Here is a 72,089-nt window from a genome sequence, read left to right on the forward strand (position 1 = left end):
GTTACATGGCCAATGGGCCTTAAGGACCCATTTAAGTGTATATTGAGTCTAATATTTTCCATTTACATGCCTATTGGGCCTAAATTACCCTTTTACATGTTTATTGGGCCTTAGTGGTCCATTTACATGCTAATTGGGCTTGGAATGAAAATCACATGCTTAGTGAATCTTAGCTATACCTCTACATAATTATTGAACTTCATATATTCATAAACATACCTTTGGATTTGAAAACTTACAACATACACGTAAACATTAAACATGGTGAAAAACATAACATTCGTGAAACGTTAAGGATCTAGTGAGACTCGTCGGTTGGCACCTTTGAGTGTACGATCGTAGCCTGTAGTTATAACCAGAGTATCCTGGAGAGAGAGCGGAAGTTTGTGTATAGATCTATACGGGGTGACCCCCCACACCTTAGTTGTTCGCTACAGCTAGACTAGGCCAGTCGAGGGCGACAAACCTTACCTAAATCAAAACCGGCGCCTGAAAACGCCAAGACAGGCAAATTAGTCATTATCAAGCATGGTTGTAACGGCTCACTTAGAGACTAACTTCATCAAAGATTTTGGTATATTTATACATATCTAGACGATACTAAAAACATACATACATCGATACCTGGTCTTGGAAATTTTATGATTACGATACTTTTATAAGCAAAAAATATCCGATTTTCTGGGATAAATACATTTATACATTACCTTCTACTTATAACAGAAAATACATGGTTTTTATCTGGATTACATTTTTGTTTATTTATACATTCCAAAAGCAGCAAACACACATGCATTAATACTTGATTATGACACATTATTTTCAAACTACTTTACAGAAAATATCGGATTTTCTGGTGTTTTACGAACCATACAAAACCTTTCAATCAAACATGCTTATGAACTTACCAACATTATATATGTTGACGTTTTCAAAATAACTTGTATTCTCAGGGACTCGTTAAGCGGAAGAATCAACAAGAATATGGGATTTTGTTTTGTGTAATGTGAAATATCACACATTGAATGTTTTGGTCATGAAATTTAAAAGACTGTACTTGATGTAAACAATGGTAGTTGTATTATATTATGCATGGTGATGATGATGTTATGTTTCATTTATATTCACTGTAATGATATTTCATGATGAAGTCACGCACAAGCCCCCGGACGTTTCCGCCGTCTGGTTCGGGGGTGTGACATATTGTGTTGGGTTGGGTTAAGGTTGTACTGCTCTATGCAGTAACCAACAAACCCTGTAGCATTCCAGATATGAGCTAAGGGTTGGGAAGGGCATGCCAGACTCATATTGAAGGCTCATCAGCATTCCAGATACGAGTTGAGGACTGGGCGGTATACCAAACTCATACTGAGGGCTTGATCGTATTCAGTCCAAGGACTGATCTGGTCAGGGAGCAAGCCAGACATAAGTTTTGGGCCATAAGGGCAAGCCAGACTTATGTTGTGGGCTCAGGGGTAATGCATACTTTTAGTTGTGTACCCATTACATGTTGTTATTGTGTGTGTATATATATATATATATATATATATATATATATATATATATATGTGTGTGTGTGTGTGTGTGTATTATTTGGTTATATGTTGGTATTTTGGGGGAACTCACTAAGCGTTGGCTTACAGTTTTGGGTTATGTTTCAGGTACGTCAGATGACCGCGGCAAGACGAAGGCATGAAAACTATGTTTGTAAACAATTTGGTTATACATCCTCATGTTTTGGACTTATGATTTTGGGAACTCTGATGTTGAAATGCTTTTGAAAACTATGTTTGTAAACAATTTGTGAAAGTGGTTGGTTTAAAAAGTTTAAATTTATCATGATTTTTATGAGTGTTACAAGTACTTAGTCCATACTCTTGAATCATCAATGTCAGAATTTCGTTCACACCTCACGCATACTTGTAAGAAGATGCTACCCAATATCCATCTTAATTAGACTTAAGCCTCATTTACAAGTCTTATCTTATCTCTCTATAAGACTACCACGCTCAATTCCTAATACCAACTCTGCTTTAGGCGACACTATTATACCTTAGTATGTTTATTTGACACAAAGTATTTTAGGTATTAATAAACTTTTACCTTCCTTTCTAATAAAACTCATGAAATAATATATATATATATATAACCATATTTGGTTCGCATATCATACATTATCTAATACGGTTCTAACACATATTCCATGCAATAAGCATATTGCTCACATATAAACTCTTTGAGATGTATTTTAGTACTTGTATTAAAATCATGTTCATGAAAGGGACTATGCACTCACCTGACTTAGGTGGGTGACTAGAAAATTCGACAGCGCTCTGCAAAACACCTTAATTGTTCTTTTGATGTGACCTGCATACGAATGTCACTAAGTCTCAGTCTTATATTTTTGGAGACTAACGATAGTCTAGATTCCTCACTAATCTCAATGTCTACATCAAGATCTATCAAGTAAGGAACAACCATATAGGATCATATCGTAGGTATGGTTTGTTTGGTATACAGAGTATACTATTTGGAAATCACACTTTAAACACCTCACTAAATTCAGACTAGACATCATCCCCATAAGTAAATCAATTAGTATAATGACTTGGAATTACTGATAAATTTCATTCATAGGTTCATAATAACAACTATGAAAATAAATAAATATATGTTACACTTGAAATAACTTAAGTGTAGCTTAACTTACAGAGATTTTAGCGAAAACTGAGAAATTACGCTGATAGAATCCCGACCTGAAAGCTTCTGTTTGTCGGACCCTCTGACGCACTAGAGCCCCGCTACTGACCAATGAAAATCCCTAAAATTGGAACTCAAGAAATCTTGAGGTTTAAGAGAGTTTTGGAAGATTTTTGTGTGGAAACGAAATGAAAATCGGAAGGGGTATTTATAGTTGTCAACTGCGCGCTGCACACAGATAATATACGCACAACGTACAGACAATATGCTTGTTACAAGTACTTAGTCTATACTCTCGAATCATCAATGTCAGAATTTCGTTCACACCTCACGCGTACTTGTAAGAAGATGCTACCCAATATCCATCTTAATTAGACTTAAGCCTCATTTACAAGTCTTATCTTATCTCTCTATAAGACTACCACGCTCAATTCCTAATACCAACTCCGCTTTAGGCGACACTATTATACCTTAGTATGTTTATTTGACACAAAGTATTTTAGGTATTAATAAACTTTTACCTTCCTTTCTAATAAAACTCATGAAATAATATATATATATATATATATATATATATATATATATATATATATATATATATAACCATATTTGGTTCGCATATCATACATTATCTAATACGGTTCTAACACATATTCCATGCAATAAGCATATTGCTCACATATAAACTCTTTGAGATGTATTTTAGTACTTGTATTAAAATCATGTTCATGAAAGGGACTATGCACTCACCTGACTTAGGTGGGTGACTAGGAAATTCGACAGCGCTCCGCAAAACACCTTGACTGTTCCTTTGATGTGACCTACATACGAATGTCACTAAGTCTCAGTCTTATATTTTTGGAGACTAACGATAGTCTAGATTCCTCACTAATCTCAATGTCTACATCAAGATCTATCAAGTAAGGAACAACCATATAGGATCATATCGTAGGTATGATTTGTTTGGTATACAAAGTATACTATTTGGAAATCACACTTTAAACACCTCACTAAATTCAGACTAGACATCATCCCCATAAGTAAATCAATTAGAATAATGACTTGGAATTACTGATAAATTTCATTCATAGGTTCATAATAACAACTATGAAAATAAATAAATATATGTTACACTTGAAATAAATTAAGTGTAGCTTAACTTATAGAGATTTTAGCGAAAACTGAGAAATTACGCTGATAGAATCCCGACCTGAAAACTTCTGTTTGTCGGACCCTCTGACGCACTAGAGCCCCGCTACTGACCAATGAAAATCCCTAAAATTGGAACTCAAGAAATCTTGAGGTTTAAGAGAGTTTTGGAAGATTTTTGTGTGGAAACGAAGTGAAAATCGGAAGGGGTATTTATAGTTGTCAACTGCGCGCTGCACACAGATAATATACGCACAACATACAGACAATATGCTTGTTACAAGTACTTAGTCCATACTCTCGAATCATCAATGTCAGAATTTCGTTCACACCTCACGCGTACTTGTAAGAAGATGCTAACCAATATCCATCTTAATTAGACTTAAGCCTCATTTACAAGTCTTATCTTATCTCTCTATAAGACTACCACGCTCAATTCCTAATACCAACTCCGCTTTAGGCGACACTATTATACCTTAGTATGTTTATTTGACACAAAGTATTTTAGGTATTAATAAACTTTTACCCTCCTTTCTAATAAAACTCATGAAATAATATATATATATATATATATATATATATATATATAACCATATTTGGTTCGCATATCATACATTATCTAATACGGTCTAACACATATTCCATGCAATAAGCATATTGCTCACATATAAACTCTTTGAGATGTATTTTAGTACTTGTATTAAAATCATGTTCATGAAAGGGACTATGCACTCACCTGACTTAGGTGGGTGACTAGAAAATTCGACAGCGCTCCGCAAAACACCTTGACTGTTCCTTTGATGTGACCTACATACGAATGTCACTAAGTCTCAGTCTTATATTTTTGGAGACTAACGATAGTCTAGATTCCTCACTAATCTCAATGTCTACATCAAGATCTATCAAGTAAGGAACAACCATATAGGATCATATCGTAGGTATGGTTTGTTTGGTATACAAAGTATACTATTTGGAAATCACACTTTAAACACCTCACTAAATTCAGACTAGACATCATCCCCATAAGTAAATCAATTAGAATAATGACTTGGAATTACTGATAAATTTCATTCATAGGTTCATAATAACAACTATGAAAATAAATAAATATATGTTACACTTGAAATTAACTTAAGTGTAGCTTAACTTATAGAGATTTTAGCGAAAACTGAGAAATTACGCTGATAGAATCCCGACTTGAAAGCTTCTGTTTGTCGGACCCTCTGACGCACTAGAGCCCCGCTACTGACCAATGAAAATCCCTAAAATTGGAACTCAAGAAATCTTGAGGTTTAAGAGAGTTTTGGAAGATTTTTGTGTGGAAACGAAGTGAAAATCGGAAGGGGTATTTATAGTTGTCAACTGCGCGCTGCACACAGATAATATACACACAACGTACAGACAATATGCTTGTCGCACATTATTGATGATGTCTCCCCTCTGAATGCTTGTCGCGCGTTGTCGCGTTGCTCGTCCACATCCCTCCCTTCTAGAAGAGACCAAGTGTCACCAAAACGTGGTGTCGCGTGTTGCATTTTCCTTGGGCCGCTTCACTTTGTCCTGCCAGAGAGGGGGATTTCCGACCGTGCCACATGGCGCCACCAGGTAGGGCCTTGTCATCTGCCCTGACAGTTTCTGGTAGATCTTCGGATGACCATAACTTTTGCATACGAGTTCCGTTTTCGATGTTCTTTATATCCTTGTAATCCTCGCGACAAGTTTTACAACTTTCATTAAGGTTTCAACATCTAATTCTTACTCTAACAAAAATTCATATTTAGACTGCTAAAGTCCGTGCGAAATTTATAACTACTTCATACAAAATCCGTTCTTGATTGTATTTATATCTACAGGTTTATATTCACAAGATCTTCAATTCTCGTTTAGATTGTTTCGAATAACAATCAACTAATTTTAATTTCGATTTCTGTGCCCCCATTGTTGTGCTAAAACTGCGAAAATCATAACTTCCTCTCACGAAGTCAGATTTGGACGTTCTCTATATGCACGTTCTCCATTTTACGACTACTACGACTGTCATTTATATTGCTTAGGCTAAAAAGAAAGATATCTAAAATTCACTTTTTATGGCGCGTATAGTTATGCCGGTTTAATGGCGAAACTTCGAAGAAGCATAACTTCTTCATATGAATTCGGATATCATGGTTCTTAATATGAACGAAATCCTTGTCACGTATACTATAACTTTGTGAAAGTGTCGTTTTTATCGCTTATCATTTCTTAGTCGTCTAGCCCTAATTTACAGGGCGTTATAGCTCTGGCGGTGGTAAGGCTAGGCGGATTCGGCATGTGTTCGATTGAAGAAAACAAAGCTTGAAACGCCGACAAGGGTTAGATCGACAACAAGGGTTTTATACTAGAAATCGGACCCATTAATCTTCGATTCTCATAATCTGATCGACAAACATAGTCACCCAAAGTCGCACCCTCCTTCTCCTTCTTCTAAACTCAATCACATTTCTCCTTTTTGAATCGATTGCATCACGTACGTTTGTATGGGTGGTGTAAGGTGATAAACATGGGAGAAGAATGTGATGAAATAAGGGTGGTGATGGGTGGTGTTTTTGGTGGAAGGGTGGCTGGAATTTTTGAGGAAGTAAGGGTGGTGATGGGTGGTGTTTTTGTGGGCACGGTGGTGGAATGGTGAAGGAGGGTCTTGGTGAAGGGGTGGTTGGAATGGTGGTTGTGGAGCTGGGAATGGTGTTTGGTGATGGTGAATGGAGGAATAAGGTGGTTTATAGTGATAGAAGGTGGCGATGGGTGTGTGGATCTTGGGAGGTCGATGGTGGTCATAGTGGTAGAATGGTGAATGACAGGATGGTAGAGGTTTTAGAGAGAGAGAGAGAGAGAGGTATTTCCTTTTTATTTCTTTTTTAATTATAAAAATATTGAAATAAATAAATAAACTGAAAAAGCAAAAACCAAGGATAAAATAATCATTACAAAAATTTTTAAAGTAGATTGGATAAAATAGCAAGAAAATGAAAATATTAGGACCATAAGTGCTAGTTCAAACCTTTGTAACCAAAGTGATAATTTACATCTAACCAGAAGACCATTATTGTAATTTTGTCTTTATTTTATTACATAAATCTTATTAGTGATTATCAATATTATCTTTTGCGTCCCATTTTAATTTACTTTATAGCATGATTGATGCTTAACTTTTTCCCATAGCAACTGTCGAGGTCAATAAGAATTCTAATCTCTGTTGTGTGTAAAATGTTTATTTATAAGTACTTTTTAATACGATTACTAGAAGATTATTTATAAGTATTATACAATAAAACAAATTGGAAACAAATTATAAACTTTTTGATATGTCCAATGATAATTTAGTAATTTTGTAATCTTGTTATATTGAGTCCTAACCTTGCCAAAGACTATATAGATAGATCATTTTAGTTCTGTTCAGTCTAGTTTGGTTTTCTTCAGTTCAATCCTGTCTCATTCAATCACAGACTCATAGTACCAAACACTACCTTAGGACCATTCTCATGACAAAAAAAAAACAAATAATAAGGACTCTCTATGTCCATATTTGAAAACTCGAAGTTGATTCAATAAATTTACATAACCACAAGGATTATTTTTGTAATTTACTTATTTATTTTTACAACTAATACTAAATGCTAAAGGAATTAAATTAGATAAACAAAAGGGTTAATGTCATTTAGGGGTGTCAATTTATGACACGACACAACAAAAATATATTATACGAAACGAAATCAGGACGAAATCAAAATTCGAATTCGTGTTTGTGCCGTGTTTGTGTCAAGTTTAAAAAAACGATGCCGTGTCGTATTCGTGTTCACATATCGACACGAAACTTACACGATTGAGCATGTGTTTGTCGTTTTTTCGTGTTATACATCACTAAGTATTAATTAAATAAACTAATAATTATGTAATGTTATCTTTTTAATGTCGTATCATGTTGTCATGTTTTAATTGGTTCGTTTTCGGGTTATCGAAAAAACACGACATCGTATCGTGTCGTGTTCGTGTTACACAAAACATTGTGGTGTCTTGTCGTGTTGTCAAACAAAAACACGACACAACTATCTGATTGGACAGCCTTAATTGTCACCGTTACCAATAAACTATTCATTTTGTTCTCGTTTGGTTATCAAATTTACTTTTAAATGTCATAAGCCCTTAAACTCTAAAGGGTTGTGCTAAAAAAAACCCAATAGGGTTTTCAACACCTAGTTTTGAGAAAATGTAAAAAAAAAAAAATTTCTCTTTTCCATATATATATAACTCTCATTTGAATTTATACAATGCACATCATAAAACTCTCATAACAAATTAATGAGTTGAAAAAAACAATTAAATTAAAAATAAATATGGTTTTATTTCATATCAACGTTAAATTTATGGTTTTAAAACAAATTTTAAACAATATATTCAAACAAAACATTAAAAATATAAGATTTTTAAAATATAAAAATAAAAATAATTTAAAACAAACAATTATAAACAATAATATGGTTTTAAATAATTTTGATAATTAAATTAAAATAAAATTAAGTTTGTACCTAATCTACATTTCTTTAATTAAAATTTAAAAAAAAAATTAATTATTAGAGGTTTGGCGAGATTAAGTGATTGGTGGGGCTTTTATAAGATTTTTGGGGTTTTTTTAAGAAACCCTTTTTATCTGCTAAAAAAATGTATGGAGGACGTTAGTCCTGACTTGTTAAATGATATGTTGACTTATGTTGACGTTTGCGGAGAAGTGCCTAAGACTAAGGAGAGTGGGTGCGGTTTCAACCGCGGTTGCGGTTCCGCCGCATCATCACCCAAAACACCACCCCTTCAATGCGGTTTCTACCTCACTTTCTCTGTCATCACCCAAATTGTGTTGCACTCTCTATCATCTCTCTCCTCTCTCAACCAATCATCTTCTATCTTTTCTTCTTTCTTTTCTCTCCTAACCATTTCCCCACTCTCTTGATGTGGTATCAAATTGATGAAATGAGAAAAAATCTGAGTTGGCGTCTACGTGGCATAAAAGGGAGTGCGGTTTCAATGGCACCACTCCATCCAGCCTAATACTCCAGATTTTGTATCTTCAAACTACAACATTTGTGTTATTGATACTTCGATTGAAATTTTGGGTTCAGTTTTGTATACTTCGATTTGTAGATTTCAAATGTGGGTTATATTTTGTGTTTTTGATTTGTAGTTTTTTCTTTGTTCACTTTCTCATTCAAGGCGATGATTAATGGATTTTTTTTTTTTTTTTTGGGTTTGTAAAAAATCTAGGTTTCTTTGTTGATTTGTTCTTTAAAGTGATAAACAGGTTTTTCGTTTTTTTGGATGCTAAGAACTTTTTTTAGGTTTCAACCTCTTCACAACTTCATTTGCTTGTTATTTCGTTTTTTAAAGAAGGTTCTTTGGGTTTGTACAAATCGATTTTGGAACCCAAAATGTTAAGAATTGTTATTGAAGACGAGGGATGATGCTGAACAATGGTTGGTGGTGGTGGTTACAATGTTCTCCATTTCATCAAATAATCGATCTTATTAATAAAATTATATGTCATATTAAATAAAATAATAATAATAATAATAATAATAATAATATTGTATTTTGTTTTTGTGGGTTTGTAAATGCCCATGGTATTGATTTTCATCTACAACAATTCATTTGTTTATGTTCACCATTTTCTGGTTTAATTCAATAGTAGATGCTCATGTTGTTGATGTTCATCATTTTTGTTGGCGTTCATGTTGTTCGTAGTGTCGATGTTCATTATTTTCTAGGTTGAAAGCAATCTTCATGAGTCATTTGTTGTTTGAATCAATGGTGGTGGTGGTGGTGGTGGTGGTGGAAATTTGACGGTGATGGTGGTGGAGGTGAGATTATTGAAGAACATCCAAATAATAGATTTAGATTCGAAATGCGACATAATTCTTAACTTCAATGGTTTATCGAAAAACATTTTAAAAACTTTTTAAAACCAAAGATAAAAGATTGTTGGGTTTTAGTGACAATAATCTAATATTATTAAAGCTATCTTCCAATTTTGTCTTTACATTAATCATTTTGCATGAACATGCTTTGTTTCATAGGAAATCATTTTGCATCCAAATGAGAAGAGTTAACATTTAAAATCAATCTTCTTTTCCGGTCAAAGATGATGGCAAAAATACTGACATTTTCCACTACAATCATTGAGCTCAAATCAACTTCAAGTTCTTGATGCAAAAATGAAAAACGTCATCAGTTACAAGAAATTGGAAGAAAACTTTGATTTTAAAGCAAACAAAATAGGAATATGAACAAAACAATCAAATCAAAAAAGAAAAGTTCTGATCACAGTGGGATTCGAACCCACGACCTTTAGATTCGGAATCTAACGCGATATCCACTTCGCTATGCGACCATTAGTAGTAACAAAATCTCTACATAGAAGATGCAAAGAAATTTACACGTTCGACCTAGAAACTAAATACAATGAAAACAAAATCGATTTCAAACTCAAGGGGATTTGAAGATCACGAAGCAGAAAATGGATTGTAACTTGTAAGACGTTAATTTAGGTCTTAAAAACAATTCAAACCGATTGATCGCGACATAAGAGAACATGTAGCGGATTGCATCGATCTCGTAACTAACGATTCAAGTTCAGGTTATGTCTCGATCTTGTTTGGCACCTACAGTAGAGATCTATAAGTGGTATATCTCTATCTAATAAACCTCAAAACGCAAATAGGCATCGCAGATCATGGGGAAACAAACTGGATCAAAACACATCGATTTAACCCTCGAACAAAAACTAGAACTCATTATCATAAATATTTGAACAAGCCATCTATATAGTTCTAAAATCAGAATACATAGATCACATACCTTGGAAGTTTGATCTGCTACTGGAGCAGAAGGAAAGGATCAACAGGATATAAATATATTAACTGATGCTGCTTTCACAAAATTAGGATCTGAACTCGGAAGTAGAAAACTGCGAGAGGGTTTAAGAGGTCTTAAATAATTAAGACAAAATTACATAAATGGTCCATGTAGTTTATCAAATGTCACAAACTTAGTCCCTGCAAATAAATTGATGAACATGATCATGTGGTTTCTAAAGACGACTCGGTGTGGGCAACGCGCACTAACGTTTTTGTGACCTGACGCCGGAAAACACCTTTACCACGGCCCAAACACCGCCCTAGCCTCCCGTTTTGTGTGTTACGTGGCTTGGCGTTGTGATCGTAACGAAGGGCAATGGGAGTTTCTTCTTCCATTCCTCTGTTTTTCTTCTTTAAAATTAGTCTCACAACGGCGTTGTGAGTTTAGAACACCAGCCTTGAAAAAACGTGGTGCAGGGTTTTTGCATATGTGGCCTTTCAACAACGTTTTTTAAGGTTGCCCATAACGTACAGCCTAAGGCTGAAAGGAGTGATAGCATGTGGTAATATATGCTAAAACCATTGGCACGTCATATTTTTATGAACACTTAAGCATAATATGATGATATGGAGTGGTGATGTGTTTAACGTAAACATTTTTTTCTTAAATCAAATAAAATTTTATTTAACTATTTAAATAATATAAACTATAAAAATGATACAAGTTGCTAAAGCTAGAGTTACAAGCATTTCAAGCTGAAATAGTCAAATGGGGACCACATGTCTTACTCTCGTCTTCACTTTCCTCTCGTCAAACAACTAGCGAGCCAATCTTAGTGCAGGTGCATAACATGGGTAGGGAGTGGCAGCGAAGGGGGTGGCAAGCCACTCCCGTGAGCCTAAATATTGCATTGTTGATCCTCATGGTATCATTTTCTTACATATTTGATCTGAAATTACTATTATACCATTTTCAATTTCAATTTCACTTTTCTTTTATATAATTTTACTAAAAAAATAATAATAAATAAACACATATCACACATCACTCCACCCTTAACCTACCTTACCTAACCTCGACTCCACCCCACCCCCACTCCATTCACACAACTCCACACATGTGGTTTTGGTTTTGTAAGTCGCCGATTTTCATAAAATTGATATTTTGTCATCTATTGGTTGGAAATAACTAGATCAAAAAACATATATGCAGTTGTAGTATATTATGATGTGACATCCCCAATTTTACGGCCAGAAAAGACCGATTTATTTATGTTTTATTTAAAAATCAGAGTATCATTTTGAAGAAATATGTTGCGGAATTTGCTCCCAAAAATATGATAAAAATATTATCAAAGCATTTCCGAATAAATATATTTTAATTATATTAAAAATGTTGGGATGTCAATGTCAATATAATACATAAGCATTAACAGAAATAGTATATGCCTTACAAATATCTATTATTTTATTGGCTTATAATTCATAGATCTCTCAACAGATTAACACTTCTATGCTCTTTTGCCACTACCTGTAATACAAAAAACTGAGTGGGTCAGGTTTGGGAGTCTGGTGAGCACATAGAGTTTTCAACCCACAATAATTAACTTCATTAATTTCATCAAATCATTCAACCTGATTACTCGTTCTCGTTATCCTCACTTTTTCTCTAACACATCTAATTTAAGGGACCTAGCCTAAGGAGTATCATTAGGATGGACAACACTACTTAGGAGATTCCTCAGCAATATATATAAAAAAGGCAACCATGATCAGGGTGTGACAACCCGAAACTTTTTCCGTTTTCTGTTATGCATTTCCGTTAATGAAATTTCAGATCCGTTAACTTTCCGTCAAAATTTTGGTTTAATAAAATAATCCAGTTATGCTTAAATAAATTGTTTACGAGTCGAAACCAAAAATCGTGCATGAACCTGAAAATCTCGAAAATCAACATTTTTGGTCTAAAGGGGATTACGACCGTAAACCCTGTTTACGATCAGTGATGAGTGCCCCCCACTTTCACCCTATAAATATGATGCCTCTGACTTCATTGGGACGTTTTTCTGGCCGCATTCTCTCCTCCTCTCTCTAAGGTTCTTCAACCGTAAACTCCTTAAATCGCATTTAAGCTCCGGGAAACATCGAAAAACACTTTTTGGAGCACTTTGGAGCGTCTGGAATCACACCTCGCATCAAAATCAGCATTCAAAACCTCGTTTTCCGAGTTTAAGGTCCGAGCTTCAAAGACCGTAAACTCAGTTCTTGAGTTTACGGCCGTAAACTCAGCCACCTGCTGAAACCGTAAACTCATTTCAGAAACCGTAAACCCATCTTCAGAGACCGTAAACTCGAGTTCTAAGGCTGTAAACTCATTCCTTCAATTCAAACAAGTCTCGGTAACATACCTCAACCAAATTCAAGTGTTTTCCGACACTTTATTCATCGAAATTGCTAATTTAGATGCATATATGTATTTATTTGACAATAGGATTTCGTTAAGTGTCATGTGCAACAACTCGGGAACCTTCTTTTCAGTCAACAACTCCACGCAACAACTGTGAGTTCATACCCCTACATTTTTCCGTATTTTTAAGGTTTTTAGGGGGGGGGGGGGATACAAGCTAAATATAAATGTTTTCAGGAATATACATAAAACTTATGCAAATTTCATACTTTATTTCCCTTCTGCATCATGTTGAGCATAAGGGACGTTTTCACAAAATTGCATAGTTTTCCGGACACGTTAATCGTTACGTTATACATGCAAACTATAATCGGTATAGTTTGGGATTTCTCTAAAAATTTATCAAGCATAGGAACTTCTCTACTAAACATATGCACTGGAACAGAAACCGTTTACAGTTTATATCACTGTTTTATCATGATTTTCATAACTGTAACTTATCACTATACGTGGTATACCTTCGGATTTTCAATACGGTAGAACGCTACTGCATTACATGTAAACTAGATTGTACGATACTGTGAGGCGCTACTTCATTACTGTACCCTTAGGTGTACAGGGATAAATCCTACCACTGTATAACCAGAGTCTCCTGGAAGGAGAGCGTGAGGTTTGTGAATAGATCTATTTGGGACTGACAATCCCACATCTGGACTGTTAGCTACAGTTTGGCGGGCACGCCTAAGATGTACAAATGTCATTTAACGTCAACGCCTTAAGAACGTTGGAAAGGTCTCTAGTCATATCAAGCATGGTTATACGACTCATATTATGTATAAATCACCAATAGTTTACCAACCTGGTTTTCTTCAGTAGTTTTATTTATACCAAATAGAACTAAACACACTATGCATACTGGCCGAGGCAGGGTTTTCAAAAACCGAATCATTTATGCTACGGTTTTACATTTAAATACGTATACTTCATGATTAGCTTTAGCTAGTCACATGAAGTAGTATTTTACATATCTATACGATTTTCAGAAACGAACATTCATGGTTGTATACGAAATCGATCACACTACGTTTTTCACAAAAGAAAATATCGGATTTTCTTGAAACTACATAATCATTTCGGCTCGCTTATCAATATGTTTTCATTACAAATTACTGCTTATGAACTCATCAGCCTTATGCTGATATTTTTCAAACTGCTTGTATTCTCAGGAAATCAGTAGACAGGTACTTGTTGGATTTTCGAGGAACCGAAGCATTTAGAAAATTTTAAGTTTTTATTTTGTAAAACTATTGGATGTATTTCAAACTGAGTTTCAAACAGATGTAAACATTTTATTCAAATATTCACTGTAATGGTTGTGTTGCTATGATTGCTGTTATTCATTGGTTGTGATGCTATACATGACGTCCTCCGCCCCGGAACGTTTCCGTCATCGGTTTCGGGGTGTGACACAGGGGGATAGAGTACACCTGGTGAACACGTAGTTCATAAACACCTACAGGCTGCGAGTCTACTAGCGTTCCATTGGACTGTCTAGAATAGATTGTGGTCATCATTTATACTCCGCTAGATGACTAAATCAGCTTAAACATCGAGGCTTCTCATCATTTATTTCATCATCTATATTATCTACCCATCTTTGCCCATCATAATTATAGGTATAAAATACATATACAGTTTAAATTGAATAAAACATGTATATTTTGTTTATCCAACATAGATATGAAGAACACAGATAATATGCACACATAGCACGTAATTTATATTAAATACTTCATATCTATGTGTAAGATGAAAGTAAATATGCACTCACTTGTTAAAGTGATTACTCGAAATTCAGGTAGCGCTTCCTTCAACAAAACCTTGTATTATCATTACTAGATTTTAGTCTAGTATTTATTGCGACTAACTATTAGTCTAGATTTATCATTAACTCAAGGTCTACTTTCATGATCTATCAAGTAAGGATCATCCAGGCAGGACAGTTAGGAAGCAGGACCATTTCGGCATATAGTTTTTCTGAAATCCATTAACCAAGCCAACGTGACCATTCTAGACACCTCTCCTGTAAGTAGATTAATCAGTATAACAACTTTGAATCACTGATAAATCTTGTTTATAGGTTCATAATAACTATAATGAACTTAAACATAATTTATACTTAAAGTAGGGTAAGCATAACTCACTTACAAGGGGGTTTAGCGAGGAACTGGGCTCTGCTTGGGCAAAACTTCTGAGCCGAAAGCTCTTCTTCTCGAAGCCTCATGGGGCTCCGGGACTCTCCTCTAACACTTAGGAAGTGTTAGGGAATGGAAGAGAGGGTTTAGGGTATTGTGAGAGATTGGTTAGAAAATGTGTGAAGAAAATGAGAGATTTGCGCCTTTATTTATAGGTTGGGCGGGGTCGAACACGTGGCGTAATTTTGTTGTACGTTAGGTGTACCAGCGGCACATGTGGAGATCCGGTGCACAGCCATGGGGAGGAAGGTACGGTTGAGATTTAGTCAGGTGTCACATCCGAAGTTTATTAAGAAAATTAATTATTTTCTAAAATCCATAACTTTCGCATGCGAGCTTCGTTTTTGACATTCTTTATATCCACATGTAGGTAGCGATGTAATCTACAACTTTCATTTAGACTCTGTCAGTTAACTTTGACTTTATTTTTAAAGTTATATTTTACCAGACTTAGACTGATAAAGTCCGTTAAAAATTCATAGCTTTGTCATCCAACGTTCGTTTTCATCTGTCTTTATACCGTTGAGTTCTATTAATGAGATCTTCGATTTTCGGGCTGCATACTGCTATACCAAATCTTAGAAAAATCATAACTTATTCAAATGAAGTCATATTTGGATGTTTTTTTATGTACGTTCTCGATTTAACATATACTATGACTTTAGTGTAGATCGCTTAGGCTAAAAAGTATATTATCGCAAACTCACTATTTACGATACAGCGTCGTGTCGGTTTTTTCGCAAAACTTCGACGGGTCATAATTTCTTCGTTATAAGTCGAATTTTAGTGTTCCTTATATCCTCGAAATCCTTGTTATGACTACTTCAACTTTCATCATAGATATTAGGTTTATATATTATTTTATTTTTGACGCATATTTTTATTATTATTTTATTTTATTGTTATAAGCACGTATATTGCACATAAACCCCATAATATTCAAATAATTCCCCTTTAGTACTTCAAAATATGTTACAATTGTTGACCATAACTATTACATCATCATACTAATGATTAGCTAGAAAGGCGGGCGTTACAATTCTCTCCTCCTAAGGATGATTCTGTCTCGGAATCATGCATTAGCAAACAGATGTGGATAATGACTCATCATATCACTCTCTGTTTCTCAGGTGAGGCTCGCCCCGTTCGAATGTTTCCATGGCACAAGCACTAATTCGACCATCTTGCGTCGTAATTTATTTGTCTTACGGTCAACAATTGCTTCAGGCTCTTCGATTAACCTCTTATTTTTATCCATCCTTAACTCCGAAAGTGGAATTATATCGGGAACTTCTCTCGTGAACTTCCTCAAACAACACACATGGAAAGTGTTATGAATATCATCCAATTCTTCCGATAATTCCAGCTTGCAAGCTTGGTTCCCAATCCTCTGAAAGACCTTGAATGGTCCAATAAATCTTGGACTCAACTTTCCTCTATTTCCAAATCTTATAAGTCCTTTCCACGGTGAGACTTTAAGCAACACCAAATCTCCAACTTTGAATGTCATTGGTCGTTGTTTCTTGTCAGCATAACTGTTTTGGCGATCCTAAGCTGCTAACATCATTTCTCTAATCACTTTTAACTTTTTAGTAATCTGATGGACTATTTCGGGACCCATAAACTGCTTTTCTCTAATTACTTTTAACTTTTTAGTAATCTATGATACATGCTCTTAAAATATCTTCCAATGTTTCAATCGTTCTTTCGCTCTGACCATCAATCTGCGGATGGTAGGCTGCACTTATGCAAAACTTTGTACCTATTTCCTCTTGTAGACTCTTCCAAAACCTTGATGCGAAACGAGTCTTACTATCTCATTCACATAAGCATTTGCAAGCTTATTCATACCATCTCTCATTGACTGCTATGAAGTGTGTACTCTTTGTGAACCAATCCACGACTACGCAAATCATGTTGTGACCGTTCTTCGTCGTAGGTAGTTTACGCACATATTTTAGATCCACTTGCTTATTTTATAAGATATCCATCTCTTTTATATTTATTTAACTATGTTAAAACCCGTAAAAACCGCAGGTAACAAAGAAAAATGAAATTGATAATTAAAAATAGTACTGAAGCAATATACGGTCATATAATAATGGCACGTACTAAAGAAAATAAATTATTTCTTTTTTTTTGTAATGAATTATACCATATTTATAAATAATATCTTTTCTTTTTTGTATGAGAACAATCTTCGGGATAAAGTGGAAGATATGAAGGGCAAAATGGACTTTTAATATTGGGTGAAATATGGTTGTAGAATGATCTAAGTAGCATGAGTCTTTTATTAAGTTAAGTAGATATGGTTCCATCTTAGATTTAAATAAATTTGCTTCATATACTCTATACACAACAATTTTTATATTTTATGCCGGGAAAGGCTATGAGCAAGAATCTAATCGTTACTTGATGTCTCTCAACAAACATTTTATGAGTGGTAAGTACATAATTTGTTTTTGTACGAAATTTTTTTCTGTTAATAAAAAATATTAAGATAATTATTATTGTAATTGACTTGGATAGAAAGTTATGACAAATGTAAAAAAAATAGTAAATTTTATCATTTGAGAGGCCTATCAAACGGAGCTCTAAAATGTTTTGATGTGTAAGGATTAAACTTTATACCTCATGTGTGACAGACACAAGACAATATAGATGCAAAAAAGTTGTCATAATGGTTCAAGATCGTTAAAACGTTCTTTGACATTTTGTTTTGTTAGCGGTTTATAATAGGCCAAATTTATTTGAAGCAAGAACTTGTAACGAGAGTAGGGATGAGATTTATAACCGAAAACTGTACGTAAAACTGGTCTGGGTATCGGGTTTGATAAATGGATTTATCTGTTTTCTGGGTTTGGGTCATTTAGGTTTGGGCAACATGATTTTAGGAATTGCAAGCGGTTTTTGAAATTGTGTATTAGATTAACTGGGTTTTGGACCCGGGCCCAAATTTTAAAACCCCTTTCTCTGTTAAGAAAAAGATGGTACTCCTTGCATACAAGTACAAGATGATGGTTTAGACTTTTATGGTCAGACAAATATATGATTGTTTGTGTTGTGTTACACGACAATAAAGAAATGAAATTTGAGTCTACACATTCAAAAATCACACTGTTATATTTACTAACATTAGTGATCTATAAAATGGTTTTGATAAATAAAATTTAATAAATATCAAATATATCAAACAATAGCGGTAACATTCCAACATGTTACAATAACCAATATTTCCAACCCTAAAAAATTGCAAATCTTAATAGTATTATTTAACAAAAACAAAAACTCAAGAGAATGACAAAAAAAATCAGAACCTTTCTCTTTTGCATCTAGATGCATTTTGATTTTTTCAGAAATAAGTAGATCCAGCCAGCTAAATACAAAAAAGAAATGGTTTTTCTAAGTTTCAGGGTTCTAGACCCACTTTATGAAGTCTCGTACATTGGTCTGGTTTCCAAATCTACAAAATCCCATCATCTGGTTTCCGGTTTCTTGACCATTTGGGTCGGGTTTGGTAAGGTTTGAATAGCTAGAACATATTGGTGTGTGATTGATATATGATTAGCTGAATTCAACCATGCATAAGTAGTTTAGCGTGAGAGGCTTGAAAATTATATGGTTTGGCCTAATAATATTCCATCTTTTTGGTAACATCTTGGGATAAACTTTTAAAGTTATATGAACTAAAATCAAAATTTGCAACATGGTACGATGGTTTGACATATATCTCCCAAGTCTTTATATGTTCTCCTTAAACTGATCATTACTTGTAAGAAATTCTTGGATTTGGTGATGGCGGCGTGGAGGATGATTACTTTCTCTCACTGTTACTTGTTGTAATTCGATTTTGTTACTTTTTCTTTCCATTTCAAAATAATTAGGTCATTGCGGCATGGAGTATTATTGCATTCATTGAAACTCTAATAGGTAGAAAACAGCGTTGTTACTATTTAATTATTTATGCATGTCTTGTATTGTTTTGAATTTCCAGGAGGAAAAGATTCAGATTCCTTTGTTACAATTATTTTTCGTGATGCGTATGTGTAGTAGGAGATGAGATTGCAATGCAATGATGCCAAGTGGATATAAGATATTTTGAGGCACTTTGTTTTTCTTTCTCAAACTGTTGAATTGCAAAAACAACACAACTCAGTAGAATGAGCTGAGCGATTTGGAGCCAATAATACCCAAACTTGATAGTTTTTATGCATTTCATTTCCAAGAGTGTGAGTGTGAGTGTGAGTGTGATGTTTATTTTCACTTTTGGTGATATGCTGATGGATCAAGTATAATAGTTTTAATTGTGAATATTGATTGAGTTATGAGTTTGAGAAATCATATAAGTATATGATAATGATACCTCTCTACTCTACCTTCTTCATGGTTGATTTCTTTCTGATCCTAACACAGTACAAGTTGCTGCTGATAATTTTGTTTCAGAGAATTTTCAGAACCCACCTTCACTTCTAAATCTGAGTTGAAGGCCATGATCTTGCAATGATGTTCACCTCACCTGCAAAGTGTGTGAAACCAAATCTGTTGGCAGAATATTAATTGCTATACCTCCACAATATTACTTTTTAACATATTTATCTCAGTTTCATACCCAAATTTTATAACTTTTTCTATGTCGACCAGTTTGACCTACTATAGTATAAACTGATTTCTCAAACTCAAAATAATCACACTCACAATAGAAAACTTTGTTAAAGTTTAGTTGATTTAGTGTAAACTTTGAACTAAATATTCACACCACATTTCTCATCTATCTTAGACCTTCAACTTTCAAATCTACTCTCAATCAAATACCAAATTTTCCAAGATCAAAATTGTGAAATACAAGTGCAAAATGACATTTAATGGATATGATGAACTCTTTCTTGTGCAAAGTGATATTTAAGGGTCATATTAATAATATGTGTCAATCCAACATAAACATAACGTTATAAAATCTAGCAATGCCAATGAATGTTATAACCACTTTACTCATAAAAACCAATAACCATTACCAAATTCAAGGCTATCTCCATCACCATCACAGTTGCTGCAGTTTATAAGCATGAAACCTCTTCCCAACATCTTCACATGTGAATCACATGCCTGGCTGCTAAAACCAAAATGGAAAATCACCCTGCAAAAACAATTTTCGCATAAACAAAATCAGATGACTGTAAACTCATGCCTCCTATAATTAAACTTTAACAACAATAATGAACACAAAGCTCCTATAATCAATTGACTAATGATTGCAACGAGCAGGCAAAAAGAATTGAATAGTATTCATAGGGTTGAGGATCAATTCAGGTGTGAGTCTGTTAACCATGGGATGGGGTTGACTTGAGTTAAAGCTGGTGGATAGGAAAGAGCAGATCATCAGCTTAAAGACTACACATAACTCCAACCACTAGCAACACTTACTGTGAAGGATTCCATAAGCAACTAATTAATCCAGATTAAGACTTAGAAGTCAGCAAGAACACAAGATGCTACTACTTTTTCAATTATTATGTTCACGGAAGCACTGAAACACCATCAGCGACATTCTTCATTCAGAAAGTAGCTTACAACGTATTGTTCTATGGGAGTTGACATAATTGGGATTGGGTGCACAATGTATATGATAATATGAGCATATAAAAGACATTTGCAAAAAATACAGGCCTAAACGTACCGATTACAGCTGCTACTGCTGTTGTTGTTGCTGGTTGTTTGGTGGCGGCGGCATCCCAGGACGAGGAGGTCCAAAACCTGGCATCTGTCCACCAGGCGGAGGCATTCCAGGTCGAGCAGGAGGAGGCGGACCAGGCATACCAGGTCGTGGCGCTCCCCCTGGCGGTGGCGGACCTCTCATCATCTGAGGCGGCGGAGCCATAGGCCTTTGTCCATACTGCCCTGGCGGAGGCACTGGATACTGGCCAGGCGGCCGTTGAGCAAACTGAGGCGGCATCTGCGGAGGCGGTCCACGTGGCATCTGAGGAGGAGGACCCTGGCCAGGGTATGGCATTTGTCCAGGTCGAATCACCGGAGCCTGCGGGTAATTCATAGGCGGAGCAGACATATTCGGAACCGGCGGTCGAGAAATCTGCGGCTGCATCATACCGGGAGCCGGGCCACCAATCCCCCGAACCGGTCCAGCTAAACCCGGTTGAGCTTGAATCAAAGGAGCAGTAGGAATTCCACGGCCAGCAGCACGGCCGAGACCAGGGCCGGCCAACGCTGCAGCTCCAACGGCTTTAGCGCGATTTTCATCAGGCGGAGGAGGGCCTTCGACGGTCATGGAGATTACCTCTTCGCCCCTCAGGAGAACGAGACCAAGAGTGCGGCGGTCCTCGCGTTCTTCATTCTTCTTCGCACCTTTCGCCGGTGGAAGCTTACGAAACTCTTCACAGTCTCCGATTACAAGGTTCATGTGGCGGTCGAAGGCCATGAACTTGCCGACTAGCTGGCGGCCGTCTTGGATCGTGACACGCATACGGTAATTGATGAACTGGAGCATCTTGGAACCTTTAGACATCGACATTTTTGTAGATCGGTTAGGGTATCACAGTCACAGGTTACGGGAATGGTAAGACTGTAAGGGGGTTAGGGTTTTAAGAGGGAAGAAGCATGTTGGACTGTAAAAGTTTCTAAATAAGTCCCTAAGGTTTCATTATTTGTACTTCTCTAGATAAAGTCTTTTACAATAGCATCCAAAATAATTAAAAGTCTTTAAAACTTTATTTATTTTGTTAAATCAACAAATAATTATATTTTTAACATTTTTCTTTGTGTATAAGGGTTGTTTCTAATTTAAATGTTCATTCACACCTATTTGAAATATTTAATAATACGTTATCTTTTAGTTTATAAGAGTTGATGTTTTATCATAATCAATATGAGAGTTTCTTGTCTTTATAAAAACTATCGTGAATTTATAAATTGCATAATCATCATTGTTCCTATTTCCACGAAACATCAAGTCTTCTAATCACTCATTTGCTCAACGTAGGGGTTTTCGGTGTGCAAACTCAAATAAAATAAAAATCAAACACAACATATATAATTTAAGTATAACATACACTATATTTTATGTGATCCTATTGAAACGGCCCAATAATATCATACTCAAAACACTTAGATGAACAAATCTCATATTGAATTGACTATCATGTTTCAAATCAACATTTAACACACTTTTTATTTTAACTAGGCGAATACATGCATGTTGCGCATAATACAACAATATATTTGAAATATTTACAAATATATATATTTTAAATATATCAATGACGTTGTTGTTATATCTTATATAATAAATCTTATAATAAACTAATATAAACATTGTTTGTTTTGAATTATATGATAATAAAAACATCTTTGAAAATTTTATAGCCTCAATGTCCTCTGTCTGCGAGTTACTCATTAATAAAATTAAATATAATATAGGGTTTAATGATATGTATAATTGTTGTTATGATTATTTAATTTTAAAAGGTTTATTTGCTAAAGAATTTATTTTTTATCATTGTAATTATTTAAAAAATCAAACATTGTTTTTTTTAAATGTAACAATATAATTTATGTACATGATGTTACTTTTAACTATTATTGTTGTAATTTATTTAAAATAACGTATTTAAAACTCTAAATTATTTTAATTTGGTTTCAGAAATTCAACTTTTTTAAAATTTATATGATGAATGCTATTAGTTTCTTTTATTGTAATTATGTAAAACAAAAAACATTGTTTGTTTTTAAAGATAAAATTATCATTTTTTATATAATATTATTTTTAACTATTCTTATTGTAAGTAAGTTTTAAAATACGTATTTAAAAATTTTTAATGATTATAAAAATAGTTTCATGGTTTTTTTTTGTTAATTTACGATTACAGTTTAGGTTTAACACTATAATTTATAAATTTTAACTATTTATAAATTATTCTCTCGATTTTTTTTCAAATTTAACTAAAATTTTGATTTAAGTTAACAGTTTAACATTATATTGAAATTAATAATTTAACTATTTTGCATAAAATCAAAAATTATACAAAAGTTGTGACTTTAAAATGACAATTGTTCACATATGACAACATATCTAAACGAATAAGTTAACTATAATATTTTAAAAAGTTAAAGTCATAATTTTATAAATAGAAGTAAAATATGATATTTTAATATTGTAGTTTAGTTAATTTATTATTGGAATTTAGTTTTCGCATTAATTTAACATTATTAACCAATTTATAATAACTATTAAAAAGAAATTAAAAAGTCATGGAGGTTTCAAATGCACTTGTGTAAGTAAAAATGTCTCTTTTATGAGTATACTAGGCGAACGCCCGCGCGTTGCGTAGAACAACCTATATAGTTGAAATCTTGACAAATATCTGTTTTTTTTAATATAACAATAACGTTTTTGTTAAATTTGATATAATAATTCGTATACTAAATTGATATATATATATATATATATATATATATATATATATATATATATATATATATATATATATATATCATACATACTTATAAAGCTAGCATTTTTTCTTGAATCTCATGCATTTGAAACCCCCTTTTTTAACTTCCTTTCACCACATTCATTTGAAACTTCCATGACTTTTCAATTTCTTTACAATAATATTATAAATAAGTTAAATAATGTTCTATAAACAAGAAATGGTGTTTTATTACAATGTCTTCATCCCACATCGATGGTGAGAGTAAATAAGAGAATGTTTTATCTTCTATAAATAGGAAAGGTTGTGAAATGTTTCAAAGGGACCAAACCATGAGAACTTCCTCATGCCTACATTTGTAGGATTTTGAAGGTATTATTTGTGAGATTGTCTATATTGGCAAGTGTCCAGTTAACTTTTAGAATTCCAAAAATGGTTTTGAACCGAATTTTTCAGGTTTAAATAGTGTTTCAGTTAGAAAAAAATTATGTAGTTGGGTATATTGAGTTGAACCGGAGCTGGATCAATTTGGACCGATAAAGGAATCATTTTTCTTTCACAACAAACATTTGAAACTCCCATGATTTTTCAAATTATTTCTAATAATATTATAAATAAGTTACATAATTTTATATAAATATAAAAAAGCATCCACCTAAACTTAAAATTATAACTGTTTGAAAAATCACTTTGATTCAAAAGCATGAAATATATACAAACCGGGTTTCACTAGAAAAAATATGTAGTTTGGTATATTTAGTTGAATCGGTCCGAGTTTGATCTATTTGGACCATAAAAGAAGCATTTTCCTTTCACTACATACATTTGAAACTCACATGATTTTTCAAATTGTTTCTAATGATATTTTAAAAAAGTTACATAATATTATATAAATAAATAAAAACATCTACCTAAACATAAAATTATAATTGTTTGAAAATTCGATTTGATCAAAAGCACGAAATATATATGCAGATTATATTTTATAAATGAATTCTTTTTATAATGAACTTTTGAATCTTGAAAATACATATAAACAAACTTTATATATTAAGTACCTAACTGAATTTATGATTTTAGAATTGAACAAAAAGTTATTCAATAAAAACTTACTTTTTTGGATAGCAACTTACAACATTATAGAAAAATGAAACTATTGAACAATAAAGAAAAGGTAAACAAGAGAAAGAGTGTTTCACTAAATAAGTTGAATAATGTTATATTAACAAGAAAGTGTGTTATATTACAATGTCTTCATCCCACATCGATGGTGAGAGTAAACAAGAGAACGTTTCCTCTTCTATAAATAGGAAAGGTTGTGAAATATTTCAAAGGGACCAAACCATGAGAACTTCCTTATGCCTACCTTTTTAGGATGTTGAGGATATTCTTTGGTGAGATTGTCTTTATTGACAACTGTCCATTTAAGTTTTAGAATCCCGAAAATGGTTTTAAACAAGATTTTTTTAGGTTCAAATAGAGTTTCAGTTGAAAAATCGTTATGTAGTTTGGTATATTGAGTTGAATCGGTATGAGTTTGATCAATTTAGACCGATAAAGGAAGCATTTTCCTTTCAGCACATATATTTGAAACTCCCATGATTTTTCAAATTGTTTCTAATAATATTATAAATAAGTTACCTAAACATAAAATTATAATTTTTTGAAAAATCAATTTGATTTAAAAACACAAAATATATACAAGCCGAGTTTCAATAGAAAAAACGTTATGTAGTTTGGTATATTAAGCTGAATCGGTCCGAGTTTGATCAATTTGGACCGATAAATGAAGCATTTTTCTTTCACCACATATATTTGACACTCCCATGATTATTCAAATTGTTTATAATAATATTATAAGTTACATAATGTTATATAAATATAAAAAATCTACCTAAACATAAAATTATAATTGTTTGAAAAATCACTTTGATTTAAAAGCACGAAATATATACTCGATTATATTTTATAAATGAATTCATTTTATAATGGCATTTTGAATCATGAAAATACATATAAACAAACTTTCTATATTAACTACCTAACTGAATTTATGATTTTAGGATTTAACAAAAGGTTATTCAATAAAAACTTAATTTTTTATAGCAACTTACGAGATTACTGAAAAATTGAACTATTGAACAATAAATTTCTGGATAACGTTTTATTTTTATAATTTAATATTTTATTTAACAAAATGAAATTATTGGCAAATAAAGAAATGAGTTTAATTAAAATGTCTTCATCTCACATCGATCGTGAGAGTAAACAAGAGAATGTATTCTCCTCTATAAATAAGAAAGGTTATGAAATATTTTAAAGGGACTAAGCCATGAGATCTTTCTTACATCTAACTTTGTAGGACGTTGAGTGTATTCTTTGGTGAGATTGTCTTTGTCGACCAGTAACCAGTTAAATTTTAGAATTTCGAAAATGATTTTGGACTGTATTATTTAGATTTGGATCGAGTTTAATATGGATCTGAGTGTCTTCTGGCTGAGTTAGCCAAACTCGCTTCCATTGGAGGCCGAGTTTAAGTAACATGTCGAGTATTTGGTTGTGTTAGCCAAGTTTTACAACCCTATATGTAATACAATTTAAAGTTTGAACCTTATAAAAGACGTCACTATTATCATATGTTCTACATAATTATGTTAATATTTATGATACAAAACACTTTTTTTACTATTTAAGATAAAAAATTGTCTCTATTATCATATGTTGTACAGAATGATAAAATTTAAAATAGATAAAAAGATGTCTATATTATCGTATTTTCTACATAATGATAATATTTAATATAAACGTTTTAATTTAATATGAAATTATTATTTAATAGATAACAATAACGATTTATTTATATTTTAAAATTATTTTTTTTCTATTTTAATCATATAACTTTGTATATGCAAAACAACTTCAAGTTCCAACCTTATCTCTTATAATATAGTTCAACATAATAACAATACTAAAAATCATTTTATATATTTTTTATGAAATTATTATTTAATTGTTAATAACAATGATTTAGTTATTTTTAATATAAAATATTTTTTTATATCCCACACAACGCGCGAACATTCGCCTAATGTGTGTGTGTGTGTGTGTGTGTGTGTGTGTATATATATATATATATATATATATATATATATATATATATATATAATATACACATCTATTATAACTGTATAATCTTAACCGTTTGAATGACTTCTACCCGCGAGTTACTCATGAATAAAATTAAATATAATATATGGCTTAATGTTATTTATAGTTTTTGTTATTATTAATAAAAATTTAAATTTATTTTCTTAACGTTTTAATTTCTATCATTATAATTATTTAAAACATCAGACATTGTTTTTTGATTTTAAAGGTAACAATATAATCATTTATATAGAGATATTTTTAACTATTGTTATTGTAATTTATTTTAAGCTACTTATTTGAAAACTTTTAACGATTATACAAATATCTTTAGGAAATATTTTAGTTAAAATGATATTATAGTTTAGTTTTTGCATTTAGCACTACAACTTATCACTTTTAACTATTCACAAAATACTGATTGGGGTTTGTAAGTGGAACTGAAATTTATATTTAAGTTGACACTGTAATGTTATATTTAAATTAACAGTTTAAGTATTTTATCCAAACTATTCCAAAGTTGTAGCTTTAAATTGATAATTGTTTACATACAACAACATATTAAATCTAATACGTGTAGTATAATATGTGAAAAGTTAAAGAGATAACTTTATAAGTAAAAGTAAATATATTATTTTAATACTGAAATTTAGTTATTTATGATTACACTTTATGTTTCATATTGATTTAATTTTATTAACCAAATTATAATCATTATTAGAAAGACACTACAATCTATCACTTTTAACTATTTATAAAATATTATTTGGGTTGTTTAAGTTAAACTAAAATTTATATTTAAGTTGGTCTTGTAATGTTATATTTAAGTTTATAATTTGAATATTTTATACAAATTGTTCAAAAGTTGTAGCTTTAAAATGATAATGGTTTATATCCAACAATATATTAAAACTAATAAATTAAGTATAATATGTAAAAAGTTAAAAAAAAAAAAAAAAAAAAAAAAAAAAAAAAAAAAAAAACATCATACATACTTATAAAACTAGCATTTTTTTCTTGAATCTCATGCATTTGAAACCCTCTTTTTTAAGTTCCTTTCACCACATTCATTTGAAACTCTCATGACTTTTTTAAGTTCCTTTCAGACTGCGCAGAGTCGGCAGAAAAGTTATGCCGACAAGCGTCGATCAGACCTGGAGTTACAGGTCGGGGATATGGTTCTCCTGAAAGTGTCGCCTTGGAAAGGCGTCATTCGATTCAAGAAGCGGGGCAAGTTGGGCCCGAGATACATTGGTCCGTTCAGGGTGGTAGCCCGGGTGGGCAAGGTGGCATATAGGTTGGATCTGCCAGCCGAGCTCAGTCAGATCCACAACACCTTCCATGTCTCCCAGCTGCGGAAGTGCCTAGTGGATGATTCAGCGGTGGTGCCGCTAGAGGATATACAGGTTGATGACAGCCTGAATTATATTGAGCGCCCAGTCGCAATCCTCGACCGGAAGTCGAAGGATCTGAGGAACAAGAGGGTGGAATTAGTAAAGGTGCAATGGCAGCACCGAAAGGGTTCGGAATGGACTTGGGAGCTGGTGGAAGAAATGATGGAGCATTACCCCGAGCTGTTTCAGGATCGACTAGCAGACTTCGAGGACGAAGTCTAAAATAAGTGGGGGAGATTTGTAGCACCTGGTTCCTGGTACGTAAAATTTATCTAAGTATTTTACATTTTAGCCTTGGACTCGGCGATTTGTAGGCCCGACTCGCCGAGTAGAGACAGGTTTGGGGGCACGTTTAAGTTGGCGACTCGGCGAGTCCCCGTTGTATGATGAAACACTAAATTTCAAGGGTTTGAACCATATTTAAACCAACCTTATGCGCCCCCAACCTCGCCCCCTTCACCCTCAGAGCTCCCAACATCGTCCAAACCCTTACTCCTTATGAGATTGAAGTACTTTGGTGTGTTTCTTGAAGATTTTGAGAAGAAAGAAGAGTAAATCAAGAAGAGAAGAAGGAGGCCAGGCATCCTTGTGCTATCTCAGTGATTTCCTTGAGGTATAACTCGGTTTCCCTATGTTGTCATGCTTATAGTCCCTTATAGCTCCATGAAAGTCCTTCTTGAGACTTTCCCCAAGCTTGAATGTGTATTAGGGTTTGTAATAAGTTGCTTAGCATCTAGATCTAGGCATGATTGAGCTCCAGGAGCTTGGATCTACTGCCTTTATGGAGCCATATTGCATGAAAGCCCTAGATCTACCCTTTTAGTGCATTTTGATCCCTAATACCTTCTTTGGTGATTAATTACACGTAAAGTTGGAAACTTTACATGTTATTCATGCCCTAGAAACCCAGATCTATGAATGGAATGAGTTGGATTCAAGCAAAATCGAGTATATAGTATTTGCATGTGACAGACTCGGCGAGTCGTTCATCGGACTCGGCGAGTCGAGTCACGAGTCCCCGAGTTTTCCCCTTTTTTGTGTTTGCAGGGTGGAGTAGTGAATCATGGGGTGTGACTCAGTGAGTCGGAAGCCAGACTCACCCATGAAGGAACTTGGCGAGTCAATGCCCTAACTCGACGAGTTCAAGGCAATCTTCTTGCCTCAAGAACAGACTCGGCGAGTTGTTCATACAACTCGGCGAGTCTCAGCGTAGCATGTTCTTCGGATGAAGATGAACTCGGCGAGTTGTTCATACAACTCAGCAAGTAGGATGAAGGACTTTTGGCCTTTGGTTTAGAAGGAAAACTCGTCGAGTCAATGCCTAACTCGACGAGTAGAGACGGTTTTATGGTCAGACAAAGGGATAGGAACTCGGCGAGTTGGCAAGCCAACTCGGCGAGTCGGGTCAACTGGCAGTTGACTTTGACTTTGACTTTGACTCTTGGCTTGATTAGGGGTAAATGGTCATTTTACCCTAAGGTCTATTAGCAGTATTTGACTGAGTGTTTTGTGGGGATTATAGCCGGAGGATTTCTGGGGCAGCAGCAACAACAGACAGTCAGTTCCCACGCAGACCAGTAGCTACTTTGAGGTGAGTTGCCTTCCAATAGCGGTGGGTCTACGGCCATAATGTCGGCCCACCAGTAGGAGTTGTATGATAGATGATTGTCTCTGTGATACTCATCTAAGGTTGCTACTACCTGTAATATGTTTATGTGCTAGTATGATATGATGCTATGTGTTAGTGACAGTATGGGAAGATAGTCCCTAGGTTACCGGTCGATAGGGCTGAAGGGGTGGTCGTGCCCAGCCATGCTAGATAGATTATGTGTTATGTGTTATGTGGTAGTAGTAGGGGGTGAAATAGTCCCCAGTATCCGGTCGAAAGGACCGAAGGGGTAGGTCGGGCACCCAAATATGTCTGGCAGTATCCGGTCGTAAGGACCGAAGGGGTAGGTCGGGCACCCAGATATGCCTGGCAGTATCCGGTCGTAAGGACCGAAGGGGAGATCAGTACCCAGATATGTTGTTCAGTATCCGGTCGAGAGGACCGAAGGGGTAGGTCGGGCACCCAGATATGCCCGGCAATATATGTATGTTATGTGATTATATGGTATGTGGTACAGTGAGGGAACTCACTAAGCTTCGTGCTTACAGTTTTCAGTTTTGGTTTCAGGTACCTCTTCTTCGAAGGGGAAGGAGTTGGCGCGGTAGCGGTACATCACACACGTGCTTTGTATTCCGCATTATGAGATCTTCCTGGGGATTTGTACTCTGACACTTTTATGTTTTATAAATATGTTTTTTAGACATGCAATATCTTTTGTGAAATGATATGATCGTTGAACGTTTTATTCCTAATGTTTTGCTAAATACATGTTTTAAAAAATGAAATTGTTGGCTCGTATTTTTGGGATGTTACAATAAAAGAAGCATTTTGGTAAATAACCAAAGGGAATGGAGGGCTTGAAGCTTTTAACCATAAAAAATCAATTTTGGTAAATGAGCATCACTTTCGCAGAGGGTGCTCTGCGGAAGGCTTAATCCTTCTGAGGAAAGTGAATAGTTGTGCGGAAATGAGGTGGGGTAAAATTGTAAAATCACACCAAAAAGTTGGTTCTCACTTTGTTAGTTGCATAAGTGACGAATTTTTGGAAGGGGGGTTGGGGATTTGATGCAGAACAGAAGGAAAAAGACGAAGAAGAGATGTTGACAAAGGGCAGAACACGAGGATGGTGAGGCGATCCCGATTTTTTCCATGGTTAGCCGAAGAACAGTTCCTCATGGGTTTGTTGATGAAGGACAGATCCACAGAGCGTCAACAACCTTTCCGCAGAGCCCCCTCTGCGGAAGTGTGCAACAAACCGTTTTTTTCCTGTCACCTCAATTCCTCGTTACTATTCACATTCCTCAGAATGTAAAAGGCTTCCGCAGAGCCCCATCTGCGGATCTCTTGGTCATTCTACAAAACTCAAAATTTCATGGTTAAAATGTTCAAATACCCCTTCCCTTTGGTCATTTGATAAAATTTCTCATAAATATATTTTATTTATATTTTTATAATACATGAGTTTTTTTAAATTGTTTATTTATGTAACCTATTAAAAATTTTATCATTTTATTTTTATTTGTATAAGTTGTCTATTTCATATTAGCTAAAATTCTCTTACGTTTATCGGAGTGGATACCCCGTACACTATATGGTATTGTGCTGGCATTGTGGTTATGTGGTGAACACTAATATCATGGTCATCGCTTGACAACCTTGCATAAGACAATCTTATCCTTTTTATATAATGATTTTGCTAATCTCAACATGGTACACGATTTTGTTTAGATTATTAGCTAAACACATCCCTAAAAATACTATATTGTTTTTTCTGTAGTCTATCAGTCTATCTTAACAAGAACATTCATAATGATTGAGAGTTTTTTTTGTTTTGAAGTTTATAATGTAAAAACTTAAAATAAAAAAGTTTATTTTATTTTTATAATATAAGAGTTTTTTAAAATTGTTTATTTATGTAACTATTAACTTTATCATTTAATTTTATTTGTATAAGTTGTCTATTTCATATTAGTTGAAAGTCTCTTAAGTTGACCAGAGTGGGTATCATATACACTACAAGGTGTTGTGATACAATGACAATGTGGTTATGCAGTGAACACCAACACCAACCATTGTGCAGTGGTGTGGCGTCCATGCAACACCAACTAATTTCCCTGTAACTCTTTTCCTTCTTCATTCCAAACGCTATAAATGACTATTTTTTGAAAATTATTTTATTTTATATAAATTAACCACTATAAATATCATATTATCTAATACTGATTTCACACAAATACTACACTTTCTACTACTCATTTCATATAAAAACCACACTTTCTACTGCCATAATGAATCAAAATAGACCTCCTAGCAATCTCACCCCTGACCAAAACAAGTTGTGTGCAAGTGGTTCAATAAACACCGAGTGAAAATGTTCTCGTTTCCGTTCCGTCTAATTACCAACCACAACTTGATACCCCTATATTTTAGTACCCCCAACAGTCATTATCAACAAATAACACAATATTACTCTATGTCACCCCTTAGCTCAACTTTATTCTATTTTTTCTCCTCTTTCTTAAAACGTTTCGGGAAGCTAATCCACGACGGAGCCAAACTTCGAAGTTATTCAAGAAACGCAACTTGAACCCGAACTCGAACCCGTTCGCATAACATCCAACCCCAAAGAGAATAGGAAAAAGAAAGCACTTGCTATAAGAGAAAAGGCAACCCCAAAACAATGCATACCAGAAGAAGAGTAAATATTAGCGGAATCATGGGTCGACGTTTTCGAGGCTCCCAAGATCCAAAATGTGAGCCGACTGGTCATTTTTAGCGACTCATTACCTAGCGGTTTCACAAGGATTTGGGTCGTGGGGAGTATCATACAAAGTACCATTGTACTACCAAGTTTTGTGAAATGAACAAGACGGTAACAAAGTTTAACGGCACGTACAACAACTTAATGAGTCAACAAAAAGCAGGGAAAGTGATACAAACATTTTAAAGATGACACTTGAAATATTTAAAATAGACAATAACCACTGGCGATTCAAATTTGTTGAAGTTTGTAAGTTTTTATCCGCTTCCACAAAATGAAATGAAGTTTATGGAAATGAAGAACAAGGTAGTTCAGATAGAACCAAAATATCCGAAACGAGTTACACAACTTCTCTGGATACTCGTTGCGAGTTTGATTTGAATCAAGATAATGAGCTTGAACTCGAAAAGATATTTTGTCCGATTGGTAGAGATAAGACAAAAAAAGGGTTTTGTCTAACACATCAGGAGCCGATAAAAATGATGACATACGCAAGATGGCAAGTACCTTCGAAATATATAATTTGAATTTTGAATGTCGTTTGCAACTCTAAAAAGAGAAATTGGTCGTTAAAAGGAAAAACACGAGAGTACAAACAAAAAGCCCAAGAAAAAAAAACAAAAAAACATGATATGAAATTTTTAATATCACACATCGACCATCTTTCGAGAGACGAACTCGCAACGATATTGAGGGTAATAGAGGAAATTATGAAGAATATTTCAATTATACTTATTTTTTATTGTTTTTTAGGGATAATGACTTAAATGGGCAACATATTTTTTATTTGTACATATTTAGTCACTGAATTTTTTTGTCTACATTTTCCGATTGAACTTGTTGAACTGTTCAAAAAACATCCTTATGACCTACTATCGGAGGTTTAGCCGAGGCTCCAGTCATCTTCTCCGTCGAGTCTCAGCCGTTTACGATTTTTCCGGTTAACTCAAGATTTTTGGTATATTTTCTCATTTTGTCACTTTCTTCTCCTTTCTCACGAACTCAAGAACTCCAAAACATACATCAAATATGTGATGAACACATACATACATAAACATCACATCGCTATTAATCAACTTCAACCTCCATTCATAGTGTTCTTAAGAAACTCTTAAACCATTTCTTGAGCAAAACTCAGTTTTTTGAAGAATAAGACCCCAGAAACTCTGGTTGTTTGAAGAATAAAACCCCATAAACGGTTTCTTGAGCAAAACGATTTCATCCATAGCAGATGTAGCAAGAACAATGCTAACTCTTATGCCAATTTGAGATGCGTTTTAAACAAGTATTTTATCAAGAAACTAGAGGTATCATTGTGTGAACATTCCAAAACTCAAGTTCGATGATGGAATCTTTCAAATATCACCACATAATTACTTGCCCATCAAATGCAAACTCTTACATATTATCTACCCAATCTTGTTGTTACACCATCGCCACATAGTTTATGTAACATTCTATTTTGCAGTTTAAATAAATAAGATTAAATAAAATAAATAAATAAACCTCAGGATGAGAAGTATATTTCATATTATTTTATTGAAACCCTAAATCTATAATAGTTTATTAGTGTCAACCTTGGGAGTAAAATGTAATAAATTCGGGAATTTATTGATTAAATGGTATCATTTGGACTTGTGTTGAATAGATTTTGGGAACCAAGGGCTAAAGGGTAAAATCCAGATTCAGTTTGTAAAGATTTTTTAGGGCAGGGGCTACATGGTAATTATTGGGATTTAAGTTGAAAAGATTTAGAGAAGGAGGGACAAAAAATGTCAATTTTTATACTGAGTTTGGGAGTAGGATACGGGAATTAAACCCGCTCCCCTTCACACCCTCTAGTCACGAGATACACTTCAACCCTAAACCTAAATGAGATTCAGCCGCCGCCGCCACCGTTCTTGGAGCCCCTCAGCCGCCGCTTGCATCACAAAATTTGATCGCCGCCGTTACATTGTCGTCGAACGTCGCCATCGTGACCCTTACTGTCGGAGACGTCGTGGGCAACCGGAGAACCGCCGAGGACCGGGGAAACACGTTGTGTTCTTCATATGTGGGTCGTGAGCCACCGAAAACTCTCAGTAAGATTAACTTCTCTCCTCTCATTCGCCCCTCTCTGAGTGTTTGACGTTAGATGTGTCGTTGCTGCCGCCGGTGGCCTTAGCCACAGTTTTCGTATTTTTCCGGCTACGTCAACCGCATGGGAGGTGGCTAGGTAGATGTATGTTCCCGGGTATATGTTGTTTTCAGTGTTGGTGTTGTTGTATGACCCATATATAGCCGGAAAACCAAAAGGAAGGCCCGCCAACACCACTGTGAGGTGGTGGCTGCCACCGTTTTCTGCCGCCTGCCACCGCGTGGGTGGTTGTATGTGTGTCAATAGGTGCGTGTAAGTGTGTTTCCTCCTTGTTGAGATGTTGATTGGGTGTTTTGGGCCAGAGAAAACCATGGAAAACCCCCACCACCACCGTGAGGTGGTGGTTGTCGCCGTGAGCCATCGTTGACCACCACTGCCCGTGGTGGCAATGAGTGGTGTTCAACATAGTGAAACCCTAATCGACCCAATAGATTAATCTTGGACTTAGTTGGCTTGTGATTGGGTTGGAAACCCTATTTAGGGTTTAGAATACCCTACTTTTGGAAATGTTAGTTTAGGATTTGTCGGGACCCGCGTTCGGACTGTTAGATTGGAATTTTGAATTATGTCCGACTACATTGTATGAATGGCCTAGTACAGTGATGGACTTAATGGATTAAGTCCTATGGGTTAAGTAAGAACTCTTAACCCTTATTGTCATTTCATGTGAAAACCCTAATTATGATTGGGCTTCAAGTTGGGCCTTTCTTTTGGGCTTAAGTGTTTGGATTCTTGTTGGGCCATCTGAAAACAAGCGTATGGACTAAATTATTTGGATGGGCTTTAGGGTAAGGCCCATGTAAGGGGTTTGGGCCCAACTTGGAAAATTGGGCCATAATTGGGCCCTGGTTGATTATTTGACCTCAGGGCCTTCAGAGTATGAGTTTGGGCCTTGGTCTTGGACCAAGCTAGGTTAGGGGTAAAATGGTCCTTTTAACCCAAGTGTGCATTTATGGTTATGAATTGAAACCCAAATGGTTAATTGGGTTTTGTTTTGAGGATTGACAGTTCGGGGATTTGTCAGCCAGCAGCCAGAGAATTATCCGCGGGACTTCAGCAGTGCGAGGTGAGTTTCCTCCTGGTTTGAACGGGTCGAAGGCACCAATGATGGCCCATGTAGTTTGTATGTTCTTGATAGGAACAAAGAGTGTGGGCGGGGCCCGTATCTCATTATTACTTAAGTATAGATATCAGTCATATTGTTGGATTGCTATACTTGTTGTATGTGTGATACATGTATGTGTTGTTAGGAATATAAGTGTGGGCGAGGCCCATATCTCATCATTAGTTGAGTGTGGACGAGGCCTGTATCTCATAGAGTGTGGGTGAGGCCCGTATTTCATAGAGTGTAGGTGAGGCTCGTATCTCATCATTAGTTAAGTGTGGGCGGGGCCCGTATCTCATAGTTCGTCGAGTGTGGGCGAGGCCCATATCTCATCATTAGCTGAGTGTGGGCGGGGCCTGTATCTCATAGTTTGTCGAGTGTGGGTGGGGCCCTTATCTCCTAGACAGCAGAGTGTGTGTGGGGCCCATATCTCGAGTTAGCCGAGTGTGGGCGGGGCCCGTATCTCCCTGAGTGTGGGCGGGGCTCGTATCTCCTAGTAGCATGATTATTTATATGGTATGTGGTAGTTTGGGGAGACTCACTAAGCTTCGGGCTTATAGTTTTTAGTTTTGATTTCAAGTACTTCTGGTAGCAAGGGGAAGAGCTCGGGATGAATGCAGTGCACACACCATTTGTTTAGCCTGGGATGTTTTTACTCTAATATTTTGATATGAGTTTTGATGTGATACTCTGTTTTGGTACTACGACTTATGTTTTTGGATGAAACGATTTTGATAATTATGGTTCTTTAATAAATAAAAATGAAATTTTTGGTCATGATTTTTTGGATGTTTCAGTATCATTCTCTTTTAGTAGTTCTCAACTGACTAGTTGTTGTGAGATTGACCAAATCATACTTCGCTTATCCAAAATGTCTACCCTCAAGACCTTTTCTCTTTGCATTGGGTTAGGTAATGACCATAAGTTACTATCGTCATTCTTCATGTTACAACACTTAAAGCACCTAAAACTCCAAAACTCTATGTTTCAACCTCCATCCTCGTTTTATGGATTTAGTAGGCTGAAGAGCTTATACTTTCACAATGTCAGCATAAGTTCCAATGTTCTTCTATGTTTTATCTTCAATTTTCCTCTATTTAAGAGCTTCACATTGGTAAAATCACTAAAACCCAACAAAATTTACCATTTTAGAAAAACTTTGCTATATTAATATATACATACATATATTGTATTGTGATGTATATTGGAGATGAAAAACATCTTACTGGGTGTTGGAATTCTGATTTTGTTGAGTTATTTACGTGTTTACCAATGATTGAACATCTGTGTATGAATTCTTCTCCGCTTAAGGTAACCCGTGTTGAACCAAATCTATATATCTCATACATGACAACTTAAAGGACAATTAGGTTTTGCTAATTCTTGTTTCTTGATTTTGGTTAAAGTGTTTTGCTTCAGGTGTCTTTCCATATAAGCTCCTTATTGCACATGTCCACCTCATAGTTCTTAATGTATCCGGACTATGCTTTGCAAAAGAAGTTGACTTACATTGTGCTCTTCTTTTGGTAACAAGCTCCTTGAATATAGAGAAAATTAAAATGGAGGTAAATTGTATGAAACCATGAATGCTAAATAAGATAATATGTTATATGAGTAAATGATTAATTAATTATGAAAGTAAATTGTTTTTAATAGATGTGTTATACATCAGAAGTTGTGTCGCAAAGTGCCATTAACCTTATTGACTTGGTGGACTACTGTAACGTTACATTGGATCATTTGTGTGAATTAGAGATAAGAAACATGGTCAACGTGAAGTCAAAAATGGATTTTATAAAGCTTATCTTAGGCAAGTCACCGATGCTAAAGAAAGTGGGAATAGTAATTGACAATTGGGTTGTTGTTAATGTTGAAGTAAAGATGTTAAGAGAGTTGCTTCAATATCAACGTGCGTCTACGAATGTAAAAATCATATCCAAATTAACGTCCATGATCATCATTTATGTTTGTCATGTTGGTTTGTTAGAACTTAGAAGTATGTTTCAAGATAAGTGCCAATTTTTTGTTATACTAGAGAGGCACTTGGTAAACAACCATCTTAGCTTTATGATGTTGGAATTGTTATCTTCTCAGTTGGAGTCGCTATCTTCACATTCTCATTGTTTAGATATATGTTTATCTTTTTTTCAAATTAATCGTTATCTTTAAATCATTATATAAACTATTGTAATTGGTTTTCTGGAAGTTGTGAGAATATACGATACTTTCATAAATTTTGTTAATTCACATGGTATCAAAGTAGGTCTGGAAACCCTAAGCCATGACAGGCCCTGCTGATGCGTCTTCATCCAAGACGCCCATTGATATCACGTCTCCATTCTTCCTCACTCCTGCTAATCATCCAGGCCAAAATTTCGTTGGAGAAAATTTACTCCATGACGGAAGTTACAGTGATTGGCAAAACGAGATGATAAATGCATTGTCTGCCAAAAACAAGATGGGTTTTGTTGATGGCACAATGCTAATGCCAAAAGAAGATTCTGAGGAGCTGATGAATTGGAGGAGATGCAAAGCAAAGGTTCGAGGATGGTTGGTAAGCTTAATGGAAAAAAGAGATTAAGAGAAGTGTCAAGTATGCAGCCACTGCACGCGATATTTAGGTGGATCTTGAAGAACGCTTTGGAAAAGAAAATGCCCCCAGAGCATATGAGCTGAGAAACCGTCACCACCATACGTCAAGGAGATATGTCTATATATGCATACTACACGAAGCTTAGGAGTGTATGGGATGAAATACAATCTATAAGTCTCACACCCTCCTATGTTTGTAAAGGCTGCAAATGCGACGTCAACAAAGAGTTCGTGAAGCTTCGAGAGAAAGAAAGATTATACGACTTCCTAATGGGACTAAATGATGAGTATAATGCTGTCAAGACACAAATTTTGAGTTCCACTCCGTTACCAGCTCTTAGTATTGCCTACCATCTGGTCAGCCATGATGAACAACAAAGAATTGTTGGGATGAATCGTCATGCTGGTGGTGATGCAGCAGCCTTCCAAACCTATGGAAAAATTGGTCCGAAAAGAAAGGACATCTCGCAAAACTCTACCAAGAAAAGGAATGAAGATCGTTGGTGTACAAACTGTCAGAAATCTGGTCACACTATGGATGGTTGTTTTGAAATTATCGGCTATCCACAGTGGTGGAACCCAAAACAGACGAAATCTCAAGACAACAAACAAAAGACACCATCAAAGGCTACCACTACCATATCCGATAACAGTGTTGTACTAGGGATAACAAAGGCTGAATATGAAGTCCTTCTAAAACTATTGCGGACCAATCAAGTTGCAGAAAATAGCAAAAAGACTTCTCCTACCGCCAACATGACAGGTAAAATCACTAAGGCTAATAATTCTTGGATTATAGATTCTGGGGCTAGTGATCATGTTACACATCGGGAAAATTGGTTAGAAAATGTTAAAACCAAAAGTAATTATACATCCGTGACTATCCCTAATGGTGAGACATTGGAGGTTAAAAGGGTGGGTGATATACACTTGTCTAAAGGTTTTAGTCTTAAGGATGTTTTAAGTGTGCCAGATTTTAACTGCAATTTATTGTCGGTCAGCAAGATCACACGATATCTAAATTGCTCTTTAACCTTCCTTCCGGACAAATGTTTTGTACAGGACTTACCTTCGAAGAACCTGATTGGGATGGGTAAACAAAAGGATGGCCTATACTACCTTGAACCATTCAAACAAAACGAAGTGGTCATGGCAGTATGGACTAAAAGTGAAATATGACATAAGAGATTAGGACATGCTTCTGATGCAGTTCTTAAGAAGATCCAACATTTAGAAAATATAAACACTAATAGTCATTTTTGTGATTCATGTATTCGTGCAAAACAAAGTAGATTACATTTTCCTATAAGCTTTGCTAAAACCTCTAGTTGTTTTGACTTAATTCTTGTTGATATTTGGGGTCGTTATAGACATGCTTCTATTGATGGTGCACATTATTTCTTGTCTATTGTTGATGACTTCAGTCGTGGTGTTTGGGTATATCTTATGAAAACTAAAACTGAAGCAGCATATTTTTTAGTCATGTTTTATAATATGGTGGAAACCCAATTTGGAAAACGGGTCAAACGGATCCGAATAGATAATGGATCTGAGTTTAGATCTCAACACATGTTGTACTTCTACATGAAACATGGAATCTTGCTTGAAACATCATGCCCATATACACCACATTAGAACGGAGTTGTCGAGAGAAAACATCGGCATCTTCTTGAAATGGCTAGAGCTCTCCGGTTTCAAGCTTCTCTTCCAATCGAGTTTTGGGGTGAGTGTGTTTCCATGGCAGCATAAGTCATAAATAAACTACCAACACCAGTTTTAATTAACAAAACTCCTCATGAAATACTGTTAGGAAAAGAACCTACTTACAGTTAATTTCGAGTTTTTAGGTGCTTAGCTTATGCCCATGACAGTGTTGGTAAAGCAGATAAGTTCCAAGAAAGAGGGAGAGCATGTATATTTCTTGGATATCCTAATGGAAAAAATGGGTACAAGCTATATGATTTGAAGAGTCATAGGATATATAACACACGAGATGTAACCTTCGTTGAAAAGATTTTCCCTTTTAGAGAAAATTACAATAATAATGCAAGTACTAACGATAAAACTTTTGTTGATGCCATGAATGGTGCAGAAGTTTTTGTTGAAAATTTTGTTCCACAGTTTCAAACTCGTGAAGAACCAAGGGAGAATAACAATGAGACCAACAACAATCGCTATCAATCAGAATTAACACAAGATGATAGGGGCGAAGCTAACAATACTCCACCAATAAATGAACCACCAGCTGATCTTAACGAGGGATTACGACAAAGTACTCGTCACAGAACGATGTCAAAGCAGTTTGATGGGTTTGTTACTAATTTACCTCCTTCTCTCGATCCTACAACGAAGATACAGGTGGTTTCTAGAAAGCCCTTTCCTATCTCACAATACGTGAGCTATGAGAAGTTCTCCAAACCACACCATGCTTTTCTAACTTCCATATCAATGAACAACGAACCAAAGTATTTTTCACAGGCAACGAAGGATCCTAGATGGAGAGAAGCGATGAAGAAGGAAATTGAGGCCTTGGAAGCAAACAACACTTGGGTCTTAACACATCTTCCAAAGGGAAGAAAGCTATTGATTCAAAATGGGTTTATAAAATTAAATATAAACCCAATGGAGAGATAGAAAGATTTAAAGCTCTCCTTGTGGCAAAAGGGTATACCCAGATTGAAAGTATTGATTTTCACGAGACTTTCGCTCCAGTGGAAAAACTTGTTATCGTAAGATGTGCCTTAGCCATTGCAACAAAGAAACAATGGAAAGTTCACCGACTTGATGTCAAAAATGCCTTTTTGCATGATGACTTAGAAGAAGAAATCTACATAAAGTTGCCACAGGGATTTTCCAAAAAGGAAGAAGATCATGTTTGTAAGTTACAAAAATCCATTTATGGTTTGAAACAAGCCTCAAGGAATTGGTATCAAAAATTTACCAAGGCTCTTATTGTAACACTCTAAAAATTCCAAAAAATTTAAACTTTTCAAAAACAACCCAATTTCATAAAGTTAATACAAAAAGGTTTTCAATACAATTATTTATCAGAGTCTCCCCATAACCATATCATAAAACATAATCATGAGGAGCGGTATGATCACGCCTTTGCCTTGCCACGGTCTCCTAAAGTACCTGAAACATTTAAACCACAACTGTAAGCCCGAAAGCTTAGTGAGATACCCCCAAAATACCAACCACATATACCATACACATAACATGTCATATCATAACAGAACACAGAACAGTCATGCACTTCGGGTCTACTGTGTGACTGGTCCGCCGTACCGGGCCTTCAGTCCACCTGGTCCACCCTCCGAGTCTAGCCATATACATCGAGTCTACAGTGTGATTGGTCTGCCCGCACCGGGCCTTCAATCTACCTGGTCCACTCTCTGAGTCTAGAGTATGACTGGTCCGCCCGCACCGGGCCTTCAGTCGGCCTGGTCCACTCTCCGAGCCTCAGCACGTCTGGTCCACCCTCTTGGGGCCTACAGCCTATCCGGACCGCTCGCTGGGCCTTCGGGATAACCGGTCATGCCCTGGGTATGTTGGCCTACAGCACAAAGCAGGACCCGCCTCAACCTAACCCTAGTCCAACATCCATGTGCACATAAACATACAATCATATAACATTTCACATCCACTCAAACCGATCTAGCAGATCACATAACATAACATCATCCTAACCAGGATACCGACCTAACCGGTCACTAGCATAGCATCATCCTATATATTAGGACACCGACCTTAACCGGGTCTCTAACATATACCATCCTAACTACTAGGATGCAAACATAGCAAAGCAATAACATAACAACGATACCCGGATTACAATCTGATAAAGGGTCGGCCTTGGTGCCGTAGACCCTGTCGATATAGTGAGGATAACTCACCTCGCAACTGCTGACTAAACAGATAAGATCACGCTGCTCCAACTTCCGACACGAACTCCACCATTGATCAATACCAAAAGACTGAACTCAATAAATACCAATAATTATCAAAATACCCCTGGAAGTCAACCGGTCAACCCTTGGTCAAAGTCAACCTTCCTGACTGACTCTACTCGCCGAGTCAACCCGCTGACTCGTTGAGTCCCTATACTCAGAACTCCCAATCCGCGACTTAACTTGCCAAGTGGCCCCAAGACTCGCCGAGTCCAACAAACTCTGAGTCCTTTCCCACTCAACTCACTGAGTCGTCCCTCGACTCACCGATTCACAGCTCAACCCAAAAAGGTTAGGACTCCACGACCAAACTCGTTGAGTCCAAGAACAGACTCGCCGAGTCCAAGAACACATTCAACCTACTCGCCGAGTTGTTCTTCCAACTCGTCGAGTTCCTTCCCATCTTCATCCAACTCGCCGAGTTCACCCATGTGACTCGCCGAGTGCCTCTAGTTCTTAATCCATACAGTGGCTTTCCAAGCCATGCAGGGGCTCCAATCCATAGATCTACTCTCCTACAAGCCACCCATCACGTAAAGTGGCAAACTTTACGTGAATCCAAAGAGATCTAAGTCATACACACTCTTAGGCTAGGGTTTGGGACAAGAAAGCTTCACCCACAACTCAAGAACATGGACTTTATGATCTTCTGGACCATCTCAAGTCCAGATCTGAGGTAGCAACCTCAGATCCAACCTCCAAACCCGAAATAACTCTAGAAATGCCCCAAAAATTCAAGCAACAAAGGATCAAGGAGCTTAAGCAATAGATTATTACCTCAAAAGAAAGCTCCAACTGAAGAATGAACCAAATCTCTGCAAAGCCCCTTGCTCCAATCTTCTTGCTCTTCAATTTCCTTCCAAGATTCCCTCCTCCAAGGCTCTAATCTCTCACCAAGGAAAGCTCACAGGAATCTAGGGTTTCTGGAACTCAAAGGGAAGGTAAAGAGGCTGGGGAAGAGGTGTTATGTTCTTTATATAGGGCACAACTCCCGAGATTAAGGTTTTCTCCATACAGCACCAACTTGTCGAGTCCACCTATGCGACTCGCCGAGTTGGTGACTTAACATGCGACCCAAAACGCGACTCGATTCGCCGAGTCCCCCTATTGACTCGCCGATTCGACCTTCTTATTTAAACTTTAGCCCTCCAACTATACTTCTGAATTTTCAGGATGTTACACTTATCAGTGATGGTTTTCAACAATCAAAGGCTGATCATTCCATGTTTGTTTTCAGATATGGAATGTTACGTGTCATTGCTCTCATATATGTTGATGATGTCCTTCTTATGGGGAATGATGCTCATAAGATTGATCAAGTGAAAATTAACTTGCAAAGTCAGTTCAGTATAAAAGATTTGGGCCCACTCAAGTATTTCTTGGGAATTGAGGTTGCTAGGTGTTCAAAGGGTTTTGTGATCAGCCAAAGAAAATACACTTTAGACATTCTTGAGGATTGTCACATTCAAGATTGTCGACCTAGTGATTTTCCCATGGAACAAAATCTTAGACTGATGAAAGAGGATGAAACTCCAGAGGTTGACGAATCAAAGTATAGAAGGTTGGTTGGTCGTTTACTCTATCTTACGATTACTAGGCTTGATATTGCTTTCAGTGTTAATCAACTGAGTCAGTATATAAGCAAACCTAGACAGTCCCACATGGATGTTGCTTTTAGAATTCTTCGGTATTTGAAGACCACTGCAGGACAAGGGTTATTTCTTTCGTCAGAGAGAGACATGACTCTTACTGCCTATTGTGATGCCAGTTGGCTTAGTTGTCATTCCACTAGAAGGTCGTGTACGGGTTATTTCGTTGATATTGGGGGTTCTCCTGTCTCATGGAGAACGAAAAAGCAAAGTGTGGTAGCTAGGTCGTCCGCTGAAGCTGAGTACAGAGCCATGGCGAGCACTGTTTGTGAGATTATATGGCTGCGTTGGCTCTTGTGTGATCTGGGTGCCAAGCAGAGTGATGCAACTGTGTTGATGTGCGACAATAATGCTGCTCGACATATTGCAGCCAACCCACTCTATCATGAACGTACGAAGCATGTTGAAATGGACTGCTATTTTGTTCGGGAACGAGTTATGAGTGGAGAAATCAAGATCGTTGCGATAAAGACGGAAGAACAACCAGCTGATATCTTTACCAAAGCTCTTGGAGCAAAACAATTTCATTACTTACGTGGCAAGTTGGGTGTTTGCAATCTGCACAGTCCAACTTGAGAGGGAGTGTTGGAGTCGTTATCTTCTCAGTTGGAGTCGCTATCTTCACATTCTTATTGTTTAGATATATGTTTATCTTTTTTTCAAATTAATCGTTATCTTTAAATAATTACTATGATCGATAATATATATATATATATATATATATATATATATATATATATATATATATATATATATATATATATATAAACTATTGTAATTGGTTTTCTAGAAGTTGTGAGAATATACAATACTTTCATAAATTTTGTTAATTCACAAGTTGATGTTTTTTGATACCATACATGGTGAATTTTGTAAAACTGATGTTGTCTGCGATGTTAAAATTGAAAGGAGTAAATGGTTAATGGAAAAGAGAATTCGAACATACGAGTTATATTGAAAAATCATGCTTAAAAGAACGTAGCATTGAGGTTTTAAGTTTAGGCCAAAAAAGATTTATGTTTTAATTAGTGTAGGTTGACTTGTAAGATTATAATGGATACTAGCTGCATGTAATTGAAATTTTAAGAGAAACAATTAAAAACAATGTGTGGATACTAGATGCATGTAATTGAAATTTTAAGAGAAACAATTAAAAACAATGTGTGGCTGCTGGGATTCGAGCCCAGGTCTCCACGGCCACAACGTGGAATTCTTACCACTAAACTACAGCCACATTGATGTTTTAGATTGTAACCAATATATTATTAACCTGTTTTAGACACAATCCACTTCTTTCACCTCCATTCATATATTCTTCATCTCCTACCTTTGAAAACCTTCCACAGAAATTCCTAACCCTAAAAACAATTTTAACAATGGTGTCTTTCTAAATCAATGATTAGAAAGATTTGACTTAGATTTTTATGGGGACAGGTTACAAGCTCGCAAAGGAGAGAATATTGTTAAAATTGATAAATAATATGAAACTGTTTGTTAAATTGTAAAAGTAAAATGTTCATTTAGTTTATTCAAACGATTTATTCAGTTTTAAAATTAAACAAAACATTTTATCCATATATATTATTTGTTTAGTCACTTTATTTGTAAAATAATTAATTGAATGAAAAAAAAACGTATATCTATGTAGAAAATTTGAAATTTTCACTAGAATTAAAATATACAAATAGAAAGATTTATAACAAAATTTAGTTTATAAGAAAATATAACATCGTATAAGAAAAAACTTGGAAATTAGGCGGAAGTGCAACAAACGTGGACTTGATCACGATTTCACGATTGCGTGCTCGTTGAGAAATGTATGATGACTCCTTGACGTGGCAGGTAAATCCATAATTTACATTTACAAAATTAGAGCCAATCACATGTGTCGACATACCACCAATTAACCCTATCACCAACTCATCTCGTCGTTTATTACCACTGGCCCCACTTTCTATCTTTAATCAACGTCTCTCCTTACACCCCTTCAGTGGATCAGCACGTAGCCAAAAAATCTCAGTCGAACTCGGATCTGCATAAGGATATTGCAAATGCATGTGTATATAAAGGTCGACGAACATCTCACGATTTAGTAAAAAATCCCGGCATTTCTTTGTATAATTGTCAAGGTAACTTCACAATTTTTAAACTCGTAAACGAATTTTAACTTCAATTTTGTTTATTAGTTATTATTGATCAGATTCAGATCTGTAAACTGTTAGGTGAGAATGATGATGCTTGATGCTTCAACAGTTCGTTACAACTTAGCTTTCATTGATCTGTTTTGCGTAATTTTGAAGATTCATCGTCTAGTTGGTAGCATAATTTAATAATGTTGATTTGAACTCTTTGATCGGCTATTTAATTGGAAGTTGTAGCATTTTGAAATTGAGCTCACGGTTGAAGCAAGAGTTAGGGTTTTAGTTCAAATTTTAAGAGCATTTAGGTAATCTGAATTGGAGATTGGATCTTCCATAGATCGTTATTTAGTTAGGATGATACTCTGTTGAGATTTTCATAATTTGGAAGGGTTTGATATGAGACGTGTGCTAATGGTTTCGGTTTTTGTTAGATACTGTGAAGAAGTGATCCGAAGAAGATGGCTACACAGGGTACTACTGGAGCAAACAATGTTACTAGCCGACCGCCTCCAAATCCATCTCCTCTCCGTACTGCAAAGTTTTTCCAGGTATAGTGTTGATGTAGCTTGAATTTTTTTGAATGATCTCTCGCTAATTTCCTTCATCTTTATCTGTTCAACTGGTTTTAAGTTGGATCTATATATGTTATTTGCTGCTGTTTTTTTTGTGATACACATATAATTCGATTATAAGATTAATCTTGTCTGACATTGATAGGCCAACATGAGGATATTGGTCACTGGAGGAGCTGGTTTCATTGGCTCTCATCTTGTGGACAGATTGATGCAAAACGAAAAGAACGAGGTACACAGTTTTTAAAAGTATTTAAATGGAATTCAATGTTGCTTTGTCACTTAAGAGATGAATTTGAGGTCTGAGAGGATCTACATTGTAACACCATACCTTTGTTTTAAAGCTTCTTTTTTATTTTTCTTAGGTGGTGGTTGTAGATAATTACTTCACAGGTTCAAAGGACAACCTTAAACAATGGTTTGGTCACCCAAGATTTGAGCTTATTCGTCATGGTAAGCTGTCTTTGAATTCATTGATTAGTGGTATATCATTTTGTTGGATGTTGTTAGGGTATTTGTCTTTGCCTTACTTATATATCTTTCGGGTTGCAGATGTCACAGAGCCATTGTTGATTGAGGTCGATCAAATATATCATCTTGCTTGTCCCGCTTCCCCAATTTTCTACAAACATAATCCTGTCAAGGTATCTTTTTTTCAGTCAAGACCCAATTCATATTACTGAATGAATAATGATTTTTCATCTTTGCTTAATCGTGTTCTCAAACAGACAATCAAGACAAATGTGATTGGAACTTTGAACATGTTGGGACTTGCCAAGCGAGTTGGAGCAAGGTTTGAAATTCTCATTCTCTTGATGTTGTGATTTCCCAATATATTCAATACTTAATTGATTGTTCTTCTTTTACCTACAGAATTTTGTTGACTTCAACTTCAGAGGTTTATGGAGACCCTTTAGTCCACCCTCAAGATGAAAGCTATTGGGGAAACGTCAACCCTATCGGTAAATTTACAGCATTTCCCCTTTTCTTAATTGGATTCAAAAGGTCATGAAATGATGACATGGATGTTGTGTGGTTTGTATTAAAGGGGTTAGGAGTTGTTATGATGAAGGAAAGCGGGTAGCTGAGACATTGATGTTTGACTATCATAGGCAACATGGAATAGGTGAATATAATGTCTCACTTGTTTCTTATACTTGAACACATTTGATACGTTTTTGTAAAATAAAAGTTATCTGATTCATATTTTATATTTCGTGTAACAGAAATAAGAATTGCTAGGATCTTCAACACATATGGACCTAGAATGAACATTGATGATGGACGTGTTGTCAGTAATTTCATAGCTCAAGCAATCCGGTAACTTGTTTTTATGATACTAAATTGACGGCCTGTATCTGAGTAAATGACCATTTTACCCTAAGTCTTAGGAATTATTTATTGTGGTGTAATGCAGCAATGAACCCTTAACTGTTCAAGCGCCAGGAACTCAAACACGAAGCTTTTGTTATGTCTCTGACATGGTAAGTGGAAACCCACAGTTTTTTATAAACATTTACATTTGGCACTTTTATTTTATTTAATTTTCTTCCTTTGTTTCCTTTTAAAATTAGGTTGATGGTCTTATTCGGCTCATGGAAGGAAACAATACGGGCCCAATCAACCTTGGAAATCCCGGTGAATTCACCATGCTTGAGCTTGCAGAAAATGTGAAAGAGGTTAGTTTGGTAATTTTACACAAGAAAAACAATGTGAAACCATGATAACTAAGAAAATTTCCATTTTTGGTCCCTGAGTATATTAGCTGTTTTTTTCCTTCCAAAAAGTTTTCTCTTGCAATTTTAACCTTCATCTGAGGTTTTAATAACGTTTTTGGTTTTTGTTCCAAGTAGAATGCAAGAATAAATTACATTTTTCGTCCCTTAATATAGCTGTAAATTACATTTTTCGTCCCTTAATATAGCTGTAAATTACATTTTTAGTCCCTTAATATAGCTGATTTAATTCTTAAATGTTGATCCTTATTTGAAAATTTTGTAACGTTGTTTTTTCAATGTTCCAAGTAAATGGCTATATTTTTGGGACAAAAATTGAAAAAAAAAAAATCAATTATACTCAGGGGACCAAAAACAGTCATTTTACTTGGATGGTGACCAAAAATGTCACAATAGCCTCATATAAGGACTAAAATTGCGAGAGAACTTTTTGGGGCCAAAATTGCTAAAATGTATATACTCTAGTCATTATTAATTTGTAATGAATAAAAATTGTGAAATGTAGCTTATAAACCCGGAAGTGAAGATTATACATGTGGAAAACACGCCTGATGATCCACGACAAAGGAAGCCGGTGATTAGTAAGGCAAAAGAGGTGTTGGGTTGGGAGCCAACGATTACATTGCGTGAGGGACTTCCACGTATGGAGGAAGATTTTAGGAAGAGGCTTGGAATCCTGAGAAATGAATGAGACAGATTATACGTGTTACGTGTATCATGTTAATTTCTGATTTTATAAGAGACGTTTGTGCGATATATCTTGTTTGTATGTGTGGTGTAATTTTTTTATTTTTTTTTTTCATATAACACGTTTCTCTTTTGGGAGGGAAATCGGTGGCTCTTTAGCTTATTTCAGCTTTCACAGTTTTCATCAACTATACCATATCAATACTCTCTCCATAAACATATCATCAACTATTTTATACATTAAATGTCCTAATTATTTATAATTATTTTTTATTCCGTAAATTATTAAAATTAATAATTTATAACAATTAAATATTCTATAATATGCTCTCAAACGAACGATGATTAATTGTGTACCTGAGTAGTTAGTTGAAATGAATCAAGGTATGTCGAGATGACATATTTGTTTTCTTATTAATTTGTATGTCTATGTTTTAAAGTATTTCAAATTTATATTATTTTCTTTGTATTAAATTGTTTTTAAAATATTGATGTTATATAGATAATATAAATTAAATGTTTTCTACCAAACTAGTTTAAAAAAAATGAAATTTGCATGAAATTTGTAAAAATGAAAGTTTGAGGGGAAAGCGGCATAAATAAACGCATACTTGTTAGGGAAAAATAATAATAATAATAATTGAAAGCAGGGGACTCAAACCTTGGTCGAATACTGATATCATGAAAAAGTTAATAGAAGGTTTCAAACTAGGGGGTTGGAAACCGAATATTTTAAAAATTAAATCGAACCCAAATTGATTTGAAACCAAAACATATTCAAATTTGTTTTTTGGTTTGGTCCAAAACCAAACCGAATTGTGAATTTGATTTTTGGTTTGAGTTTCGGTTTCATGAAATTTAAACCGAAGAACCAAAAAATTGAATTTCATAAATTAATTAACTAAAAAATGTATTTTATATTTTATATGCTATTAATAAAAATAATAATTATAGAATAAAAATCATTTATCCATTTATTATTTGGATCTTTTTGTCCGCAACTTTAAATTTTCACTTTAAAAACATTGTAATTTATGGTTGGAAAATTACAACACTAATTTTTTTAAGTAAATATTCGGTTTCCTTGGTTTTCAAAGCGAACCAAACCGAATTAGAATTTGATTTTCGGTTTGGTTCGGTTTCGAAATGGACCAAAAAAAATTCAAACCGAGAAAAACTGAAGAACCTATAAATCGAACTCATTCTCACCCATATTTCTAACCCTGTTATTGCATAATGGGAATCAACAAAGAACATAACTATTGCTAAGACAATGCTTAAATTTTATTCATTTTTTGTCGATACGTGTATATAAATATTACAAACGTTATCGTTCATTGATGTGATACTAGTAAATCCAAAGTTACCAAATCTTAGTTATATAATATTTTTATATATACACAAAAAAAACACAACTTAATTTCTTAAGATTACTAATTAAAATATAACATTTTTATTGGCTATTGTATGTTTAGTTTTTATTTTTTAGAACCACAAATAATTATTATTTTTTTCTCATTAGGATTGAACCCAGAGCTTCCTACTTAGTTGTTAGTTCGTAACTTCCATTTCCATGTTAACCAAATGGACTAGCTACAACTTAGGGGGTGTTTTGTTTAGTTTTTGAATGGCCAAAAGTCCTTTTAAAAAAAAAATCATAGGCAAAAGATGTTTGGCAAAACACTTTTAAAAGCTACTTTTGTATTTTGCAAAAAATGATTTTAAAAGTCTTTTGCGAAATATCTTTTGCCTATGATCTTTTTTTAAAAGAACTTTTGGTCATTCAAAAGCTAAGCCAAACATCCCTAAGTTGTAGTTAGTCCATTTGGTTAACATGGAAATGGAAGCTATGAACTAACAACTAAGTAGGAAGCCTAGGTTCAACCCTAATGAGATGGACCATCAATGTTATCGAGTTACGACTTTCCATGAAATGTATCAAATAAATTATAAGTTTTAGAGATGGACCATCACAGATTCTACTGAATAGTTACGTTGCTAACCATAATAAGATATATTGACTTTAATCGTTTAGAAAACAGATTGGCTTTAACGGATTAGAAAAGAGTTTCATTCAAAGAGACAATGAACACGAATCCAATTTGTAAATCAATACTTAAACATTCCAAATCGATTCGTCAAATCAGAAAAGATTTCCATTCAATTACACTTTCCCAAACAACAAAACATTGATAACATGTAACCAAATTGTGCCAAAAATCGATATGATTCATTACAACAATTTAAGCAAAATATTCACTACCCACTTCTTAGATCTATTAACCTCCGAATCCATACAAAGTTCTTCCCTGCCTCTTCAAAGCATACACAACATCCATGGCTGTCACAGTCTTCCTACGAGCGTGCTCAGTGTAGGTGACAGCATCACGAATAACATTCTCCAAAAAGATCTTCAAAACACCTCTTGTCTCTTCATAGATCAGACCGCTGATCCTCTTCACTCCTCCTCTCCTCGCCAGTCTCCTGATCGCTGGCTTCGTGATTCCCTGGATGTTATCCCTGAGAACTTTCCGATGACGCTTTGCTCCTCCCTTTCCCAACCCTTTTCCACCCTTTCCACGGCCAGACATTGTCAAGAGTAAAAAAGTTCTTGAATTTCAAGTTTCTTGAGGAAGAGAAAGGAGGGTGAATGATGATTTAAGCAGAGTTGTGTGGTAGGGTTTATAAAGGACTTGATGATGGAATTGGGGGATTTTGAATTTTGAGCGGAACATGTGTTTTCGCGGTTTGTCAAAAAGTTCGACGGCCGATAGATGTTTAAACGGATCTGAGACGTCGATTGAGTTGAATCGATGGTCGTATAATTCTGAAGTGGTGGATCGATGACGTGGAATGTAATGCTGGAGGCATCTTTTTAAGAAAATTCCAATCGACCCCTGTAGAAAAGACATATATTACCTAACCCCCTGCCAAATTCAAAAAATTGAGAGAAACGCCCCAAAGTAATTATATGTTTTCAAAGTTATGAAAGATTTACTAATTTTAACTAATTTAGGTCAACATTTTATGATTTGTTTAGTTAACTAAACCAACTTAAGGCTTAAGTTTAGTAACTTGAATGATATTGATTGAAATAGAAACAATATTGTTAACTTAAACCACAAATATAAATTTGTTTTGTTTTTTTAAATTATATTAACATTCATGCTTGTTATAACAAATAGTTGTTTTTTACTTATCTCTAAAACTTGAATTATATTAGTGTTTATGTACAATTCTAGTTCCTTTATGTGACAAATCTTTGTACTAGACTAAAAAGATGTTAAGCAAGTCTCCACATAAACATTATAACACACACTCATAAGTAAAGATAACATTTATGTGATTTACTTTGTTGCTTTTGATCAACAATAGTTTTAACTGTTTAATTATACATTTTGTTGTTGTTAATCAACAACTTGAAATATTTATCAAGTGTATAATTTTACTAAATTTTACAACTTGAAATATTTTGTTCAGATTTTAGGTGTTAGGGTCTTCTTATATAGCTTAGGATTACAACCATGCAACCCCTAATGACTCTTCATATTTCTTAGTATTTTGGGCTAAACCTTTATGGACTTTCATATAGGTTTAGTCCAACTCTAATCAACATGACTCATGAGCCCAAATAAGAAGTCTTACCGATTTACTTAATCAATCCCTATAGCATTAGTTTTTTTATCACTAAATTAATAACAAATTAATTATTGATCAATACTAATTAAATAATGTGATTCCTCAATTAATATATTATACTTATAGTATATTAATAAACCATAATAATCTCTTCTTCAAGTATCCATCCTATCCAATTGTTCCAGAGTCTTACAACCCTAATGGGCCATGCTATTATCGGGTCAAGTACATACCAATTATAGTTATGAGCTTAGACACCTAATCCAACAGTTCAATATGACAATTAGATATGGTCTTTAGCCAAGCCTTGGTGCCATGCATGGACTTTAGGTCATATATTCCCTTTTTGACCCATTTTGGGTTCAAGACATGCATTGGACATACATATCTATAAAGCACCAACCTTTGGGACTTTTTTTAGGCTAGAATCTCTTCTGGAAAGGTTGGATTCCACATCTCAATGATTTTGTGCTTAACGGTTAAGCCTTTGAGCTTTCAAGTCTTGTGGAGGGGTTTTTGAGCATTTGGAGTAGACCCAAAGGATAAAGTTGGAAACTTTATCCTTTTAGACACATTTGGAGTCTATATCTGAGCCTTAGAGTCCCTGTAATCGAAGAATCAAATGTATGTGTTAAGTTGGGGAAAACTTGGCGAGTTGGCTAGGGTTTCCCTAACTTTTTTAGTATTGTAGAACTCGACGACCTCAAGAGGTGCACTTGACGAGTTGGGTCAACATGGACTGTTGACCTTGACCGTTGACTTTGAATTTGACAATGGTTGACCAAGTTTGACTTTACAAGGCATTGTGGGTATTTCGGGTTTTTGATGGGTTGGGTCATAATGGTTGTAGGCATTGACTCCGAAGCTGGGATTTGGAGTCAGACCTTATCAGTTTTGCACTACTTGTGATGTGAGTTTTCCTCGGTGTACTTACGGGTGGAAGACACCAAGGCAAGCCCTTTGGATTGTTATCCAGATTATCGTATGATTGAGTACAGTAATGATCTGTTAGATATGAATCCTGGTGGATAGGATGATGATATGCTTATTTATCTATATGATATGTGCCTGTCTGTTGATTGATTATGTGTTTATGAGTCATGTATATGTCGACATGTGTGTGGTTGGGTTGAGGCGGTCCTGCTTTGTGCTAAAGGCCAACAGACCCAGGGCGGCCCGGATAGACTGAAGGCCTGTGAGGCGGGCCAGTCAGGCCAAAGGCCCAGAGAACGGTCTAGACAGGCTGAAGGCCCGGTGTGGCGGTCCAGACATGTTGAAGGTTCTGTTTGCGTGATGTTGTGTGAAAGTTATGATTATGTGTTGTGGCGGTACTTTGGGGAAGACTTTGGGCTTATAATTTTTCATTATGTTTTGGGTACCTCGGATGATTGCGGGAGAACGAAGGCTTAATCATGCACATCCTCGTGTTTCGTGTTATGATTTATGGGAAATCTCTAAATGTGAAACTTATTTTGAAAACAAATTGTAATGAATGATGGTTTTGTGGTTATTTAAAAAGTTTAAAATTTGAACAAATAAAATTCGAATGTTAGATAGCCTTGACGAGAAAAATATGTTCATTTTGGAGAATAGTAAGGTTCAACGTAGGGTTACAGTAAAAGCTCCCACCATTACGGTAAACCCTATTGTTAGTACGGTGAAAATTGTCTAAAAAATTATTGTTTTTCACCTTTATGTTCCGAAACAGTCCAAAAACCTTTTAAACATATATATTTATCGAATTAAATATTAGGAAAAGGTTAGAACCCTTGTAGGGATATTTTGGTCATTTATTGATTTATGTCCATGTTGTATAGGTGATGTTTGAGAGTGTTACTTTAAAGAAATTAACTAGAAGATGACTAACTTTAAAGAAAGGAAATCCAGCACCTACACCACTTATGAAATTCACCTGCACCACCAACGAAGAACCCAAGCAAGTGGTGAACCACTGGATACATCAACATCAATATCATATTTTAGTGGGATGGGACGACAAAGACAGTCGAGGCTACCGGGAGCAATACACAGACTTTAAAGTACGTTTTCCTGAGTTTTGAACCAACAACACTTACGTCTAAAAAATCAAGGACATGCTTGTTGCAAAGGGAGAGGCAGTTGATACAACCCACAAACCATCACGTGCCTAACCACCAAGAGTAGAACCAACGCACAAAAAGACCACAAGACCCAAGAGAATGACAAGGTTCCTTGAACACTACAAGGACTGAAGCATCATAACCACCATTGACTAGTTCTGGTTGACCAAGTATCTTTTTAGTTAATTTCCAATAAATTTGTTGTTATAATGTAGGACCACATCTACTTCAGCATGCATGCACTTCCTTATTTTTAGTTTTTCTTTCTCTTATAAAATGTAAGCATTCATGTGTTAAAAACATATGCAGGAAGTTATCCCAAATCCTTACTGAGTTATTCTTTCCTGTACCGGAGACTTGCCTTCTATAACTAGGTTGTACGAATTATGTTATTGGCGTTGATCTAAAAAAAAAGTTATGATGATGAACATAATTTTTAGATCAACGAGTTTGTTAATAAAATGAATGAGTTTAGATTTGAGGTATTTTACTCTAAGCTTACTTGTCAAACCTTGTTCCGTTTTTTTTGGTTTTAGTCCCACTTGCCGTCATAGTTCTACCTTAGGCCATCTTCAACGCATTGAACTCAAATGAGTTCAATGGATTGCCACATATACATTCCACTTACAATACAATTTTACCTATTAAACTCTACACTCCATTAAACCCAATACAATTTAATGGATTGCCACATCATTTATATGTGTGTGAGAGGAGAGAGAGTGTGGAGTTCAATGGGGATTGAACTCCCCATTCTATTGAGTGCCATGTCATTAACCTACAATGGAGATTTTGAGTTTAATGGGATTAAACTCCCCATTAAACTACCATTGAAGATGGCCTTAGGCTTATTCCATCCGTCCTAAAAAATATTGTATTGTTCTATTTTGTCTGGTAGTATACAAACTAACAGTTTTATGACTTTATCCATATCCCCTAATCTAATAAATAAAACTAATTTTTCCAGGTGGCATTCTATTAACCCTCCAAATCGATTTTTCCCGCGCCTATCATCTAAGTGAATTTCCCAAATTGCCCCTGCTTGTATTACATATTGTATTCGGTTACCATATTCTCCCTTATATTTTTAGAATGCATACCAATCGATGCAGCAAGAAATCAAAAAAATCTTCTCCAAATTTAAATTGGATCTATGTTTGGATCTCAACCGAAGCTCCTATTTTATGCTTATAATTTTCATCACTTCTCATTCCCATCATCCGCAACTCACCAAATCAACTGGAATTTATGGTCCCCGTTACTTAGTTAAGGTTACTACTCGACCTTACCCTCGAACCATATTGCCCCTCCTTAATGTCCCTCTCTGCTTTCTTGTTATGCATGTTTATGTTCAGTCATGTGTTTTTTCTTTTTTCTTTTCCTAATACATGTTTCAGATTCCTACCGGTGAAGTTTATTTCAATTTCATATTAAAAAATCAGATATATGAAGGGTATGAAGATCAAATGGAGTCATCTGATGGAAAGAGTATGTTTTGTATATGCTTATCCGTATGTTTTTTGTCTCTTGAATCGGTAACTATTTTTGCACACCACTTGTTTGATAAAATGACTGAACCAAATTCTATAATCAGAAAACCAAGTAAATCAGGCGGTGAGAGTGATTTTTTTCTTGGTTATGTAGAGTTTTTTTTAGTAGATTTTAATGTTTGAAACTTTAAATTTTGAAGGCTTTGAAATTGAAAAGTATTATATAATTTATATCAATTAGTTTTCTCTTTCAAATAGGATTTCATATTCACAGCTTCAAATTGTTTTTTTTTTCATGTTTCAATGTCTATTACAACAGCATATCGATAAATCAAAAGTCAGAGAACATCTACATCAACACAAAACCCAAATGGTATGTCGATTTAAGTATAAGGTTTGAATTTTTTGAGATTCAAGTATCACTTTTAGATGTATTATTGTGGTCGTCATTATATGCGCTTCTTCCCTCTTCCCACTTCTCCTTCTCATGCCTTCACATGTTAAAATGTGATTAATGTATAGTTTATGTTAAAATTTCATGTTTTATTCATTGTTATTAGTATTAATCGTACCACTAAAGGCCATGAATCTGTGAGTCATATCCAAATCTATAATTGGTTGCAAAATATATCCACTAAAGAATGTAACATAGATGCATAATTATAGATTTTTTTGCTTATTCGTTTCACCATTTTTTTATGATGCCAGGTAGGATAGAAAGTCCTTTTGATTTGATTCACAATATCGCTAACAATATTACAAGCTTCACTGATAGGTATGTATTTTTAAAGGTTTGGACTACAAGAAATTTGGTAAGGTCAGACATAAAAATAATGATAAGGTGATTCATTCTTATCTATTTGATCATATAACTTCTTTTTTACGTTTGATAACATAATAGGGGAATGTAAATACAACTCAGAAAATGTAGAAACATGAAAGGGAAACATGATTACATAGCTTATAAGAAAAAAATGCAAGTTTGTTACTCTATTACCTAATTGACTACATATAATTTGAATGGAAACGTGCTATTGTATTTGTAATCAATATGCATGATACATTTTAAAATATTGTGGATTTTTTTTTTAACTATCACATTGACTTCACTCAAATTTCCAATTGCTTAATTACTATATAAAATATATTGATTATCCTAGGTTGAGTTATTGATTTCTTTTGGCGATAAACATTGACTAACTGATGGTTTAGAGGGGCAAGGCTTGCATTTTGATTTTGTGGAGTGCATCAAGGTACATATGCATGTTACCTTAAGTTATTTTTTAGTTTTAAAATAAAACCATGCTTTAAAAAAAAAGTAATGTAATTGTTATTTTCAATATATAAAATTTTATATTTGATGGTATGCCATCCTTATTTATAATTAATTTATAAATTATTTTAAAATAAACATAAAATACTTAATGGTTGTAATATTATGTTTCAATGTGTTATCTAAACAATAGTTCTTAAACTTTTCTGATTAATTGTTATTTTTTATTATTTTATTTTTGTTATTTTAGAATTTCAACAACCGTGTTTGTTATAACCTAGTTTCCAAATAAACATACATCAAAAGTGCAAACGAAAATCCAAATCGACATACAAATTATGACGAAATTGTAAAAAATAAATAGCATTACATCGATTTGGTCCAAAGGGAACGATATGAAATGGCAGATAGAAGTAATAAGTGATAATTTCCATAGTTGAATGGCTAGAGGTAAATAGACAAGAATCACTGAAGTAGCATCAATATGTAAATAAGCAAGAAGAAAAATGTAAGAATCGATTATTCGAATATCACATTGATCAATGAAAAATGCGTCTCGGGTGGACAAGAAATTTAGTCGGCATAGATTCAGAAGAACATTAGATTATTAAAAAAAAAAAAAAAAAAAAAAAAAAACATACACACAACAACAAAACCATACAGACCGGAAAGATTAATCTACACACAGCTTTGAAGTTGTTGCTCAAATCCAAAGTTTTCAAAGACACAAAGAGTTTTGCAGATAAAATCTACACACACAGCTTAAGAGTATATACAACCAGGAAAAGACTACGCAAAACATGTAAACATTTCACTTTGTTCTCGAAACAGGTAAGAATTTCATTCAGTTACAGATCCAGATTACAAAGTTTGAAATGTAAGAACCAATTCGTTCCAAGTTCTACATGATTCATTACAATAACTGAAGCATAATATTCACTATCCACCTCATACATCTATTAACCTCCGAAACCATACAAAGTTCTTCCTTGCCTCTTCAAAGCATACACAACATCCATGGCTGTCACAGTCTTCCTACGAGCGTGTTCAGTGTAGGTAACAGCATCACGAATGACATTCTCCAAAAAGATCTTGAGAACACCTCGCGTCTCTTCGTAGATCAAACCACTGATCCTCTTCACTCCTCCTCTCCTCGCCAGTCTCCTGATCGCCGGCTTTGTGATTCCCTGGATGTTATCCCTGAGAACTTTCCGATGACGCTTTGCTCCTCCCTTTCCTAGCCCTTTTCCGCCCTTTCCACGGCCTGACATTTTCAAATTAGGGTTTTGATTGACTGAAAGTTCTTGAATCTCAAATGACTTGATGAAGGGAGAGATAGAGATGTTGATTCTATGGTAATTGTGGAGTAAGATTTATAAAGGAGAGTTGGGGATTTTAAATTTTGAGCGGTCAATGAAGCAAGATCGACGGCCGATATTGATGATCCCCGTGATGACACTTAAACGAATCTGTGACGTCCATCTAGTTAATCGACGGTCTAGAACTGTTTCCAGTAAACTGGTGGATTGATGACATGGCCCGTGGATGAATTTTGAAGAAAGTTACAACTTAGCCCTTCAATAATAGATTGTATATGTCTAAAGTCGTAAACCCAAGTAATCATATGTTTTCTTGGTTTTCAATGAATTTTGTTATTTTGTTGGGCAATTAATTGTCATTTCTTTTATTAGCCTAATTTATAAAAATATTTATAAATAGAGACAATAAAATAATATTAAAAATATTTTTTTCCTTTTATTATCCTAATTTATAAAAATATTTATAAATACAGACAATAAATAATTTTAAAAATATTTTTTTTCCAATTTTATAAGGAAAAATTTACATATATTGATGTGGTTTCTATAAGTAAAAGAATCAATAGTTTTAAAGAATTGACTCACAATCAATCATTGTCTTTGGAGGTTACGGTTTTAACTGAGGAGGTTAAAGAGGTTGTGTGGGCTTGTGGTTCTGACAAATCTCCATGTCCTGATGGATTCACGTTTGTTTTTTACAAAAAATATTGGGACCTGATTAAAGTGGATGTTATGAAGTTTGTGAATGAATTTTTTGCTACATGGGAGATTCCAAATTGGTGTAACTCTGTGTTTATTACTCTAATTCCTAAAGTCGACAATCCTATGGTTGTTACGAATTTTATGCATATTAGCCTTATAGGTGCTCAATATAAGATTGTTGTTAAGGTCTTGGCGTTCCGTCTTTCAAAGGTTATTGGCTATGGGGTTATTGGGGAGTAGTTAGCTTTTGTAAAAGGTCGTCAAATTCTTGATGGACCTTTGATGGTTAATGAGATTGTTGATTGGTGTAAGAAGAGAAAGAAAAAACTAATGATTTTTAAAATAGACTTTAAGAAAGCTTACGACTCAGTTAGTTGGACATTTTTATAACAAATGATGATCATTCTCGGTTTTGGGCCTAAATGGGTGTCGTGGATTTGTGGTGCTTTGGTTTCTTCAAAAGCTTCAGTGTTGGTTAATGGTAGCCTTCGGCAACGAGATCCATTATCTCCTTTCTTATTCATAATTGTTATGGAGCCCTGACATGTTGTTGTGCTAGATGCAATTGATGCAAAATTCATTAGAAGGATCAAGATTGGCAAGGTGGAAGACCATTTTACCCCTTCATGGTCTCCATAATCCATAACTTGACCGATAGTCTTCATGTTGACCCAACTCATCGAGTGCATCTACACGACTCGTCGAGTTCCTTTGTTTCTTCTGAAAAACCGGGAAAATCCAACTCAACTCGCCGAGTTCGTAGCACTTCCAGACTATCGGGGAAAACCCTGACTAACTAATTGAGTTGGCTCACCAACTCGTCGAGTCTCTTTAGTCCATTCTCTCATTCAGACGTTTTTAAGCAGAACTAAGGCCTCATACTCTAGATCTAACATTCTAATACTGGGATACCATGTAAAGCTGCAAGCTTTACGTTCATGCATGACATTTAGGGCTAAGTATGCCAACCCAAAGCTCAATAGAGGGTTTAAGGCATGAAAGTTGGCCAAAGCTTGATAAAGCTTGAATCTTTTGGCCTAAGGGACCTCATACTGTCAATATTTGAAGTCTCATCTTCAATGCATGCTCAAACAACTAAGGGACTCAAAGAGAATATATAAATGGCCATAAACTACTTAACGGAGAGATCTAACACACAAGTGGTTAAGGTAATAGCTTCTTACCTCCAAATGGCAGCTAAAACTGAAAGAATATTGGATCCAAAGCCTCCTTCTCGTTCCAGGCCCTCTACTCTTCAAGCGCCTTCAAATATTGAACCAAAACACACACTCTTAGCCTCTCTCTCTCTCTCTCTCTCTCACACACACACACACATATATGGTAATAGCTCGATCAGGGTTTCTCTCAACGTGTTAATGTGATGAGGGAGGCAGGGTAAAGGACTTAAGGTCCTTTAAATAAGGTGCAAACCCTTAAAATTAGGGTTTTCACACTCAGCTCCTTCTCGTCGAGTATACTCTAAAAATTATGCGGCCATCTCAATCTCTACTCGGCGAGTTGGGGCCTCCAACTCGTCGAGTTGACTTTAAAAAATGAATATAATTTAATTAAATATTATACCTTGGGATCGGGGTGTCACACAAGTATTGTATGTTTCAAAAACAAGTACATTAAGATGACAAAATAAATAGTATGTCGTCGTAACGTCCCATCCCCAAAAACCTTGTGACTACTTGTTTAACAGTTTTTTGAGAATACAAGTAGTTTTGAAAATTGTCAACAATTAAGTTGGTGAGTTCATAATAGTTTTTATGGGAAAAATCTGTAATTCTTTCCTTGTAAAATGATAGTGTTTGTTTCCTGAAAATCCAATATATCCTTAAAAATGAGTTGTAGTCTTAAAAACCCTAAGACCAAAAATGTATAAGTATTTCTATACTTAAAATAGTATTACGTAAATTTATTCTTATATAAAACCATCTGAACGCATGCCACCCCATAAATTAAATGTATCGTTGATTTCCCATGTGAGTTATTACAACCGTACTAAAACCGAAGTTGGCCTATTGCGACGTTCATCAGACGTCAGAATGTTAGACATTTGTCACCCCATACCTGCCGGTCTAGCTGTAGATAACAACTTAGGTGCGGTATTGTCAGTCCCGTATAGATCTATACACAAGTATCACGCTCTCTTGCCGATATTTTGGTTATAATTCAGAATTTTTAGTGTGTACGGTATGTACGGTACTCTGGTATGTACGGTGAAGACTTTTTCTCACATAATTGTTTCAACAAGTTTACGTTTTGTGTAATGAAAACCCTTGTATGTGTGCATATCACTTTTCCATTGTATTAATATAGTGTATAATAATTATATGCTTTTATATAACTATTCATCTTGTCCCATAATGTTATAATAGTATTAATGACTCATAAACTACACCTATTATAGTTCATTATAAATATTTTGTTGTACCTATATATACACACATATATAAGTTAACATGTTTAGATGTTCATAAATAACATATATCATACATCTAACACAAGTATATGAACTATTAGTAAGATAAAGTCAGTTTTCTAGTTTTTGACCTTTATACACTTCAAACGGTAAATATTGAATTATAAGCTTTGTAAAATTTATTTTTACCTTTTTGTGAAGTTTAAGTCAAGCTAACCTTAAATGTCTAAAACAACATATTTTAGGTCAAATCTCACAAAAACGGTACCATAACCTGGTTATGACCATTTTTGTTAGAAAACTCCAATTTTTTACATAATATGATAGATTTTTAGGTTTTCTTTTTGTAAAATCAGATCCTTGATATCTATAACTAGTTTCATAACATATGTCCAAAATAACATATTTTGATTTATATCCCACAAAAATGGTATATTAATTTGGTTATAACCATTGTTGCTAGAAAAGTCATCTTATGTTTATAAAAACCCTAGTTTTTATAGTGTTGTTTTTATGACTTTTTCTTAAGAACATATAGCATGTTTATACTCATTTCTCATAGATTTGTATTTTAAACAACATATCACACAAATGTTCATAATACTAGGTAATAACATTATTTCATGTAGATAACATTTTAACACAACTTGAAAGTAAGCATTTATAACAAATTATACAATTATACAAGTTTACTTGTATTCTCCCTCTAAAACTTGGATAAAGATGAAAATGAGGGGTACGAACTCACCTTGAGTGTGTTTCTTGGTGGATAAATATGTGAAGATGAAATATTTCAAGCCAATAACACTTAAAGAACACTTGAAGATTGAAAGATCCTATGGATATTAACACATATTAATGTGTGTAATTGTAACAAAAATAGTATATACATATGTATAGAATCACTAGATTCATAAGGAAAAACTTACCAAAAGGTCAAGAACCAACTTATGGAAATTAACATTGAGAGAGTGATCTTGTTCTTGATGAAGGAGATGAATAAATGAATAAAATGGGATGAGGGAGGGGAAGGGTTTCAACCGAAAACAAAGGGAAGAGAGGGAGGGAGGGTGGGGGGTAGGGTGGGTATGAGGGGGGGGATAGCAGGGTATGGTTTCTTGAATTAAATATTCAAGTATGTCTCTTTAAATTTTATAATAATACTTTATAAAAGTGTAATAATCATTTAAAACAAAAGTGGTCTCCTTAGTTTATTTTTATAAAAAATAATGGATAATTTTTATAAGAGTTGGTGATTTTTATAAAAAGTATCGTAAAAATGATGTATAGTTACTCAGTTTGAATCGTCTAAATTCAAATTATTATAAAAATCAATATCATAAAAAATAATAACACATTACACGAAAGTTAGGATGGTTCCTAATTCTTTTCGTTGAAGTTTGAGTGTTTAACTCGGGTATAGAATATGTCACATTTGGTGACGGATTCACCAAAAATCTGAATATATAACCTTTTTTATGAAAGTGTCATGTAGTATAAGGTTTATGAACTCAACTACACTGTGTTATAAATATTATTTATACATAAATAATATATAATTAAATTATCGAATTTTTACGTTATTAATCCTCATTAGGGTTTATATTCAATAATTGGTAAAAAGAGAGGTACGTTGACTTATAACTTGCCAATAGTACATTAGTAACATTAGGTAATATCACATTTCTCCTGAAACTCTAACACGAGTTGAGTTGACCTAGTTGACTTTGGTCGACTTTGCTTGACCAAAATTTATGGTTGTCACACAGTGGGCAAACAGCATACCCGGTGGGTTATCAGCAACACTGGATACTACTCAAAGTCTCAACACACACAATATTACATATCACAGCAACAATAATAAGACCTAGATGGTTAACATGTCCATACTACCAGACATGCAATCATATAAGAGTCATAAGGACAACAAGCATCGTACATACACAATTTAGTGGGTCGATATTGGTGACTTTGACCCACGAGCACAATGAGTAGACTCACCTGAAACGAAGAACTCTGAAACACTACAATATGATTCATTTTATGCACTATATGTACCCGCGAATCCACTAACACCAGAACCAGATAAAATCTTAATTAATAAACTAAAATCCTCAAGTTTGACCCACAGTCAAACTTGGTCAAAAAGCTAACGGTCAACGGAAGTCAAAGTCAACTAGTCCAACTTCATGTCGAGTACACCCAACGTACTCAGCTCATTCGCACGGCGTACTCCAAAATCGGGACCCCATACGAGTACGCGTAGTGTACTCAAAGGTACACCGAACGTACTCGGTCATATGACACTTTTCCATTAAGTGCTCATTCTCTTAATTCCTTTCATCCAACAATCAGATATAGTCCCACAACATCATTCTAAGACATAAAGTTTCGACATTCATGACTTCAGATGTCTAGAAAAAAGGTCCAAAATCCAAAACATTAACTTATTAATCCATTAAGACATCATGACACTTGCATGGAAGGAATAAAAGGACTAAAATCACATTTTTATGGTACCTTAAAGCTCCATAATGGATAAAGTTTCCAACTTTATCCATTAGAATGGTCCAAATCACCAAGATCTAGTTTTTAAGTCTCAAATGGACCAAAAGTGCATCTCTTTCGACTTAATCCATCAAGTCTAAGTCTCCAACCTTTAGTTATGAATCATGTAACACCCAAGAATATGGTCCCAAAAATTTTGTTTTTAATAATAGATAAATGAAAATTATCCAATAACATCCAGACATTTAATAAAACTCAATGTATCATTTTGTCATAAAATCAGAGTAAACATCCTAAGCGGAATCTCAATTGTGCTTGCGCTGCAGTCATCCCGAGCTCTTCCCTTTAGAATCGGAAGTACCTGAAACATAAACGAGAAACCACAAGCACAAATCTTAGTGACTTCCCACAAAATACCACATACCATACATACAATAACATATAGTGGACCATGCCCAGTCATCGAGCTGAGCTCGGAAAGCATATAAACACATACACATTGTAATATACACAACATACACACAGTCATCGGGCTCCGACCAACATCGGACCTTAGTCCAAAAGCATATAAACATAGGTACACACATAAGTCACTAAGACATCTAGCATTCTATCGTCATAACATAATCATGGGCCGACATTGGTGCCTTCGACCCGCTAAACCCAGTAAGGAAACTCAGCTCGAATACATAAAGGTAGCTAAACAGATCCCGACTCCGAATATCGACTCAACTCAACCCCTAAACATAAAAAGATTTCCTTAAGTTCAACATAAAATGCCCAAAATCCCCATTAGGGTCAAACTTTGTCAAATACTAAAGTTAAAGTCAATAATCTGAGTTGACTCAACTTGCCGAGTTCATCTATCAGTCTGCAAAGTCGGTAGAAATTGATCCAACTCGCTGAGTTCTTCCATAAACTCGTGGAGTTCGCCAGAAATTCAACATCTTAATCCATTAAGCCGACCTTAACGAAACTAAAAGCTTCATAACTTATATCTTACTTGAGATAGCCTCTAGAAGGGTAAAGTTTTCAATTTTACCCCTAAGAACCACCAAAATGGATTCAAAACCCAAACCATATGCTTAAAAGGGCTTAATCATCAAGCACTAAATCACCAAAGACATAACCTCAAACTGTAGATCTGTCTCTAAGAGCTGAAATACCACGTAAAGTTTCCAACTTTACCTTCAAGTATACATAAAAGAAGCTCAAATGCTCAAAAGAAACTATGAAATGGACTCAATGAATGCATGGAGCCCTTAAGACCATAAAGTTGGCACCTTTATGCCAAAAGAGCTCAAGAGGACCATAGATCTGGAAGAATAGCACTTGGGACGTCCTTCAACCTCACCAATCACCCAAACATGGCTAAAAGCATCAAAACTAACCCAAAAAGAGATATAATCAAATATTGATCAAGGTTATAACTTTATACCCGAAATATGTTGGAAATGGTGCAAATAATCAAGATCTTGAAGGCTCCTACTTGAATCATCACCTTGCACCAAGCTTCTCTTTCTTCCAAGGGGTTCAAACACACGAAAATGCACTCACAAAGAGCTGACAACATTCAAAAGGGCTTTAGGGTTTCGAGATTAGGGTTAGGGACTATGGAAGCTGGAAATGAGGCCAACACCTGAGACTTACGTTGTTTAAATAGGGTGCAGAACCCTAAAATTAAGGTTTCCTCCTAAGCGGTCAACTCGCCGATTTGAGACACCTCAACTCGTTGAGTTACCTTATAAAACCCTGCGGTCAAGACAACTTCTACTCGACGAGTTAAGGCTTCCAACTCACCAAGTTCTCCAAGAAAAATATAACAATTGCACAGATAATTCATACCGGGAACTAGGCTTTACAAATCAATATGATTTTTAGATGGATAAAGTTTCCAATTTTATCCATAAGAAGGTCACAAACTTTCCAGATCTAAACTTTATGCATTAAAGTGACCAAAAACTCATAACACCCAAGACTAGCTAGATCTATCAAATGGACCATCAAGATTCAAACTTTATACCTCTAGAATAAAGATCAAGGTGAACAAAGTATGGATCTACAAGCTCCAATGCAACCAACACTTATCCAAGGAGCTCCTTCTTCTCCAAGATGCACTAAGAACACTCTAAATCGCTCAAGACCATATTTTTTTGCTCAAAAGGCAAAAACTTGGGTTAGGATTTTCATAGGAGGATGTTGGAGAGGTGGAGGCTAAGAATAGAATGGGTTTGTGGAAGTTAAATAGCTTGAATAGGGCTCAAACCAAGAAACTAGGGTTTGGCCACTGATCACGTACGCCCATCACACTCAATTTACGCCCAACATACTCATTTTACGCCCAGCGTACTAGACTTTATATCTATGGAAAGATATTGAAGAGCTTTACAATATTATTTAAATATATTGTACACAATGAAAGATTTGGTATGCTGAAGAATCATATTAAAGTGATATTGCTAATTAACATATGATACTAAAGGGTCACACTAACAACAACTTGATATAATTGATTATTTGTTATAAGGTGATTTTAATAAATATTCAACGGACTCTTATAATTAATTAGAAATTATTTATTTCCAAAAAATAATAATTTTCAATAGCAAGTAACATATTATTTCATATTATATGAAGCAATAAGTCATGTACACGTTTTTGGAATAGTTGAAACTTTGTCTTTTTCCTAAAGACAAAGTTTATATTTTATAAACTTAGAGTTTATAAAATTTAAAAAATTCTTCTTCCTTTGTTGAGGTATGGTCGAAAATTGACAAGGAGACAAAGGAATGGGTTTTTGACTTATTTAATCAAAAGTAATCTGATTCATGGGAGACATTCTAGATGGTAAAAACATGGGTTCTTAATAGTTATAGACCCATGAGTATTATGCATGCTATATATATATATATATATATATATATATATATATATATATGTGTGTGTGTGTGTGTGAGAGAAAGGCTTTCACTTATGGTTGTTTCTCTCTCCTCCCCCTAAAACCGTAGCATTCATGATGTATGGGTTTCTCTCTCACTTTTGATCATCTTATGAAGATATTACTTGATTTTCTGATCTCTTAGATCAAATACTCGGGTATTTGATTATAAGATTAAGAGTTAACAGTTTTAGACTAGAATCTACGTTAAGTTGGCTTTTTGTTAGTTTCTCTAAAGTTCATCATTCTTCATCAACTTCCAAGCCTCCTAAGAAGATCCAAAGAACTACAAAGGTTGTTATTTCTTCTTCTTCTTCTTTAGGTGTGTTTGTTTTATTTCCAAACTCTGCAAGAAGATCTTTGATGGGTTTAACTTGTTTATGTTATTTAAAAGATGATAAAGTCTTCCGTTGCTAAATATTATGTTTTTGTAACTAGTTTTGAATAAAAACCCAACACTAAAAACTTTTCGAACAAAAATCCATATTTCATGCAAGAACCCGACCTGTGACTTTCCCCTTTCTACCCTTTGGCCCAAAACACAATTCAAATATTTAGATCTCATAAGCATCATTGCCTCTTTCCAAAAGATCTAAACATCGCCTCCTTAAGGCCCAAAGCCTTTACACAATCGACTTTCAGCCCACGGCCCTGAATCATAGAATGATCCCGAAACAGGGTGTTACAACTCTCCCCCCACTTAAATTAGATTTCGACCTCAAAATAATTCCTTACTATCTCCTTTATCGAACTAAATGATCCTGACTGAACTCCCTGAATCTGAAAAATGATTGGGGAAGTCACCTCGCTCTGATGACCGCCCACCCTTACCGTTTTCGAACCCAAATTAGCAAATATCTCAAGCCCTAACGAAGAATGAACCTCAACTTTTGCCCTAAGCCAACGAGTATCCAACCGTTATACCTAAAATTTAAAACCCTGAACGATGTCTGACTCCCAGACAGATAGAAACCAATCAAAATTGTTCCCACAAAGACTCAACTTCACTAATCGAACCGAACAAACCCATCCATCCTGAAAAAATTTACAGATACCCGAAAACATATACACCCCAACCACCTACCAGTATCGAAAAATCTTGATCGAAAGCAATATCAACTTCAGACTTAAAACTGAACAGGTACGAGCAGTCCCGGTTTATCTGCCAACACGACGTCATCAATCATTTTCTCCTGATGAAGGACAACTCAACCAACCAATGCAAAAACGATCACCAAGTTCGCTTTACCCCAGTGATGGCTACAAACCGAACCAAATTCTCACATCACATTCGGCCTCAACCCAGCCTATGATTTACCCAAGCATTACTAATGTTGAGGCCCTCTCACAACCCTTCACCTAAACCTACGATGATCTAAATCATCCTAGAGAATGCCACGAGCCAAGTCATAGAATTCCATCACCGTCACAACTGCCTACCCACCTAGTGAATGTTACGGTTGCTCCGCATTCCTACAACACTTCCACAATCCGTATACTAACCTAGTGAGTGCTATGGATGCTCTACAGTCTTACATCACTCCCACAACCGCATACTAACCTAGTAAATGCTACGGTTGCTCCATAGTCTTACATCACTCCTGCAACCGCATACTGACATAGTGAATGTTACGGCTGCTCCGGAGTCTTAAATCATTCCCATAACCGCACACTAACTTGAGGAATGCTATGGCTACTTTTCAGTCTTACATCACGCCCACAACTACACACTAACCAAAAAACTACGAGTCGAAACCCTGTCCTACCGGACTCTATCGGGTGTTCGGGTCGTGCTTCAAACCCCAAAGCCTTCATCAGACAAGAACATATAGAGAGTTCTTAACGTAACCCTCGACCTGAACCTAGCCATGAATCCATATCATTTGCTCTAATTCTCATCACCGACCAAATAACATTATTCCTTGCTTATCCATGAACCCTCTCGCAACCAAAACTGACTCTCTAGTTGACTTAGGATGTTACCATGTTGACTGGTATGTCTAATTAATCATTAATCAAACAATATCTTATCCGCACCACCTGATTAGCCATTCAAGGCATCGTCGGCGAAACGGTAGCTTACCCCTTACTCACAACCTGACCTATCTTGGATTCTTCCCGACCTCAATGAACTCGGGCGCTCCCTCCATATATATCGATCCAAATCCCTGACATGGGTACAAATTCTTAAATAACTCGCACTTGGAACTATCCCCGACGGTCCCAAGTGACATCCTCACTTGGATTCATCTACATTCTAATAATCTCATAATCATTTGATTACCGATTCATCCCATACTCTCCATATCCAATCACTGCCATACCGAGCTTGTTGAACTAAGATCCCATGAGCAGTCAATATCGGGTGCCCACACTCCAATCCAGATGAAACACTTTACTATTCTTGACGAAAGAACATCCCTGGATACAATTCCACATCTTTGTGCAATCTCAATTGATGACAAAGAATCTGTAGACCCACAATTGGGGCAGAAAGATAATCGGTTCAATGCTTTGTTTACTATCGAATCAAACCCGAGTATGTTATAGACTATAATTCCACAATCCAGTAATTCAGGGCAAACTTACCCAGAAGCCATGATATACCATAAACATAACATGTTGATTGGCTGTCACGTCCACTAACCTCCAACTTATGTGGCTCGATACCTTCAAAGCATCCCAACTATAGACAATAAACGAGAACAACCAACGATCGAGAATGCACTGACAACAACCCGATAATCCAATGTTTTCTACTGAACTAAACCCATGCAAAATTACCTAAACCCAACCCTGAAGTTGATTGACAGATCAACCACTGCTTATATTAGACTATAGGTAGTAATTTATACATCGAACTAACAAATCCTTTAACAACCGATGCTCAACCCGAGCGACCTAAACACCTCTTGAACAAAAGCACAAAAAAAAAATCTAGTACTACACACCAAACACTACATAATAGTTTTATGACTTTAGCCTTATTTCCGGATAAACATACATCATAAGTGCAAACGAAACCCAAAAACGACATTGGCCACAAGGAAAGAATGAACAACACGATAAACAGCGATCTCCCCATATCATCTGCAGGATTACTACTTTTACAAATTATGAAGAAATTCTAAAAAAAATAAATACCATTACATCAATTTGGTACAAAGGAAACGATATGAAATGGAAGATAGAAGTAATAAGTGATAATCTCCATAGAGGAAGGGCTAGAGGTAAATATATAGACAAAAATTACTGAATTAGCATCAACATGTAAATTTTCAAAAGCAAATAATAAATAGGCGTTTGATTATTGTCTTTCACTTATCAGAATAATTACACAATAGAAGTGTTAAGAGTATCGAATCGCAACAACAAAAGCAATAAACAAGAAGAAATATGTAAGAATCGACTATTCGAATAGCACATTAGTTAATGGAAAAATGCTTCTTGGGAGGAGAAGAAATTTGGTCGACATAGTTTCAGAAGAAATTAATCATGTAAACAATTCACTTGGTTCTCGAAACAGGTAAGAATTTCATTCAGTTACAGATCCAGATTACAAAGTTTGAAATGTAAGAACCAATTCGTTCCAAGTTCTACATGATTCATTACAATAATTGAAGCATAATATTCACTATCCACCTCATACATCTATTAACCTCCGAATCCATACAAAGTTCTTCCTTGCCTCTTCAAAGCATACACAACATCCATGGCTGTCACAGTCTTCCTACGAGCGTGTTCAGTGTAGGTAACAGCATCACGAATGACATTCTCCAAAAAGATCTTGAGAACACCTCGCGTCTCTTCGTAGATCAAACCACTGATCCTCTTCACTCCTCCTCTCCTCGCCAGTCTCCTGATCGCCGGCTTTGTGATTCCCTGGATGTTATCCCTGAGAACTTTCCGATGACGCTTTGCTCCTCCTTTTCCTAGCCCTTTTCCGCCCTTTCCACGGCCTGACATTTTCAAATTAGGGTTTTGATTGACTGAAAGTTCTTGAATCTCAAATGACTTGATGAAGGGAGAGATAGAGATGTTGATTCTATGGTAATTGTGGAGTAAGATTTATAAAGGAGAGTTGGGGATTTTAAATTTTGAGCGGTCAATGAAGCAAGATCGACGGCCGATATTGATGATCCCCGTGATGACATTTAAACGAATCTGTGACGTCCATCTAGTTAATCGACGGTCTAGAACTGTTTCCAGTAAACTGGTGGATTGATGACATGGCCCGTGGATGAATTTTGATGAAAGTTACAACTTAGCCCTTCAATAATAGCTTGTATATGCCTAAAGTCGTAAACCCAAGTAATCATATGTTTTCTTGGTTTTTAATGAATTTTGTTATTTTGTTGGGCAATTGATTGTTTTAGCTCA

General features: G+C 35.1%; 5 protein-coding genes, 1 long non-coding RNA gene, 2 other non-coding genes and 1 pseudogene across 11 annotated transcripts; 2 read left to right on the forward strand and 7 right to left on the reverse strand.

Moving 5' to 3' along the window:
• Positions 1-9,985: 9,985 nt before the first annotated feature.
• On the reverse strand, positions 9,986-10,823 carry LOC145069183 (uncharacterized). The gene is made up of 2 exons (XR_013689359.1): positions 10,732-10,823; positions 9,986-10,619 (listed from the first exon to the last, which is right to left on the reverse strand). It is a non-coding gene; the product is annotated as an uncharacterized LOC145069183 (long non-coding RNA).
• Positions 10,192-10,264, reverse strand: TRNAR-CCG (transfer RNA arginine (anticodon CCG)). Its single transcript has one exon. It is a non-coding gene; the product is annotated as a tRNA-Arg (tRNA).
• An 8,854-nt stretch (positions 10,824-19,677) lies between the features above and the next one.
• LOC145068831 (uncharacterized) lies at positions 19,678-21,980 on the reverse strand (annotated as a pseudogene). Of its 2 annotated transcripts, XR_013689146.1 has the most exons (3): positions 21,067-21,980; positions 20,405-20,526; positions 19,678-19,908 (listed from the first exon to the last, which is right to left on the reverse strand). The product of XR_013689146.1 is annotated as an uncharacterized LOC145068831, transcript variant X2 (transcript). The 2 variants fall into 2 exon arrangements; XR_013689145.1 differs by lacking the exon at positions 19,678-19,908 and having other exon boundaries at positions 20,272-20,526.
• A 12,636-nt stretch (positions 21,981-34,616) lies between these two features.
• LOC145066699 (F-box/FBD/LRR-repeat protein At1g13570-like) lies at positions 34,617-38,155 on the forward strand. The gene is made up of 5 exons (XM_079013977.1): positions 34,617-34,797; positions 36,784-37,100; positions 37,190-37,297; positions 37,393-37,551; positions 37,643-38,155. Exons 1-5 carry the CDS (start codon positions 34,617-34,619, stop codon positions 38,153-38,155), a joined length of 1,278 nt encoding a protein of 425 aa, XP_078870103.1.
• A 7,184-nt stretch (positions 38,156-45,339) lies between these two features.
• Positions 45,340-45,411, reverse strand: TRNAH-GUG (transfer RNA histidin (anticodon GUG)). Its single transcript has one exon. It is a non-coding gene; the product is annotated as a tRNA-His (tRNA).
• A 756-nt stretch (positions 45,412-46,167) lies between these two features.
• On the forward strand, positions 46,168-49,382 carry LOC145065892 (UDP-glucuronic acid decarboxylase 6-like). Of its 2 annotated transcripts, none has more exons than XM_079012990.1 (12): positions 46,168-46,306; positions 46,750-46,866; positions 47,036-47,122; positions 47,256-47,343; positions 47,443-47,534; positions 47,619-47,683; positions 47,764-47,852; positions 47,939-48,016; positions 48,117-48,210; positions 48,308-48,374; positions 48,465-48,569; positions 49,132-49,382. In XM_079012990.1, the coding sequence occupies exons 2-12, from the start codon at positions 46,777-46,779 to the stop codon at positions 49,315-49,317; spliced, it is 1,041 nt and encodes a 346-aa protein (XP_078869116.1). In that variant the 5' UTR covers positions 46,168-46,306; positions 46,750-46,776; the 3' UTR covers positions 49,318-49,382. The 2 variants fall into 2 exon arrangements, with proteins under 2 accessions (XP_078869116.1, XP_078869117.1); XM_079012991.1 differs by lacking the exon at positions 46,168-46,306 and adding an exon at positions 46,487-46,623.
• A 2,065-nt stretch (positions 49,383-51,447) lies between these two features.
• LOC145071060 (histone H4) lies at positions 51,448-51,976 on the reverse strand. Its single transcript, XM_079017991.1, has one exon. It carries the CDS (start codon positions 51,902-51,904, stop codon positions 51,593-51,595), a length of 312 nt encoding a protein of 103 aa, XP_078874117.1. The 5' UTR covers positions 51,905-51,976; the 3' UTR covers positions 51,448-51,592.
• Positions 51,977-58,629: 6,653 nt separating this feature from the next.
• Positions 58,630-59,174, reverse strand: LOC145071032 (histone H4). Its single transcript, XM_079017977.1, has one exon. It carries the CDS (start codon positions 59,083-59,085, stop codon positions 58,774-58,776), a length of 312 nt encoding a protein of 103 aa, XP_078874103.1. The 5' UTR covers positions 59,086-59,174; the 3' UTR covers positions 58,630-58,773.
• A 12,045-nt stretch (positions 59,175-71,219) lies between these two features.
• Positions 71,220-71,764, reverse strand: LOC145071132 (histone H4). The gene has a single exon (XM_079018043.1). The coding sequence runs from the start codon at positions 71,673-71,675 to the stop codon at positions 71,364-71,366; it is 312 nt and encodes a 103-aa protein (XP_078874169.1). The 5' UTR covers positions 71,676-71,764; the 3' UTR covers positions 71,220-71,363.
• Between the last annotated feature and the right edge of the window lie 325 nt (positions 71,765-72,089).

This window comes from Lactuca serriola, chromosome 8, assembly GCF_051521515.1.
Source record: "Lactuca serriola cultivar US96UC23 chromosome 8, Lser_US96UC23_V15, whole genome shotgun sequence".
Lineage (NCBI taxonomy): Eukaryota > Viridiplantae > Streptophyta > Magnoliopsida > Asterales > Asteraceae > Lactuca > Lactuca serriola.

Coding starts and splice junctions, on each gene's coding strand:
- LOC145066699 (XM_079013977.1), top strand. CDS start 34,617: ATGAGATTCAGCCGCCGCCGCCACCGTTCTTGGAGCCCCTCAGCCGCC. Junction 34,798..36,783: donor ACACGTTGTGTTCTTCATAT/GTGGGTCGTGAG, acceptor TGGATGTTTCAG/TATCATTCTCTTTTAGTAGT. Junction 37,298..37,392: donor TGAATTCTTCTCCGCTTAAG/GTAACCCGTGTT, acceptor TTTTGGTTAAAG/TGTTTTGCTTCAGGTGTCTT.
- LOC145065892 (XM_079012990.1), top strand. CDS start 46,777: ATGGCTACACAGGGTACTACTGGAGCAAACAATGTTACTAGCCGACCG. Junction 47,684..47,763: donor GCCAAGCGAGTTGGAGCAAG/GTTTGAAATTCT, acceptor TTTTACCTACAG/AATTTTGTTGACTTCAACTT. Junction 48,211..48,307: donor TTCATAGCTCAAGCAATCCG/GTAACTTGTTTT, acceptor GGTGTAATGCAG/CAATGAACCCTTAACTGTTC.
- LOC145071060 (XM_079017991.1), bottom strand. CDS start 51,904: ATGTCTGGCCGTGGAAAGGGTGGAAAAGGGTTGGGAAAGGGAGGAGCA.
- LOC145071032 (XM_079017977.1), bottom strand. CDS start 59,085: ATGTCAGGCCGTGGAAAGGGCGGAAAAGGGCTAGGAAAGGGAGGAGCA.
- LOC145071132 (XM_079018043.1), bottom strand. CDS start 71,675: ATGTCAGGCCGTGGAAAGGGCGGAAAAGGGCTAGGAAAAGGAGGAGCA.